Source organism: Lineus longissimus, chromosome 19 (assembly GCF_910592395.1).
Source record: "Lineus longissimus chromosome 19, tnLinLong1.2, whole genome shotgun sequence".
Taxonomy (NCBI): Eukaryota; Metazoa; Nemertea; class Pilidiophora; order Heteronemertea; family Lineidae; genus Lineus; species Lineus longissimus.
Genome location: NC_088326.1, coordinates 9,409,036 through 9,461,788, shown reverse-complemented (window position 1 = coordinate 9,461,788; position 52,753 = coordinate 9,409,036). Strand labels below are relative to the sequence as shown.

The 52,753-nt window shown below is 40.8% G+C and overlaps 4 protein-coding genes across 10 annotated transcripts; 2 read left to right on the top strand and 2 right to left on the bottom strand.

Annotated features, from left to right (window-relative positions):
- Positions 1-6,084: 6,084 nt before the first annotated feature.
- Positions 6,085-11,745, bottom strand: LOC135503108 (monocarboxylate transporter 13-like). Of its 2 annotated transcripts, none has more exons than XM_064796446.1 (5): positions 11,538-11,745; positions 10,671-10,890; positions 10,230-10,383; positions 9,630-9,773; positions 6,085-7,532 (listed from the first exon to the last, which is right to left on the bottom strand). In XM_064796446.1, exons 2-5 carry the CDS (start codon positions 10,854-10,856, stop codon positions 6,652-6,654), a joined length of 1,365 nt encoding a protein of 454 aa, XP_064652516.1. In that variant the 5' UTR covers positions 10,857-10,890; positions 11,538-11,745; the 3' UTR covers positions 6,085-6,651. The 2 variants fall into 2 exon arrangements, with proteins under 2 accessions (XP_064652516.1, XP_064652517.1); XM_064796447.1 differs by having other exon boundaries at positions 10,671-10,926; positions 11,624-11,745.
- A 948-nt stretch (positions 11,746-12,693) lies between these two features.
- Positions 12,694-21,707, bottom strand: LOC135502849 (monocarboxylate transporter 13-like). Of its 5 annotated transcripts, none has more exons than XR_010449834.1 (5): positions 20,418-21,353; positions 19,978-20,131; positions 19,376-19,519; positions 15,577-18,126; positions 12,694-12,710 (listed from the first exon to the last, which is right to left on the bottom strand). XR_010449834.1 is itself a non-coding variant. In XM_064795967.1 (5 exons), the coding sequence occupies exons 2-5, from the start codon at positions 20,601-20,603 to the stop codon at positions 17,228-17,230; spliced, it is 1,383 nt and encodes a 460-aa protein (XP_064652037.1). In that variant the 5' UTR covers positions 20,604-20,913; positions 21,504-21,707; the 3' UTR covers positions 12,718-17,227. The 5 variants fall into 5 exon arrangements, 3 of the variants coding, with proteins under 3 accessions (XP_064652037.1, XP_064652038.1, XP_064652035.1); XR_010449833.1 differs by lacking the exon at positions 12,694-12,710 and adding an exon at positions 12,718-13,658 and having other exon boundaries at positions 14,575-18,126; XM_064795967.1 differs by lacking the exon at positions 12,694-12,710 and adding an exon at positions 21,504-21,707 and having other exon boundaries at positions 12,718-18,126; positions 20,418-20,913.
- A 2,007-nt stretch (positions 21,708-23,714) lies between these two features.
- LOC135503374 (tigger transposable element-derived protein 2-like) lies at positions 23,715-34,104 on the top strand. 2 transcript variants are annotated; one of them, XM_064796933.1, is made up of 4 exons: positions 23,715-24,028; positions 25,928-26,527; positions 28,972-32,724; positions 32,848-34,104. In XM_064796933.1, exons 3-4 carry the CDS (start codon positions 32,688-32,690, stop codon positions 33,828-33,830), a joined length of 1,020 nt encoding a protein of 339 aa, XP_064653003.1. In that variant the 5' UTR covers positions 23,715-24,028; positions 25,928-26,527; positions 28,972-32,687; the 3' UTR covers positions 33,831-34,104. The 2 variants fall into 2 exon arrangements, 1 of the variants encoding a protein (XP_064653003.1); XR_010449896.1 differs by lacking the exon at positions 23,715-24,028 and having other exon boundaries at positions 25,942-26,527; positions 30,701-32,724; positions 32,848-33,314.
- Positions 34,105-36,195: 2,091 nt separating this feature from the next.
- LOC135502805 (carbohydrate sulfotransferase 11-like) lies at positions 36,196-40,371 on the top strand. Its single transcript, XM_064795910.1, has 3 exons — positions 36,196-36,308; positions 37,427-37,500; positions 39,505-40,371. The coding sequence occupies exon 3, from the start codon at positions 39,553-39,555 to the stop codon at positions 40,369-40,371; it is 819 nt and encodes a 272-aa protein (XP_064651980.1). The 5' UTR covers positions 36,196-36,308; positions 37,427-37,500; positions 39,505-39,552.
- The last annotated feature ends 12,382 nt before the right edge of the window (positions 40,372-52,753 follow it).

Here is a 52,753-nt window from a genome sequence, read left to right as displayed (position 1 = left end):
TGAGCGACTTTTATTCAACATGTATATAGGCTATAAATGAATTTAATGTGTTGTACATGTGGGATAGAGTACGCCTACCTGATGACCATAAAAACCCAATACTTAGGTTTTTCCAGTGGTGGGTGTATACGTAGGTGATAGAGGGGTTAGAATTTTTGTTAATGACTTCATCATTGGATCGCGAATGGTGCTCTGTGCAGGAGCATACGCATCAATGCATACGTAAATCACGAACGGTTTGATTTAGACCCTATACATTTGTTACCAACCGACAGAAACGTGGTGCCTCCATATAAGCATGTTTTCAATCGCCTCATTTTGATATGTTGGAGGAAATGACATTTTAAATTGGTTTCTATGGTAATCAAGGCAAACTAAAAAAGTCATTTCCAACCACGCTCTCATTTAAAAACAAAACAAAACATACTTATCTCACTAAGAGGATGATGTTGACGTGGCAATTTGGTGTCCACTGCGCCTGCATGACCGCAACTGAATGAAGGGATCATTCAGGGACTGTCTGACAGCTGTGATTGTTGACCCAACGTCATGACATCATGATGAAGTCATGGCATCCTTGTGACGTCATCAGTGACATCATAGCCTGAGCCTGCATGCTCTGTTGCTCATGGCAACAGGAGAGGACCAAAATGAAGGATTTTGGCTACTGGGCACCGTGCACTGATGGTATGAAGCAACCATGTGTGCCTGATAGGTCATGAAGGTGCAGGAAATGTGGTTTCGTCAAGAGAGACTCATCAGATGCGTGTGGCGACAAAGAAATACGGTTGGATATACAGAGGTATCCTGATAGCGGGACCGCAAGGAGTCAATTTCTCCCCTTGATTGACCTAGAGTAGATCTTGGTCAGTCCATCCAGGCAGTATGGCCTGCTGAAGGGCGGTCTGAGCCAAGCAGTTGGCAAAAAGTGGGTCTAGATGGTTAAAAGTTAAACCTGTGTGCCTAAAGAAGACACGTGAAACCGGAGATGTTGAAACAGCTGGACAGTAAAGGAAATAAGTATACGGAGGGAAATAGTATTTAAATGACATGGCAATGTACGTATACATGTACTTACCTTGGGAACATGAAATCCACAGGGGCTTAACTCACTAAGAGGCACCATGTTTCTAACTGTTGGTAATACATTTATAGGGTCTAAATCCAACCGTTCAAGAAATTTCTGATCCCTCTATCTCCTACACCCACCATTGGAAAAACTTTTTTTGTGAATGGGTATATGGTCAGGTTTGATGTACTCTATCTGACAACACATTAAAATCATTTGTAGCCTTCATGCTGAATAAAAGTCGCTCGGCTCCCGGACTCATATGTTACCCCCGATGCCAATGCCAGGGATACGTAAACCGTCAGCAGCATCAGACCTAATCAGAACTGCTACACATAGAAGTCTGAACACCTAGACTTAACTGAAAGGAGGTGTTTAGGCGAGTCATCCAATGAATATATTTGTTATGTTTCTTACGTTATTTCAGTTTTCTATCAACTCTTATAGATGAGCGAAACACGCATCTTTCGTCATTTTGGCAGGCACAGGACCTGATGTTGGGAAAGTACCCGTGCCGGATATAGTCGGACTTCACTTCACCGTAGCATGACGCTTTCTTCGTTGCCAGAGCAATTCTTTTATCGATGTGTTCGAGCATATCAAAACGACACCATCATGATGCCACACATCTCCAGGCGTCGATCTGAAAATAGATGACTGCTTGATTCAGGGAACGGCATTCGATACGAATACTCGTGTCTACCCTGTTGATCCTAGGGTCGAGAAAGGTTATATTTGGCAAGGCACCTCGAGTACTGTTAATTTGGTAGGGTGACCAGATTCACTTTACTGTCGTACTTTTTCAACCTTCAGTTTTACGATTACTGATTCACAAGGTGTTTTACATAATCTGTCTGTTTTTCTCGAAAGTTTTGAAAATAAAAAAATCAGCTATTCACTATAATCATGATAAAAACGATAATAACCTTATTTTATTGCCAACCTCTACTCAGATAATTTCAAGTGCAACTTTGATGTATACCATGCTTGAATCTTGATAAATTTTCAATGCTGTCTCACAAAAGCGAGATTCTGCCATCGTTCAACATCAGATATTCTCTTATGACTGATTTTGGACGAATTAAAATCTGTCAGCTAAATTGCGGAGCCATCGTTCAAAATAAGATTTTCTCCAACACTGATCTCGGGCGAATCGAAATATTTCAGCTCTATTCTGGCGCCTCCTTTCACAATCAGATAATATCCATGACTAATTTTGGACGAATCAGAATATTTCAGCTAAATTGCGGAGCCACCGTTCAAAATCAGATTTTCTGTAACACTTATCTCGGGCGAATTGAAATATTTCAGCTCTATTCTGGCGCCTCCTTTCAAAATCAGATAATATCCATGACTGATTTTGGACGAATTTAAATATTTCAGCTTAATTCTGGAGTCTTTTTCGTCCAAAATCAGATACTCTCCAACACTGATTTTGGATTAATCGAAATACTTCAAGCGCCTTTATCCAAAATCAAATATTCTATATTTACTGATTTCGAAATATATTTCAGCTCAATTCTGGAGCCTTTGTGCAATACCCGACAATCGCTAACACTGATTTTGGACCAATAGAAATATTTTCTAGCTACATTCTTGAGCCTTTGTCCAAAATGAGTTATTATCTAACACTGATTTTGGACGAAGTGAAAGATTTCAACTCAATTCTGGAGCCTTCGTCCAAAATGAGATATTATCTAACACTGATTTTGAACCAATTAAAATATTATGACAGCTCTATTCTGGCGCCTTTGTCCAAAATCAAATATTCTCCATGACTGATTTTGGACGAAATGGAATATTTCAGAAATATTCTCGAGCCTTCGTCCAAAATCAGATATTCTTATCCATGACTGATTTTGGACGAATGGAATTATTAGCTAACTTTTGGAGGCTTCGTCCAAAATTAGCTTCTCTCAACTAAATTCTTCAACCCTGGTTCAAAATTTTATACAGTATTCTCTCTTACTGCTTTTGGACCACTTGAAATATTTCAGTTAAATTCTGGAGCTTTCGTCCGAAATCAGATGATCTTCATGACTAACTCTTGACAAACTAAAATAATCTGGAGCTATCGTTCAAAATCAGATGAACTCTAACACTGGTTTTGGACGAAATGAAATATTTCAGCTAAATTCAGGTGCCTTCGTCCGAAATAAGGTAGCTTCAACACTGTATAGTTTCCTTTTCTGAACCTTTTTATTCGTCAAAATTTGATCGATTCGGTTGTATTGTCTGCCAACATTCCATTTATTGTTCAAGATGCTAATCTTTCTGTTCTAATAAGATTAACTGGAGAATAAATGCAAAGAATTCAACAGAAAGATGCAGTTATCATATACATGTAGTTTAACCTCATCATACTTTCGCGATCGGTTACCCAGTCGCGAAGATACTCTTAACGTGAAATTTTTGCTATTCTATACAGTATCTAATTTGGCACGACGAATTAGCGAAACACGCACAATAATTTTTAGTGTCTTAAAATTAACTATTGTCTTCTGCGCAAGCCTACCTAAACAAATAACATACATGCAAGTTAGTATATCACATGCAAAAAGGGTTGGTCTTTGTGCATTATTTTATGCGTTTATGTTTTGCAATGAAGCATAATTGGCTCAGTTTGACATCACTCCTGGTGAAAGGTTTTCTTTCAGTAATGTGCGCAATCCCATCAGATGCCTACCCAATTCCTGCTGGATATACATATCGCCATGGAGACTGCTTTGGGAACGATTTGAAGTACGGGGTAAATTGGTCCAAAACGCACAGAATGGCGTCGTTCAAGATGTGCATTTCCCTATGCAACAAGTGGCCGAAATGCCGTGCTGTCCAATACAATACCATTGATGGTTGCGTATTCAAATATAAGTCTTGCTCTACAGTCATATCTGCTGATGAAACAAATCTCAATATGTACGACAGAACAGGTAGGAAATTCTTAGTACATGTCATATACATGCCAGTATACACAATAATGTCAGGTACACAAGCTCGGATCGAAAATCAACGTTCGTCTCAAATTTGAATTGATATAATGTGATCGTGTACTCCCCTTATTCATGCATTCGACACTTGGTCGTCATCTAGAAACGGTTTCAAATATATCTATTGGGTTTTCAAGCTAAGTGTAACAAAATTCAGTACCAGATGTCTCAGTATTGAAGGCGAGAACGATGAACCTTTGGCACGAGTTATTATGGGTACATGTTATCGAATCAGCGATTTAGCTTATAATCAGAAACTTGTCAATCGCTTAAAAATGGCAGTATCACAAATCCCGATCAAGCGTGTAACTTTTTCGTTATCATCCTTAAGTAAACATAAACGCCACATTGATACTTTTTACTTCTCTGTCTTGTTGTAAGCTCAATTTCTCCCGAACAACCCGGCGCATATAGTAGAACTCGATCGGGTTTTATCCGCATGTCATCAAAAGGCAACGTTTTCCTTATATCAGAATGACCTTTTTTTGTCTCCCACAGACCTGTCCGACCGCGCAATATTTGCCGTCAAATTGGCACCGTCTGCTGGTAGAATGATTCAGAATATCAACACATCGCCTATCACCCGTTTTGTCTGTGCATTTCACTGTTTTAGACGCCTTGATTGTAGTTCTTTTGTCTACGACGTCTCAAAGAGGATGTGTTACCTCTTCGACATATTTAAATACAATGAAGTACTAACTACTACGACGTTTACTGATAACAATTTCTGGTGGCTGACACTGTAAATGGGGACGGCCGGCAATCGCTTTGGCTTACAAATATTTTCACTCAACAAACCGAATGACTTCAAGGTGATGAGGTTTCCAAAATTGACCTTGGACCAACAACAACCACACAACGACTTTTTTGGAATAAGTCGGTTTGCATTAAACTTTACTCGACATTTTGAACCTGGACGGTTCTTGAACAGGAGTGGGGTAAAATGTTATTTGATCACGATTATATGGCATAAGTAATGTATCAAGTCATTCGAAGGAGGTTATAAAAAAAACTTTTTCTCCTGTCCGTTTTTCTCCTTTTTCTCATGTCAGATAAAAAACGCGCTGTCTGGCAAACAAGTGTGTTGCTGCTACAAGCGCAGTTATGGTAAAATCAATCTATGTATGCATACCCGCATTATACACAGATAGTCCGCCGGCCTGTCTTCGCAAAAGTGGCTTACATACGTCTTTTGAGTACAGTTTTTTAAAATTTCAGGAGTGGTTTATAATGATGTCGGGAGTTAAAAACCGCCTGTTGCCAAATTTTTGTCCCGCTATAATGGCCGCCATCTTGGATTTAAAAATGGCCGCCAAAAATGACACTTTTTCGCCTTTATCTCGAAATCAAAAGCAATTAGGAACCTAGTTCCAACGCCAGCACGCAGGTTTTTGGGTCTGTCAAATCGAATGGAACAATCGAAATCGAGCCAGATAGTCGCAATATAGATTTGAAGATGGCCGCCGAAAATACCCAATTTGGTCCGTTTCTCGAGTATTAGAGTAAATAATTGATGGATTTCAACGCCTATGCCAAGCTTTCTGATACCAACCAATCAAATGCCACCATTAAATTTCCGGCGACTTTCTTGGATTTCAAAATGGCCGCTAAAATGTCACTATTTTGCCTATATCTTGAAAAATTCGTTTCAAACTATATCTCGAGTATTGTAATATATGAAGGATGGATTTCAATGCCTATACCAAGCATTCTGAACCCGTCCAATCAAATGCCACCATTTACATTTCGGCGGCCATCTTGGATCTCAAAATGGCCGGTAAAATGACATTATTTTACCTAAACCTCGAAGATATCAGTTTTGGCTGCCATTTTGAAATCCAAGATGACCGCCGTTATAGCGTCACAAAAATTTGGCAACAGTCGGTTTTGAACTTCTGATGTCATTTTAAAGCACTCCTGAAATTTTCATCAACTGAAACAAAAGGCGCATAATGAATTACATAAGCCGGCAAACTAAGATTTTAACTCACACGCGGACCATTCCTTCTGCATGTCATTTCACATTTGAAGAATTGATAGAAACGAGTATTCTTGATTTGGTAACGCAACGGTCAACGCATACCTCCCATGCTCTGGGTATTAATGCACTTTTCTCGAAATACCATGCACTCCTGCGGGATGTGACCGTGAGACATCACCATCGACCTACGTATCAAAAGAAATGGCCACCTAAAAGTAGCATTTGATCCATGAAACTCATGAGAATGTCGATTTTTCTTCTTCAAGCCTGCGACATGTCGATTTTATCAGGAATTTTGAATTGAAAAGATATAGACAAGTTTTGCATAAGACGTATAATGTATAATCATACGACAAATAAAAAATATGGTGTTCAGAGCGACCCAGCCAACCCTATACTCCACCTATTGTTCAAGTTGAATTACATGTACGTGTAGATATATTTGTTATCAAATATGAGATGATAAAAAACACAAACTATTAGATACAGATTTTGCACCGCTAGGATTGAGATATATCTGATAAAATTAGAATAAACACTGGCGTATAGTTCATCCGTATTCATTATCCAAAATGGCGCTTTATTTTGTTGTCTTCTCACACTATTACTGTTTTCTAATATTCTTTGCGCCGTCGTAAATGAACATGTATCGGAATACACACTGCACTCCCAAATATTGCTAAACCTATCGCAGCAAACAGTGAGATCCGGTAATCCCCAATGTAATCGTACAGGAGCCCTGCAACTGGTGCCCCGAAAAGAATCCCTAACCCACCCCCCGTACTAACATACCCGATCGCATTGTTCAGCCGCTTCAGACCAAATATCTTCAAAAAGAACAGGGAATGTGCAAAACCCATCAAGCCAAACGAAAATCCATACACCACGGATGAAAGTGCAAGCAGCCAGTATTCCGTATGGTCAATGGCAAATCCTAAGATACCCAGTGCCATGCCAAGTTGCCCAACCCCGTACGCTATTTCGGGATGCAATGAAATGAAATGAAAGAGCACTCCATGGAATATTCGTGAAATGACAGACGCTATTCCTGTCATTGACAATAACCAAGCGGCTTGGTCAGTCGAAAAGCCTAATAAAACTACCCTGTGTGGTAGAGTTGTGAAAAAAATGCTGCCAGTGATTCCCCACACAATGAAGATGACTACACAAGCACCCATGGTCCACTTTCTACAAAGCGAAAAATCGAAAGCTGGTTTCTTTTCATGTTTGCCGATATATTTTGAGCTGTGTTCTAGATGCTTGTTGGGTTTTAACAGGATCCCGACGACGCATCCTTGAAGCATTAGGCCGGCTATGATCACCATAGCACCTCGCCACGAATAGTGTTCAATGAGTACGTGAATAAATATCGGCATGACGAGGCTCCCTAACCCTGCACCAACGGACGCAGCTCCTGTCGCCAGGTTACGGTATTTCTTGAAGTAGAAACTCATCATCACCAAAGATGGTAGGTTAAGGAATGATAATCCTATTCCTGAAAAAAAAACATGACTCTGATCAGTTTCAGCATCCTGGCCTCTCGACTTGGATATGTGCAATCGGTGTAATCTGTCTTTAGCATACTGTTGGAGTGTGGCACCAACAATGGCGATTACATTCCAATCACAAAAAAACTGCTGGAAGGTATATGGGGGCGGCGGGGTGTTACAGGTTATAATCCCCCCCCCCCCTTCACGATACCTTTGCCCTGTCGGCGACCAGGGCGTAAAACCTGGACGGAAAGCTTGTATACTGCTGAGGGGGACAAACATTTCCGGTAAAAGAAGTTGACGATGGACATTCTGTCATAAGATGACAATAATAATTGCGTCCCAAACACCCAGGTAAACCGTAGTATCTTACAATGGGCTATTTCTCTTGCCTCCGGTCAAATATCAAAACAAGGTCAGTAAAAACAATTTGGGTCATCAATGATCAACCCTTTAACAAAATATAAAATCAGTTTCTAGCAAAATCTTCCAAATTAACCAGCTCTACATTCTCGGGAACAGACGTCTTGTTTCTTCGGCACTGCAGTATAATAGGCAGGTTTCGCAACACTTACGAAGAGCTACGAACAACGAAGGACGAAGTATGTAAATGTACTTTATTGACGACATTTTTCGAAAATTTTCCCGATTCCTCGTACACATTAGTACAGAAGATGATTTACGAGTGTCGCGTAAAATGAATTAGCACAAGGCTTATGGCAGGCGGAGTGTCCAGTTATTCAATAAACTAAGTTTCTTTCGAATAAACTAGGTTTATTCGTGAAGAAACTTAGTTTTTTGCAAAAAAACTTATGTTCTTCACCAATAAACCAAGTTGTTTGCAGAAAAACCTGGTTTATTCGAAAGAAACTATGTTTATTTGAATAAATGGACATTCCGCCTCATGAAAGAACTCAGTTTATTGGGTAACCCCTACTATTGGTCAATAAACTAAGTTTCTTGCAAAAAACCTTGTTTCTTCACGAATAAACTAGGTTTATTGCCGCGAAATGTCCAATTAATCAAATAAACTAGGTTTATTGGTGAAACAACCCAGTTTCTTTAAAATCAATTGTGTTTTTTTGAATAAACCAGGTTTTTTGCAATAAACTTAGTTCATTCATCGACGGTGCAAGTATGAAGTACCATAATATAGCCACCTAGATTCGAGGTTTGGAGTGAGGTCGCCCAGATGGTGACGAGGTAAAAAGTAAAGGTTAGCGGCAATAAACTAAGTTTTTTGCAAAAAATTTAGTTTATTGACCAAAAGTACAGGTTAGGTGGCGAAATGTCCATAACCTATGATTTTCGGCGAATAAACTAGGTTTTTTTAGCATCGGGGGACAAACTTACACTTTTGGTCAATAAACTACGTTTTTTGCCAAAAACCTAAGTTTCTTTCGAATAAACTAGGTTTTTTGCAAACAACTTGGTTTATTGGTGAATAAACTAAGTTTTTTGCAAAAAACTAAGTTTCTTCACCAATAAACCTAGTTTATTCGCGAATAAACCTAGTTAATTGCGAATAAACTTAGTTTATTGAATAACTGGACATTCCGCCAGCCATAAAGGCTTGATGTCACGACAGACCTTCGACGTTCGCACTAAGTCGTTGATAGGGGTTGCAAAACCTGCCTAATATTCAACTCAAGACATCGTTCTATAACGCAGTCAGAGTAATGAGCCAAGGCTACATCGGAAAACACAAAGGCGACACAGCTTTCTCAAATCTGATTGGACGACTGCGACGCGGTCTGGTTTGCAAGTGATCAACATCGACGCCAGGTGTTTTAATTTCAATAACGTTGATCATAAACTTACAAGCACGACACAATGATTTGATCTTCGCAGAACTGGAAATAGTTTATATTGCTTAACTGAACACTATACATTTATCTTAAAAGACAACATCGTTGAACTTAAAGGCGACCGATTCCCTTTAAATTCGCGATTCCCTGGAGGCGAGGCAAGGCGATGCTGCCAAAAACCTATGATACTACTTCAAAGAATCGGAGCCGAAATCCCATTCGTGAAAATATCGATCCTTTTCGGCTTGTTCTTTGACTTTATAACAGAATACTGTAAATTAATACGTAACGTACCTAACAGAGCTCCATATGAGAAGTAGAGAATGGTCAAATTCTGTGCAAACGAACTGATGACAAATCCAGCAGCCGCCATCACACCACCAATCATGCACGTCAAACGGTGACCAATTCGGTTTGCCAAAAGACCAGTTAGTATCCCTAAAATGAAGCCGGACAGAAAAAAATGTATTTTAATGCTTGTCAAAAGAGTGTTGTACGCATTTTCGAAATAAAATCGCCCTTTACTATATCATTCGATATCTATCTCCCTTAAATACTATTCGTATATCTCCGCTGAGTAAAAAAGACCAAGGCTATACTTCCCGGGATAGAGTCCATTGATCATATCATTCTGTTCTGCACGGCATTTCAATGAAACTCGGGCACCTTTTTAATCGGCTATACCCCGTGGGCTTAGATTAAATGTGCACTTGTCCACCCCATACAACAGAGAATCGGGCCTTTGGAAAGTCCACTAGTGCCTAACTACAGTTATGATAACGCGTACAACCACGCGCTATTACCACTCTTGAAAAGTACTGGTTAATTGCTACACCGCCGTTTGTTTTAGCAGACTCGTTTAGGCCAATGTTAGCGATAGACCTATTAACTTACCGCATCCTTCATTGAAACCGCCACAAATTGACCCAACCAGAGCAGTTTCTCCTTTACCTACATCAAATTCGTCCAACAGAGCAATGTTAAACAGACCAAAACTTTGATTGACGGGGTCGATGAATTGTCCGAAAAAAGAAGCCGCCACAATGACCTAAAAAATACATATTGGGCAGCATTGTGAATTGTGTTCATGTACGTAGGCTGTCATGATCAACAATTACTGATTCAGCATAGCCTTTTCAACAGCGGATACTTATTCCAACAAAATGAAGCCAGCAAAATTAACAAAAGTCTTGCAGGTGTTTTGAATGAATACTAAGATACCCATTTTTGGCGGAAACATGCAAATTAATTGATGAAGCGTTTAAATAATGTGAAATCAAAACGCCTTTAATTTAATATTTTCTCATTCTAGAGTCAATCCTATCTGAGACCTACCCATCCATATCTTCCGCGGTCAAAATGACTGTCACTGCCACATTCATCGCCATCGTGCGTCTCAACCCTATTTTCTGTAGATGGTACACCGGAGGTAGAAAGCACACGCAGTTCCGTTTGGTCGAGTAGTTGCCCCGATTCGCACGCTTCGCCATCACAGTCCGACATATTGTTTGCTGTTGGCATGGTCGATTCTCAGTACCCACTCTGACTGAATTGCCTGATGATGAGCGGGTACAATATTATGAAGAAAAACCTGACATTGTCGAAATAATGATCTAATACGTATGACTAATAGAGTTCGTAATTGAATACTGTACAGTTTCCATCATCTTTAAATATTATCCGACCTTCAAAAACGTATAATGTATAACGAGCAATGTATATTTTCGTGGCCCTAGATAAGGTAGTACATGTTACTCTTCATCGATCAAGGCCAAGATATGCAAAATGATACGAGTTGTAGTAATGTAAATGTCCCCGTGAGTGTATTCATCTAAAATGAAGAAATCGTGAGCATTTTAGAATTATTCTTAAAATTTCTTATTCGGTTCCCATATAATCTATTAGTATTATGCAAAATATTAAGTCTATGAATTGCATGACATGTTTTTAGTGAAAATCTTTTAATATTATGCACCAGGATAATGCAAGAATATTGTAAAGGCTCGTATTCATGTAAATGTACATGAACTTGTTTGCGAAACTTAAGATCTTAACTAATTATGAATCTCTATTGGAAATGTCGACCTTGTGAAGACTCGAATCATAAATATAACTCCATCAATAAAATCTGTTGGTTGGTCACTCACTCGCACACCACTCACGCACACACAACACACCACTACCATCACGGAGTCTATTTACTAATCAGCCAATCGTTAACAAAGAGAGAACCAGCCGAGAGGGGGTAAAAGCCAAATAAAAGGGCTGGTGGTCTGTTGTTCGGTTACCCTCCTGGCGCTTGCATCCAATATGTCACGTCCCGTGATTTAAACAAAGACTTGCCATGAAATTATGCCGTACTTCCTTACAAAATCGGTCATTGTGTGCAAAGTAGGCCATCCCCAGCGACTAATTAAATGACCAACTACCCTATTTTTTTTGCAATGTGATGAGTGCTTGTAGTCTGATTCATCCATGTATGCGCATAAACATGATACATGTACATCGATAACAGACGGTCAACCGCTATACTGATAGTATGATAATGTCAATCAAACCTTATGTGTACTGGAGTTCAATGTCATGGCCTGTATGTGCTAGAGTTGTGTTTGGCCTACTTGTGCAATGATAACTCCCCATGTAACCACGATCGTAGGATGACGAGGCTGTGCATTGTACGACCAACTACCCTATTTTTAAATAACCTAACTAAACTTGAGCAATGAAAGCATAATATTCAACACAGGTTCTAAATGTCTGTTTAAAAGGAAAAAATCACAAAAAGTTTAGAATATTTGGTTACATGTGCCATGTGACCAAATATTATCGACTTTTTGTGATCATTTTCTCCTGATTCAGAGTCTGAAACAGATAAATTTGAACTGTTGCCAGGCATAATTTTATGGTTAACATGTTTTCATCACTCAAACGAAGTTAGGTTACTGAATTCCTCCAAATAAGTGAGTTTTATGTACATGGATCAGTGACCTTTTTTGTACAACATTGTATGCATACCCGCATTATACACAGATAGTCCGTCGGCCTGTGTTCGCAAAAGTGGCTTTATATACGTCTTTTGAGTACAATTTTAAAAAATTTCAGGAGTGGTTTATAATGATGTCGGGAGTTAAAAACCGCCTGTTGCCAAATTTTTGTCACGCTATAATGGCCGCCATCTTGGATTTTAAAATGGCCGCCAAAAATGACACTTTTTCGCCTTTATCTCGAAATCAACAGCAATTAGGAACCTAGTTTCAACGCCTGCACCCAGGTTTTTGGGTCTGTCAAATCGAATGGAACAATCGAAACCGAGCCAGATAGTCGCCATATTGGATTTGAAGATGGCCGCCGAAAATACTCAACGCCTATGCCCAGCTTTGGTCTCACTAGCCAGTGCAATGGCCGGGCCTACCTGGCTCCACAAATGGCGCGACGTCATTTCATGCATACCCCTGTTCAAGTGGCTGTCGACCTTGCAGTATATCACTCTCACACATAAACCTATACATTTCTGAATAGCTTGTCGCTTCTAGAATACATCTGGCCAGCTTTCATTGTTATCAAGTAATTCAGTCATGAGAACATGGGGGCAGCACAATACATGAGACACCCTGTACATCGATGAAAATTTTGAAAATTTCACCTTGCCGCCCTATAACTTGACGATTAACATGGATGGTGAAATAATATTTTTATAAACTTCTACTTATCACCTTGAGAAAGCAAAATAATAACAATTTTAAATTTTGATACCAAAATAGGGTGTCGTTGCGGCTTTTCTTTGAGCATTTTGACCGCGAAGTCTCACCTTGAGAACATGTGCACTCTGACAGGAACCAGTTCATGTCAACATCCGATTGAGCTATACATAGCATGCGAGGCCTGGTCACTGCGGACGTGCACAGAAGAAGCTGATATTTTCCTCAAATAATCGTCAGAGCTACCTCTTCACAAAATACCCAGGACACCGACATTTGAACATGCAGCAATAGCGATATGATAGGCTCATCTGTATCCATGGTAATCGCCTGAGATTGAAGAACTTTTTTTTTAAGGGGGACCAATGTTGACCTGATCACCACTGGCTAGTGAGACCTTAATGGTGACATGCAGTCTCATATTTCCCCTTTTTACTACAAAATATGAAAATCTGGATTGATACAAACATTTTGGTGTCCTACATGACAGGTCCAACAAGAATAGCTTCCAGTGGTGATCCATTCAAAATCATAAGCAAACTCAGCACTTCACCCATTTTCAAATTCGTTCAGAAAGCGGAATTCAGAGGGAATTCGAGTAACAACACACCTCAGCTGTGGAGGCCTTTTTGGTCCATGAAATGAGATGAAAGCATCTTTATCCACCCGAATGCATTCGATGAAGTCAAATGATGTTCAAAATGACATTTATTATCATATTTTATGATTTCACTTTTATTGGTATTTTGATTAAGGTCTCACTAGCCAGTGCAATGGCCGGGCCTACCTGGCTCCACAAATGGCGCGACGTCATTTCATGCATACCCCTGTTCAAGTGGCTGTCGACCTTGCAGTATATCACTCTCACACATAAACCTATACATTTCTGAATAGCTTGTCGCTTCTAGAATACATCTGGCCAGCTTTCATTGTTATCAAGTAATTCAGTCATGAGAACATGGGGGCAGCACAATACATGAGACACCCTGTACATCGATGAAAATTTTGAAAATTTCACCTTGCCGCCCTATAACTTGACGATTAACATGGATGGTGAAATAATATTTTTATAAACTTCTACTTATCACCTTGAGAAAGCAAAATAATAACAATTTTAAATTTTGATACCAAAATAGGGTGTCGTTGCGGCTTTTCTTTGAGCATTTTGACCGCGAAGTCTCACCTTGAGAACATGTGCACTCTGACAGGAACCAGTTCATGTCAACATCCGATTGAGCTATACATAGCATGCGAGGCCTGGTCACTGCGGACGTGCACAGAAGAAGCTGATATTTTCCTCAAATAATCGTCAGAGCTACCTCTTCACAAAATACCCAGGACACCGACATTTGAACATGCAGCAATAGCGATATGATAGGCTCATCTGTATCCATGGTAATCGCCTGAGATTGAAGAACTTTTTTTTTAAGGGGGACCAATGTTGACCTGATCACCACTGGCTAGTGAGACCTTAATGGTGACATGCAGTCTCATATTTCCCCTTTTTACTACAAAATATGAAAATCTGGATTGATACAAACATTTTGGTGTCCTACATGACAGGTCCAACAAGAATAGCTTCCAGTGGTGATCCATTCAAAATCATAAGCAAACTCAGCACTTCACCCATTTTCAAATTCGTTCAGAAAGCGGAATTCAGAGGGAATTCGAGTAACAACACACCTCAGCTGTGGAGGCCTTTTTGGTCCATGAAATGAGATGAAAGCATCTTTATCCACCCGAATGCATTCGATGAAGTCAAATGATGTTCAAAATGACATTTATTATCATATTTTATGATTTCACTTTTATTGGTATTTTGATTAAGGTCTCACTAGCCAGTGCAATGGCCGGGCCTACCTGGCTCCACAAATGGCGCGACGTCATTTCATGCATACCCCTGTTCAAGTGGCTGTCGACCTTGCAGTATATCACTCTCACACATAAACCTATACATTTCTGAATAGCTTGTCGCTTCTAGAATACATCTGGCCAGCTTTCATTGTTATCAAGTAATTCAGTCATGAGAACATGGGGGCAGCACAATACATGAGACACCCTGTACATCGATGAAAATTTTGAAAATTTCACCTTGCCGCCCTATAACTTGACGATTAACATGGATGGTGAAATAATATTTTTATAAACTTCTACTTATCACCTTGAGAAAGCAAAATAATAACAATTTTAAATTTTGATACCAAAATAGGGTGTCGTTGCGGCTTTTCTTTGAGCATTTTGACCGCGAAGTCTCACCTTGAGAACATGTGCACTCTGACAGGAACCAGTTCATGTCAACATCCGATTGAGCTATACATAGCATGCGAGGCCTGGTCACTGCGGACGTGCACAGAAGAAGCTGATATTTTCCTCAAATAATCGTCAGAGCTACCTCTTCACAAAATACCCAGGACACCGACATTTGAACATGCAGCAATAGCGATATGATAGGCTCATCTGTATCCATGGTAATCGCCTGAGATTGAAGAACTTTTTTTTTAAGGGGGACCAATGTTGACCTGATCACCACTGGCTAGTGAGACCTTTCTGAACCCAACCAAGCAAATGCCACCATTAAATTTCCGGCGACCATCTTGGATTTCAAAATGGCCGCTATTTTGCCTATATCTCGAAAAATTCTTTTTAAACTATATCTCGAGTATTGTAATATATGAAGGATGGATTTCAATGCCTATTATCAGCATTCTGAACCCGTCCAATCAAATACCAACATTTATATTTCGGCGGCCATCTTGGATCTCAAAATGGCCGATAAAATGACATTATTTTACGTATGGTCTCATTAGGGATTTTTTTTTATTCATGCGCGCCCCCCCCCCCCATGTTTTTTTTGGAGTTTCTGAAACCAAGAGCGCTACTCAATAGGCGGCTAACAAGAAACTACGCATTTTAGTGTTGTTGCCGACGGATGTGTACACTGAACTTGGGATGTGCGTCGGCCCCGTGTTGAAATGCCGTCCAGTGCCAGTTGGTGCGTTTTTCGCTGATTTGTGCAAAATTCAACATATCTTTAAAGTTCAATGGTTGACCCTCGTTTTTTTTTTATTTTTGTGTAGCGTAACCAACTGTCTTTCATGGAAGAATAGTCACTGTAAGAATTATTCAGGAAGAAAAGTGTAATATTTGGGTTTTTTCGTGATTGTCCGGCCCAATTGGCAATATTGCCATTTGGGATGGTCAACAGAGCGAGGAGCAAATGCGACGCTTATGATTTATTTAAAGAAACAAAATTTAACATCCTGCAGAATCAGGGGAATTGTGCGTTTCCAGTGATATACGACACAAATGGGTTGTCCTCATGCATTCACTCTGGAAACGCATTTTAAATAGATGTTACGTCCTGTTAATGGGGCACGTCATCATCGCGTACATTTGGGAAAAACTCCCTAACGAGACCTATACCTCGAAGATATCATTTTTGGCGCCCATTTTGAAATCCAAGATGGCCGTTATAGCGTCACAAAAATTTGGCAACAGTCGGTTCTGAAATTCTGATGACATTTCAAATCACTCCTGTAATTTTCATAAACTGTACCCAAAGGCGCATAATGAATTACATAAGCCAGCAAACTAAGATATTAACTCACACGCGGACCATTCCTTCTGCATGTCATTTCACATTTGAAGAATTGATAGAAACGAGTATTCTTGATTTGGTAACGCAACGGTCAACGCATACCTCCCATGCTCTGGGTGTTAATGCACTTTTTTCGAAATTCCATGCACTCCGGCGGGATGTGACCGTGAGACATCACCATCGACCTACGTATCAAAAGAAATGGCCACCTAAAAGTAGCATTTGATCCATGAAACTCATGAGAATGTCGATTTTTCTTCTTCAAGCCTACGATTTGTCGATTTTATCAGGAATTTGGAATTGAAAAGATATAGACAAGTTTTGCATAAGACGTATAATGTATAATTATACGACAAGTAAAAAATATGGTGTTCAGAGCGACCCAGCCAACCCTATACTCCACCTATTGTTCAAGTTGAATTACATGTACGTGTAGATATATTTGTTATCAAATATGAGATGATAAAAAACACAAACTATTAGATACAGATTTTGCACCGCTAGGATTGAGATATATCTGATAAAATTAGAATAAACACTGGCGTATAGTTCATCCGTATTCATTATCCAAAATGGGGCGTTATTTTGTTGTCTTCTCACTCTATTACTGTTTTCTCATATTCTTTGTGCCGTCGTAAATGAACATGTATCGGAATACACACTGCACTCCCAAATACTGTTAAACCTATCGCAGCAAACAGTGAGATCCGGTAATCCCCAATGTGATCGTACAGGAGCCCTGCAAGTGGTGCCCCGAAAAGAGTCCCTAACCCACCCCCCGTACTAACATACCCGATCGCATTGTTCAGCCGCTTCAGACCAAATATCTTCAAAAAGAACAGGGAATGTGCAAAACCCATCAAGCCAAACGAAAATCCATACACCACGGATGCAAGTGCAAGCAGCCAGTATTCCGTATGGTCAATGGCAAATCCTAAGATACCCAGTGCCATGCCAAGTTGCCCAACCCCGTACGCTATTTCGGGATGCAATGAAATGAAATGAAAGAGCACTCCATGGAATATTCGTGAAATGACAGACGCTATTCCTGTCATTGACAATAACCAAGCGGCTTGGTCAGTCGAAAAGCCTAATAAAACTACCCTGTGTGGTAGAGTTGTGAAATAAATGCTGCTAGTGATTCCCCACACAATGAAGATGACTACACAAGCACCCATGGTCCACTTTCTACAAAGCGAAAAATCGAAAGTTGGTTTCTTTTCATGTTTGCCGATATATTTTGAGCTGTGTTCTAGATGCTTGTTGGGTTTTAACAGGATCCCGACGACGCATCCTTGAAGCATTAGGCCGGCTATGATCACCATAGCACCTCGCCACGAATAGTGTTCAATGAGTACGTGAATAAAAATCGGCAGGACGAGGCTCCCTAACCCTGCACCAACGGACGCAGCTCCTGTCGCCAGGTTCCGGTATTTCTTGAAGTAGAAACTCATCATCACCAAACATGGTAGGTTAAGGAATGATAATCCTATTCCTGAAAAAAAACATGACTCTGATCAGTTTCAGCATCCTGGCCTGTCGACTTGGATATGTGCAATCGGTGTAATCTGTCGTTGGAGTGTCGCACCAACAATGGCGATGTAGTTATAGGGATTGGTACACCATTACATTCCAATCACAAAAAAACTGCTGGAAGGTATATGGCGGCGGCCGGGTGTTACAGGTTAATCCCCCCCCCCCTCCTTCACGATACTTTTGCCCTGTCGGCGACCAGGGCGTGAAACATGGACGGAAAGCTTGTTTACTGCTGAGGGGACAAACATTTTCGGTAAAAGAAGTTGACGATGGACATTCTGTCATAAGATGACAATAATAATTGTGTCCCAAACACCCAGGTGAACCGTAGTATCTTACAATGAGCTATTTCTCTGGCCTGCGGTTATATATCAAAACAATGTCAGTAAAATCAATTTGGGTCATCAATGATCAACCATTCAACAAAATAAAAAATCAGTTTCTAGCAAATCTTCCAAATTAACCAGCTCTACATCTCTCGGGAACAGACGTCTTGTTTCTTCGGCACTGCAGTATAATAGGCAGGTTTCGCAGCACCTACGAAGAGCTACGAACAACGAAGTACGAAGTAGGTAAATGTACTTTATTGGCGACATTTTTCGAAAGTTCTCCAGATTCCTCGTACACATCAGTAGAGAAGATGATTTACGAGTGTCACGTAAATGAATTAGCACAAGGCTTGATGTCACGACAGACCTTCGTCGTTCGCACTACGTCGTTGATAGGGGTTGCAAAACCTGCCTAATATTCAACTCACGACGTCGTTCTATAACGAAGTCAGAGTGATGAGCCCAGACTACATCGGAAAACAAAAAGGCGACACAGCTTTCTCAAATCTGATTGGACGACTGCGACGCGGTCTGGTTCGCAAGTGATCAACATCGACGCCAGGTGTTTTAATTTCAATAATGTTGATCATAAACTTACAAGCACGACACAATGATTTGATCTTCGCAGAACTGGAAATAGTTTATATTGCTTAACTCAACACTATACATTTCTCTAAAAAGACAACATCGTTGAACTTAAAGGCGACCGATTCCCTTTAAATTCGCGATTCCCTGCAGGCGAGGCAAAGCGATGCTGCCAAAAACCTATGATACTACTTCAAAGAATCGGAGCCGAAATCCCATTCGTGAAAATATTGATTCTTTTCGGCTTGTGTTTTGACTACATAACGGAATACTATAAATTAATACGTAAAGTACCTAACAGAACTCCATATGAGAAGTAGAGAATGGTCAAATTCTGTGCAAACGAACTGATGACAAATCCAGCAGCCGCCATCACACCACCAATCATGCACGTCAAACGGTGACCAATTCGGTTTGCCAAAAGACCAGTTAGTACCCCTAAAATGAAGCAGGACAGAAAAAAAATGTATTTTAATGCTTGTCAAAAGAGTGTTGTACGCATTTTCGAAATAAAATCGCCCATTACTACATTATTCGATATCCATCTCCCTTAAAAACTTCTCGTATATCTCCGCTGAGTAAAAAAGACCAAGGCTATATTTCCCGAGGGTAGAGTCCATTGATCATATTATTCTGTTCTGCAGGGCATTTCAATTAAACTCGGGCACCTTTTTAATCGGCTGTACCCCGTGGGCTTAGATTAAATGTGCACTTGTCCACCCCATACAACAAAGAATCGGGCCTTTGGAAAGTCCACTAGTGCCTAACTACAGTTATGATAACGCGTACAACCACGCGCTTTTACCACTCTTGAAAAGTACTGGTTAATTACTACACCGCCGTTTGTTTCAGCAGACTCGTTTAGGCCAAAGTTAGCGATAGACCTATTAACTTACCGCATCCTTCATTGAAACCTCCACAAATTGACCCAACCAGAGCAGTTTCTCCTTTGCCTGCTTCAAATTGGTGCAACAGAGCAATGTTAAACAGACCAAAACTTTGATTGATGGGGTTGATGAATTGTCCGAAAAAACAAGCCGCCACAATGACCTAAAAAATACATATTGGGCAATATTGTGAGTTTTGTTCATGTACGTAGGCTGTCATGATCAACAATTACAGATTCAGCATAGCCTTTTCAACAGCGGACACTTATTCCACCAAAACGAAGCCTGCAAAATTAAAAACTCTTGCAGATGTTTTGAATTAACACTAAGATAACCATTTTTGGCGGCAACATGCAAATTAATTGATGGTACGTTTAAAATAGTGTGAAATCAAAATGCCTTTAATTTCATATTTTCTCATTTTAGAGTCAATCTTATCTGCGACCTACCCATCCATATCTTCCGCGGTCAAAATGACTGTCACTGCCACATTCATCGCCATCGTGTGTCTCAACCCTATTTTTTGTAGATGGTACACCGGAGGCAGAAAGCACACGCAGTTCCGTTTGGTCGAGTAGTTGCCCTGATTTGCACGCTTCGCCATTGCAGTCCGTTATATTGTTTGCTGTTGGCATGGTCGATTCTCAGTAATCACTCTGACTGAATTGCCTGATGATGAGCGTGTACAATATTATGAAGAAAAACCTGACATTGTCGAAATAATGATCTAATACGTTTGACTTATAAAGTTCGTAATTTAGTACTGTACAGTTTCCATCATCTTTAAATATTATCCGACCTTCAAAAACGTATAATGTATCACGAGCAATGTATATTTTCGTGGCCCTAGATAAGGTAGTACATGTCACTCTTCATCGATCAAGGCCAAGATATGCAAAATGACACGAGTTGCAGTAATGTAAATGTCCCCGTGAGTGTAGTTATCTAAAATGAAGAAATTATCCATGATGGCCAGGTAAAAAATCATGAGCATTTTAGAATTATTTTAAAAATTTCTTATTCGGTTCCCATATAATCTACATGCATAATATTAGATCTATGAAATGCATGTCATATTTTTAGTGAAGATCTTTTAATATTATGCACCAGGATATTGCAAGAATAGTGTAAGGGCTCGTGTTCATGTCAATGTACATGAACTTGTTTGCGAAACTTAAGATCTTAACTAATTATGAAGCTCTATTGGAAATGTCGACCTTGTGAAGACTCGAATCATAAATATAACTCATCAATAAAATCTGTTGGTTGGTCATTGGACTAAAATTTTAGTCCCCGAGTATGGCTGGTTGAAGCGTAATTCAGGAGATCCGAGGTATTGATTGGCTGATTTAAGGGTCACCAAAATGTGGAATTCCGGGCATAATTCAGACTTATGCCCGGGTATATTTAAGGATTTTGTCCACTCCCGACAGCCATACCCGTGACACATGAATGATGCCCCCCCCCCCCCCCCCACACACACACGCACGCACGCGCGCACACAACACACCACTACCATCATGGAGTCTACTTACCAATCAGCCAATCGTTAACAAAGAGAGAACCAGTCGAGGGGGGGGGGGGTAAAAGCCAAATAAAAGGGCTGGTGGTCTGTTGTTCGGTTACCCTCCTGGCGCTTGCATCCAATATGTCACGTCCCATGATCTAAACAAAGACTTGCCATGATATTCTGCTGGATTTCCTTACAAACTCGGTCATTGTGTGCAAAGTAGGCCATCTCCGGCGACTAATTCAACGACTAACGACCCTATTTTTGTAATATGATGTATGTTGATATTCTAATGCATATATGTATGCACATAAACGTGATACACAGATGACGGGTGGTCAACCGCTATACCGATAGTATATACATGTCAATAAAACCTTATCTGTACTGGAGTTCAATGTCATGGCCTGTATGGGCTAGAGTTGCATTTGGCCTACTGGTGCAATGATAACTCCCAATGTAACCACGATCCTAGGATGACGAGGCTGTGGATTGTATGACCAACTACCTTATTTTTTTGCAATATGAAGTCATTCGAAGGTGATGAAGAGGTTATTAAAAAAACAACAGTTTTTCTCCTGTCCTCCTGCCCTGTCTGGCAAAAATAGTGTGATGCTGCTACAAGCGCAGTTATGGTAAAATCAATCTAATACACGCATTATACACAGATAGTCTGCCGGCTTATGTTCGCAAAAGTGGCTTATACGTCTTTTGGGTACAGTTTTTTGAAAATTTCAGGAGTGGTTTATAATGTCGTCAGGAGTTAAAAACCGCCTGTTGCCAAATTTTTGTCATACTATAATGGCCGCCATCTTGGATTTTAAAATGGACGCCAAAAATGACACTTTTTCGCCTATAACTCGAAATCAACAGCAATTAGGAACCTAATTCCAACACCTACCCCTAGGTTGTTAGGTCCGACCAATCGAATGGAACAATCGAAATTGATGTCCTTGTAAAAATAAGAAAGTTTCTCACTATCTTCGAATATCGATTGTGACTTGCCGTGTACATAGCTGAGGTCAATGAGCTCTTTCATCAATGCTGGTTTAAAAGTTTGGGTTCGTTCTAAAACAGCTGGTCAAAGTGGGCGCGAATTTTATCAGATACCCTAAGTGCTTTGATCCGGTAGACAAAACCAGAGAAGAGCAAAATTTCATCCCGAAAGGTCCATTCAAATCCAGGTTCCGAGTCATCTCGTATTCCTGAGTTCTGAGTCCAACGATTTGTCGATTAGGAAAACAGCGCTCCCTTCCTTCAAAGACGCGATAAAGTTCTAATTCAACTTGTGCATCTCGGATCTTGGGATCTTGGGGAACACGATAGTTGAAGTTTCATATTAAAGGTTGCATCTGATAGGCTGCAATAAGGGAAAAGCTTTTGTTTTTCTTGCTTGCTTATTGATCTTTTGCTTCGTCACGCCGTCTTAGCAGAGATAAGGTACTTGAAATCAGTCCATAGCAGGCCAAGTATCTCTAGATCCGAATGAACGCATCAGTTAAATACTACTATGGTATGGTATGCCATGATAGAGCCATTTTTGCAAGGAATATACCGAGGGACTCGGAACTCAGGAATACCAGATGACTCGGAATCTGGACTTGGCACGAATTGCCCGGCGTTCAGTCCGCGGGGGTGGGTATTCAATGCTGTACAAAAAAGCACAGTGATGCACACAAAACTCACTTATTTGGAGGAATTAAATAACCTAAGAAAACATGATATTCAACACATGATCACATCAACGGTTCTAAATTATCTGTTTTAGACTTGATGTAGAAAAGGAAAAAATCACAAAAACTTGAGAATATTATCAACTTTTTGTGATCATTTTCTCCTTATTCAGAGTCTGAAACAGACAAATTTGAACTGTTGCTATGGATAATTTTATGGTTAAAAACATGTTTTCATCACTCAAACGAAGTTAGGTTACTGAATTCCTCTAAGTAAGTGAGTTTTATGTACATCGATCAGTGACCTTTTTTGTACAACATTGTATACCTCTATATACATCATGTACATTTTATACTGGATTTGAGTATTGTTTCAGCTTTGATCAATAATTCAATAAACCTTATACCAATAAATCCAGTATTCAGCAAAAAAAATCGATCGACATTAATGCTATTCATGCCTCGCTCACGTTTTTTTTTCCTGATGCTTATGATTACCGGTGAAGGATTGGAAATGTCGAGTCTAAAACAGTAATTGCCGTTACTCGCTGCAATGACTGAGTTACGAAATCTCATGCGAATTCAAGTGATGAGAATGACATATATACTGGAATAGTACGGCTAGTACGGAGTTTCGCATTGAGTTTCGGCGCGTGTCGACATTGATCAGTATTTGCGTTTGGGAGCAGTTATTATCGTTCGACTTTGCAAAGCTCGGATATAGAGTTACCTAGTCTTACACTAGGCGAGACAACTTGCGTCTCTACTCGACTAATGCATGCCCGCCCAGCTCGAATCCGTTCTCCTACGTTCCAAATCGTTCCCTGCTTTCGTAGGCTACGACCCGCTAACATCAGGCTCTTTTGATTGTCACGCTGTAAGTATTGCTGCTACATTCCGGCTCCGTTATCACGTTGCGTGTATTTACACCGTGTATTTCTACTACACTCATCGGCAGAGTCGTTCCGCCTTCTGGACGTCACTCCCAACATCCGATCTCCCCAAAAGCTCCCGTGCGCGCGGTGACAAAGTTCGCGTAAAACAACGTCGATCGAAGTCAATTGTGTATACCATGTTAGGGGTTTGGATTATAACAGACTGATGGGGTAAGTAGGGAGAGAGGGCTTTAATTCAAATTCCGCGGCCGCCAGTGTTAACGTGACATTTCCTCAACTGATTGAGATGTTTTATACAGTGGTCCAGTACATGGCGTGCCCGAACGTTTACATACATTTCAATCAACAACACTGTCTTTGTCTCTTTCTCTTCAGAATGCTGGAATGTAAGACCTTTCGTTACAGGAAGCCTGTCATCACATTTCATCATCTACTAAAAAGCAGACTTTAGTTTCATTGATTTCATTGTTTTTATTGGCATAATTTGAGAACAATGCATATTTCATGAGTGTCATAAGTTTACATACACTGGTCGTATATTTCGTCGTTTTGCCTTCCACGCCACTTACAGCTGCTAAGCGTGTGGGATCTGTCAACAAGCTTCTGGCAATACCGAAGCCGAATCTTGGCTCATTCCTCGTGACACAGCCTGTACAATTCATTCAAATTGGTTTGTTTCCTCACACGGACCCTCATTTTCAGCTCTGTCTACATAATATTTTCAATCAGATTCTAATAGGGGCTTTGGCATGAGCTAAGATGTTCACTTTATTCTTCTGAAGCCATCCAGCGACCGATTTTGAAGTATATTTATAGGATCCTTGTCTTGTTGAAAGATCCAACTCTGTCCCAGTTTGAGCTTTCTGGCGGACTGTCTCATACACAGGTTTCCCTGGAGAATATCCAGATCGTCCTCATTTTTCATGATTCCTCTATTCTCCGGAGTGCTCCAATCCCATCCCAAACATCCTAACAGGTAGCTGCCACCACTGTACTTCACAGTCGGTATGGTGTTCTTTGGATCAAAATGCAAGACATGAGTGAAATAATTATGGTCGGGTATATTCGGCAAGCCAGTCGCCGAACAGACAGCATTTTTGCCCTGTTTGGAGAGCCGCTTGCTGAACAGCACTGAGAATCAACCAAGTTTGGCAAGCCCGGCCGATGCATACATCTTCGAGGCACAGTCCTCAATCGACTGATAACAATAACCACGCCATAACAATAACCAATATGCCATATTTTGAGAAAGAAATTTGCCGATTTGCATTCCAGTATTTTTTGTTTTCATATTCATTTCTGACTAGAATTCAAATATTTTGACTGCTGTTAATTGGCTTTTGAGAATTATGCTTTTTTTAATGTTTGTAACACTGATTGAGCAGCATCCCTTGGCTCTACTCAAAATTTCTTGAAATACCGACTGCATGAGGTTAAATGCTGAAGTCGGATGAACCACTGACGTAATTTAAAATAGGCTATAACCCCTAAGCTTCCATTTTAATAATTCTTTATAAGGGACCATTGGCATTATTAAGGCAATATTACCCAGATGTCGGCTGCCCAGTCTCCTGCTATTCTAAAGTAAGTTCCATTAACAAATGCACACAAAAACGACAATTTCTCCATGCGTTGATCCTTTCCATGTTGAACGATGCACTATTTTAAGCGCTACCTCTAGCCTTGGATGAGTTTTCCTAAGTCACTGTGATGGCGCTTGATTACCCCACTACTGTGACGATAATGGAAATGACGTAGCGTCGTAATAGCGGGGTGACGTCAACTCGGATCGCGGCGTGCACTCAAGTGGCGGGAAATGTATTTTGCGCCAGGACTTGCGCGTACTGAAATAACGAATAACGCTTTTTCTACTTTCTGAGAGCTGAAACAAAGTTGGAAAATCATCAAACACGTTCAGAAAAATAGTTTACTGATGAACCAGAAGAAGAACAAACATACTGCAATAAAAAGCCGCCCATTCCTTTAAGGAATGCGTGCTTCTTCGTTCGGTGCAAATAGTACGTCGCATGGGCTAAATCAACATTGTATCAGATTTACTGTGGTGCTGTCATCTACCATACTATTGAGTAGTTCGCTACATTTTCCGACCAGGTTAAACATATCAAGGGATGTTATATCATCAATACCGATTCCCGGGTTCTCTCCGGTTTCAAACGCACGCATAGCAGCGGTCAACTACTCTCGTTTGAGGATAGATCATGTCTGGCGCGGCTGGTGGTAGTCGATCACAATTCAAAAAAGTTGTCTTCGATTGGAGTGTAATCCAACCGGATTTAGGAGCCCAATATGTTACTTCACTATTGGCCTGTGCTATCCTTTGTATTCACCCAGACTGCTCAACACTAACTGTTCTGCTCGACGATGCGCGCTTTATCTGCCAGATGAGTAGAAAGAAGGGAACGTGCATGGAGAAGGAGGAGGCTTTTATGAATCCAGGTTCAAGGATGTATCAGAAAAAGGTGATATTCTTTACTATTCTGTTATAATACACTACATATTTACAGCATCAAAGGCTAATATTTCATCCCCTACTAGTGCGTTGTAACCGTTTTTAATAATCATTAATAACACACTCTGCAAAGCCTTTTCTTCAATTATTTCCTGATCCTTTTGGCAAAAATGTCTGTGAAAATTATAAAAATGACTATTTCATACAAAGTGGTTATTTCCACGACTGAGTCGGGGACGCAAGCCCGAAATGACGTTCCGTCCACGACAATTTCCATCCAATCCTCAGGCAGCGAATTGTTATTTCACTCAGGTTTAAAGTTAGATGATAATGTCGGCTTCATTTCAGTATATCTAATTATCTTCTTTTTTTTAAATGGAGTCGGCGACATTTTGCATCTGAATTCTTTTACATCACTGCACTAAAAGCAATGTTCAAGACTTAGATCAGATGTAAAGGAGCCTCCCGACTCTTACAGAATCCCCCGTGGCCTGATTGTAAAGACACCTGCCTACGATGCGAGCGTCCCGGCCGGGTTCGAATATCACTATGTCCTTTTCTTATTTTCTGATTCTTTCCGTGATTCCCATCATTTTTGAGTCAATATATTTTTGTTCATCTTTTTTTTAAAAACCCGAACTTCACGAAAAACAGTTGACTATATCATTAGTTTTCCCTAACTAGAAGTGAGATTTTTAGGCATGCCGTATGCCGTATGACACGGACCCTTACAGGGACTTACAAAAAATGTCGTGGACGTAAGGTCATTTTCGCTGTTCGGTCCACGGCAGTCGTGGAAATAACCCCTTTCTATTCAATATCCAGTCTGGAATCGATATAGAACATTGTTTTATATTCGTAATGCAATGATTTTCCTTTTTTTTACGAATTCCGGTAGACACTTCTCACTAGACTACATCACAAAATACACGCGGTTTAGGTTTGACCTACTTTTTAAGGTCACAGGGGTCAAATACCTTAATTTAAACTATACATGCTGTATCAATAAAAACGGAACAGTTGCTATTTTCCCCAATATTTACAACTCCAGGATTGAGATGACAAATACAATGTAGATCACATTATGCGTATGGATCTTAACTTCAAATTGACACCATTTACGTTTGAATAGCGTTCCGCATGGCTGGTCAGGCAGAGTTTAATAAACATAATGGCCCAAAATCCCAATTGTTGCAGGGTGAGGATCACGTTTGTATTTGACGCTCGGCTTCTTATTCATTGCATAACATTCTTAAGTAATGCCCAGTTGGTAGGAGGACATATAATATAATGCATTATGTGCATGGTAATTGGGATAATGGGACAGCTAAGGCCACAGGATAGTTCCTTCATTGTCACTAAGCGCGTTTGGGAAGTTTGGCAAGAGTGATAGAAGCCATCCTCGTCGGGTATCCCAACAGACTTGTCCCATCTAGAAAAACCATCTACCATTCACTTTCGATGGGATTGATTCGCGCCAAAAACTGACATTATGTAGTGGACTGTTCATGATCAGGCCCGTGTTCTTTGAATGGAGCAATCAGGCTGGAGGTTTTCTTGATCTTTGGTGGGCTCAGATTTTCCTACCATCTGGGCATTTTGTTACTTTAGAATGTTATGCAGTGATGAATAAGACACAGAGCATCAATTACAAACGTAATGCTCACCCGGTGACCAATGAGTTTTTAGGCCATTTTGTTTAAACAGTGCCTGACCAGCCATGCAGAACTCTATTCAAACATGAATGGTGTCAATTTGAAGCTATCAAGATCCATACACATATGATCTACATGTATTTGTCATATCTATCCTAGAGGTGTAAATATTACGGAAATGAGCAACTGGTCCGGGTATTTTTTATACACCCTGTATTGGTTTCCGGGGCATATCTTCATTTCAAAAGAAAAACTTTACACTTTGTGCACGGAATCATTTGTCGTCATGGCGATCTTTGGCGATTTTGCGTTCATAGACGGCAAGATCATCGATGACGTCAAGATTCCGTGACACTAACGATACAACGGTGTTGTTTCACTTGTTTCGACGTTGACAATACTTCGTTTTGTCTTGGCCTTGAATCGATTCACATGATCACAAATATGATATGAGGATAATAATTTGGTCTTGGCACGACACACGGACGAAAAGAAATGATTATACACGGGCTAGCTTCACCTTTGTTGATCCGAAAACATCCCGCGAGTGTCAGGTTGATATCATACACAGACATGACAAAATGACGTCAGGCAGACATCAATTTTGCTGTCACTCTAACACCATCGGAAAAACCTGACTGTGGTAATGAATGAACCTGAATATAAATGTTATGACACGCATGCGCACGTTCGGTTCGACAAAATAGCGACAAGAGTTTTACACTCTATCAGGCAACAGACAGCCATTAACCAATTTTCAACAGTTACATTCATAAGATAATGCTTCAATTACTAATAGGAAATATACACGACAGTATATAAAGGTTATGCTAGGGTGCCATTTTTACCCAAATTTACTGTCAATAAAGGTGATAGCTGGCATTTTAATCAGCAATATGGCAGAATACTGATGCTAAAGACGCCGAAAAATACACCATACCACCATGTTCTGGTTTACAATATGACTGATGAATATTTTCGACAAGTGTACAGAACTAAGTTCTATAAGCATGTGTCTGCTTGGAATCCTTTGCTTGACTACAAGCAGTTTACTGCATTCTTTTACGGACCTAAAGGGCAGAGGGGACGGTTTATTTTCTATGATATTACGAAAGGCATTTTTCTGGGAACACTTGTCGCTCCAAAAACAGAAAGTTGTTACACTGTTGGATCGACCATACGAGCTCAAATAGGATTTCAGGAGAAGGTGGTAGTCTCGTGTAATTTTAAAGGTCGTACAAAAGCAACGTTTTACAACACAAAAAGAGTTAATAATAAAAATGGGAGTTTTCAACTTATCCTTTATAAAGGCGTTTCTCTGCCTATCAATGTATCACCTCGTCTTATGATAATTAGTAGAGATGTCTACACCATTCAGGTCATTAACAGACGGGTACATATGGTTGTATATCAGAAAGAAGACATAAGCAATCCTATCGTTTATTTGATTAAACAAACACGTTTTACACGATACTGCCGAGTTTCGTCAAGTTTTTCATTAGAACCACACTTCCGTATATTTTTTCAACTGTGTTTTCCTGGACCACATGGCAATGCGATGGAGAGGACCTTTGTTCCACGAAACGGACTGTTAAGGAACGGGTCCGGTAAAATAGTATTTTCTGAAATGACTCCGTCTTTTCATCCTCTAAACAATGACGGTGACAGCAAACATTTTAGATTCAGCCCACTGGATGGTTCCTTAATTCAATTTATACGGTCTCCAAGAAAATCAACTGAGTCGACAGAATGTCTCGTGTCAGCTTTTATATATAAAAGACAGCAGTACCACTGACTCTACAGGGTGGCCCAGAAACGTTTTCCTTCACACAATGGATACACAATAGAATTCTATTGTGCAAGGGAAACGTTTTACCCCAGAAGATAGCTATTTTGTCTTAAGCGTGTTAAGTGGTGCAAATAAGATTGGGATTTTTGGAATCAGGACCCCTTTCTACAACAAATAGGCCGGTCAAAATCTCCTTACCTAAAATGTTGATCAAAAACAAAGGGTTAAAATGGCTATTTTGTCTTGAGTGGTGCAAATAGGACTGCTGTTCTTGGAATCAGCACCCCTTTTTACATGGCAAAGTAATCTTACCTAAAATTCTGATTAAAGGCCTCTATCTCCTGGTTGGATGGAGTATTTTCTCGGCCATGTATAGTCTAAACGGTGAAATATCCCTGTTGTTGAAGTTGGCGAATTTGCTCATTTTCAGTTGGCACTAAACTAAGTATCGCGCTTTCTACCGAAATTTAGTGGTTGATGCATCATAGATAAAAAAATGCCTTTTTCAAATTCAGTTTTGGCAGAAATTTTTCTCGTTAATAAGTGTCTTACGATGTGTGAGGCATTCGACCATTTGCTTACTCGTAGACGGCTTCATTAGGTCTAGTTCGTCCACAAGATGCCCAATATTATCTAATCAAATGGTGCAACACGAGGGTACAACGTTCTTTGGGGATTTTTTCAGATAAAAAGATACACGCAACAAAATCATTTTGAATAAATTTCATTTTTTTCATAGGCGATTAGCATTCTTAAATATCGTTTAGTTCAATTCCTGCCTTTCTTACCACCAATAAAAACGGAAAGGAATAGTTTTGTAGTCGAAATGCATGCCACATTTCCTTTGCTTTTGGTAAGCTATCATGAACAGCCTGTACCTTGGAAACGATTAATTTTCTATAGAACCGATGTTACTTTTCGCCACCATGGTCAAAGCTCGCGGGTAAGATATAATATGTCTTACTATGATGGGCCAGGCAGGCATTATGTCAAAATTATCTCCAAGTATATAATTTCGTTACGTCTCAAGAAGTCAAAGGCTATCTCTGGTTATGGAAAGATATACGATTTTACGACAGGCAGACATGTTGGACGTCTCATAATTCCAGCTAAAGAGAAGGAAATATGTAGGATTGCATTCAGCGTTGATCTGGCTACAATCGCTTATTTTGGGAAGATTTATTCAAGAAAATTGTGGCGGCTGACTTTGTATAATGTACAGTGGGAATTCAAGAATAACGAATGGATATGTACAATGTTACATAATTACACTGTCTACAACTACCTTCCTTTGATTAGAGGAGCAAAGCTAATCCGCAGTGAACTGCTACCTTTATTTGAATATGGCGCTGCTTTTCTCTTGGGACATCCAGATTCTCTAAAGTTTATGTTTTTTCCTGATATACGCATTAAAACAGCACTGCAGAAGTATCACACGCTGTTAATAAAAGGCCACCCGATACATCTATGGACGAATTACAAAAGTCGAATATTCCTTTATCGTTTTGAATTAACTCAGTCATATATAAGCATTGTCGAATTGCTTTTATGTTTGTCAAGAACCAACTCGATTCTGAATGAAAAGGGCGAGTATGTGGTAATTCGACGTAATGTTGAAATTCAAAGGTCGATGGCAGTGGATAGGAAACGATTTGTTCGACATATGGTATGGGTTGACCAACAGTGGAGCATATGTCAAATATACTATCAGACGTCTGATGGGCACCATGTGTATAAGGGAATTAATGTCTACAGTAGAACCGATAATTTGGAGGGTAAAGCATAGATCACGTTAGTTCACTAAAGCATCGCAAAATATTCACGTTAAATCAGACTACCAACCTTGCCAACTAAACCTTCGAATCTCCATGAAGTTCAAATAAGGATCCAGTTCATGTAAATGTGTGGATTTATTGGACCTCTCAAAGTTGATCGAGTGCTGATGCATTCGCCATAACACGCTAAGCTGGACGTTGATTGTTGATCTTTTATTAATCTGTATATTAATACTAGAACTTGTATAAGTATCTTTATGTCTACCACCGCCTTAACCGCTGGATGGAATATCCTATTTTTTAGTATGTGCATGTAGATTCTACCCGTTAAGCCATTCAGCTAACTCTCCATACTGTATACGTTGCATTTGCTGGCCACCACAAGAAGACCAGAATAGGCCTATATTACTCCTTATACGTGTTTAAGGCCACGAGGAGAGTTCCATTTGTCACCATTCACTGAAATGTTGTATAATAATTTTGGAAGCTACGGATTGCCCTGTCAGCAGTCTGCTGGCACACTGACATTAACTGTCAATGAAAGTTAGGCCTTTGAAAACAATCTTATGCAATATTGATTAGCAAGATGTTGAGGCCAAGGCAGTTGATGTTGTCAGCATGCTTGTAAGGACAATTCTTTTTCTCCTGATTTTGCACCGTCTTTGGTGCAAGGACAATGGGAATGGAGCTGAGGAGGACCGTAATGAAAATGATGCTGTTGGTGATAATGAAAACGTCGTAATTCCTCGCAGACTGAACGCTTAATCATTAGATATTCGTATCAGGCGACTTGATGAGTACCATGAGCTGAACATTGCAAGGCCAAATGGGATTACTCCTTCAGAATATGGACAGCTACGTGGCATTCCCCGAAGGACCATTGCGCGATGGATACAGGAAGAGGATGAATTGCGCGAGAGACACCGAGAATCCACATACAGATTGCGACAGATGCAAAGGCTAAGGCAACATGGAATTGATGGCACAGGTTAGTTATCCTGATGACCTTGGTGCATCGGGGAAATGAATCAGGTGAATGAGGTGAAATGTAGTTGGGGGCTGGTAGGCCCGCAGGTGATGTGGCCCTTACGATTTTCCTCTCTCATTTCAGGTAGATGGCCAGAGGTAGAGAGACTCTTAAATGATTGGTTCCTACAGCGTCGAGAACATGGTCTTCCAATAGCTGGGAGTAACCTGATGTTCCAGGGTGAACGGTTCTTCAATATTTGGTGGCACGATCTTCCTGAGGAACAGAGAGAACATTGGATGGAACTGCACCCTCATCTCATACCATTTTCAGCATCAAGTGGATGGTTACAAGGTTTCTTGACTCGTCATGGTATTAGCTACAGGAAGACTTGCAAAGACTCTACATCAATACCGCTCAATGCTGCAGAGTTGGTAACGGCATTTCAAAATGAGGTCCGAAACATTATCAATGATAATGGAATACAGATTATCGTCAACATGGATGAAACTTTTGTTCTTTGGGACATCGCACCCACGTACACGTACTCTTTGAAAGGTTTGAAACAAGTGGACATACGAACTTCGCGAGGAAATGCAAAATTAGGGTGTACGGTGACTTTAGCAATGACTGCGTGTGGGAGAAAACTCCCTGCAAGTATAATTTTCAAGGGTCTGCGCGATGATGGTCCAGAAATCGCTCGACTTCGGGCAACTGCCCCCAATGGTGTGCGGGTAACGGGCTCGCAAACAGGCTGGGCAAGTTGGCAGACACTGATTGCTTGGGTAAATGATTGCCTCATACCGTTTGTGGGAGACAACTTTCCATTCCTCCTAATTTGGGACATGTTCCCAGCGCACCGGCATCAACAAGTGCGTGACCATGTAGAGGACACTCCCGGGTTCATAGGGCTGATACCAGGGAGATGTACCTCACTGGTACAACCTTTGGATCTGACCATCATCCGCAGCTTCAAATGTACAATGAGACGCCTATGGAAGGAGTGGAAAATTGAGAACAATGACATTCATGGTCGTTCCCCACAAATCACCAGGGATGCTGTAATTCAGATGGTATCAACTGCCTGGGAGAGAATTGCCCCAGAAGCAATCAATACAGCATGGTGAGTGAGTGGGCTTGAAGGCAATCAAGAAAATCCGCCTCATCAAAATGATGAGGTACACTTTGAAGTTGATGCTGATAATCCCGAAGATGATCTTCATTTTCTTGAAGATTTAGATGAGTGAGATTGATAGGGTAATGCTCTCCAATAAAGCCCCGTGTGTTCAAATCAATGTGTTATTATGTCAGTTTTTCCCACAGGCCTAGGCCTAATTCCCTGAACAATGCAGTTGATCTATGAAGGCCTAAAACATGTATAAGGAGTAATATAGGCCTATTCTGGTCTTCTTGTGGTGGTGGGCCAGCAAATGCAACGTATACAGTATTTTTTTTTTTGTAGCGCGGAATGTGTTTTTCGTGTGTGTTTTCGTATGAACATCCTGAGATCGTGTGTTTTTTCGTATGAACAGAGCCCGGCACCTGAGATATACATGCAAGATCGCCACTCCATTTTTAGGAATTGTAAAGACACTGGCCTATCACGCCAGCGACCTGAGTTCAAAACCCGGAGCGGTTAATTTTTTTCCTAACTTTTTCCGTGATTCTTATCATTTCTTAGTGAATATATATATTATATTGTGTATGTGTATTTATTTATTTTCTATTCTTCCGCAGGAAAGAAATAGCATATAGAAATATCACATAAGTACTAGTATATACTTTATTCTCGATTTTAAACGATCAATTCAGCATGTGGTATGTCCGGCCCCTTTTCAACAATGAGACGGTCATAATTTAGCATTGCTAACGCTCAGGCCAATACGAGGCATAGGCCCGCAGTGTGTAATCTTATCTTTGCCGCTCATTGAAAAAAATGGTGTCGATTACTAGTATGATAACCAGCCGGTTACGTCAAATCTATCAATTAATTGGTAAACTAGCCAATCAAGACAGAATTCGCGCTTGAAGACATGCCTCCATTCATGAATGTGGCTATGCAGTATTGTGATCGTGGTTTTGGGCATGGCCAACGGATGACTGGTCGTTTAAAACCGAGAATAAAGTATATACTGTGTCGACTCTATTTAGCCGGTTTTGGTCCGGGAGGCCTATTACACGTAATGTAGACTTTTTCAACAGGCACTCTTCAACCGGCTTAATAGCGTCTCCACAGTATATGTACATGTAGGATACATTAGATAAAATGATCATACAAAGCAGAAAAACTCCCGAGTGAGAATATTTCATTTTCATGGATAATGTATTTTAGTATATAGCCACGTTTTCACCATAGAGGTTTGAGTGAGACAATCCAAACCGCTTGGGTTGGTGCAAAATGTGGAAGAATTTCAAAAAGCACTTAAAACCACACTATTCGACATTTAATTTGAGGTGTTTTAGAATAGAAATGGATACTTCACTGTCGGTATTGATTGTCTCACCCAAACCGCTCGGGTGGAGCTAATATATATTAGCACCAAGACGACACGGGGTAGATCCATGGGTCCAGGAAGTGCCTTACCGGTGCATCATTCCACATAGAAAGGATCGATGCATTCAGAGCTAACTCTGGTCAAATTGGAGTCAACGTCGGAAAAGCGTGATGACTCAGTCAGATAGAATTTTTCATTTTTTGTGTAATTCGTTGATGGAAACTACAGTACTTATGTAGCATATGAGGTGACTGGGCAGCCGACATATCTAATTAAGGCGCTTCCTGGAGCCATGGATCTACCCTGTGACGTCTTGGTGCTAATATATTTTAGCTCCGTCCGAGCGGTTTGGGTGAGACAATCAATACCGACAGTGAAGTATCAAGGGAAAGCAAGTGAAAACGCATGTAGCACAATATGCCTTGGTTTAAAGGACCATTGGCATTATTTAGCGCAATATAGAACCCCGTACCCCATACACAAACTTCCTGTACGTATTCCCATTTCACCACCGCTGTCAGTTCGTTGCAAAGTCATTAGTGCTGAAAATGCCTAAGTTACGTGTGTTTCTGAGCATTAAGAGCTTTAAGTTAATTCATTTGTGGCTATACGTTTATAAGCTCGATCTGTGCAGTCCAGACATTAGCTTGCTAAACTGGATTATTACAAAGAGGTAAGTCCTTTCAAAGTATTTTCCCTTTTTCACACACAGTGTCGACAGTATTATGTGACAATGTGTCAAGTTCTCTACGCTTCACATCCTGGCAGTTATAGCCTAATAATCCAACGGATTTATCCAGTTTTTAATTCAAGCCAATGCTCTGTTTAGGCCTATATAGCCACCAGTTTATAAACTCTCGTGGACTATATTGTACCTCAAATCGAATCCGGGAATTGAGATCCGAGGAGTGTTTCTATGCCAAATTTGATCCAGAACTTCATGATATTTCAGTCCATAGTTTGACAAGGAAATGCCTTTAAACATAAATTTTTTTGCTACAAAGGGCATCGTTGGTGTCCTGGTAATCTGCCTGCCACTCTTCTACGTTAGTTACTACCATGACTACAAGGCTTATCAATGGGAAAAAAAGGACAATTATCAGGTATCAGGTGAGTTTCAACCCGGTGTAACGTTTTGAGTACTCCCGATTTTGACTTTTTCCCTTTGTTGTTTGCTAAATGATGATAGATGAGATCGACACGTTCCTTTTGTGATACTGGCGATGGAGTCCGAGCTAAGGATACTCTAATAGGTGAATGATCTAAACAAAATATTTTGTTGACTTTCCCTCTATTTACCAGCCTTTTTGTTTCCATTTGTTTTCATAAAATTCTTGGATTGACATCTCCTCCATTCGTTACATCACTAGCGCCCTCTTTAAGGTGAAGAGGAAGTGGGTGAATTTCCTCAAGTCTGAAACCTTAATCATGAAATAACATGTTGTTTGCTAACAGCAAGTATCAATTTTGGATGACCCAGTATCTCTGCCTGTTAATCATCCCGCTACGATTAAAGTCCGAAGGAAAATTGGTTCGAACACCACGCATTCGCCATTGGTACCCTGGCGGATGTCGGTAGGAAAATTGGGAGAACGCTGTGTCTAGATGACACAATAGCGAGGTTTCGCAACCACCCGTTTAGGCCCTACGACGACGTTTATCTATTGTGTGAGTTTACCTGAACAATAGATAAACGTCGTCGAAGGGCCTAACCGGGCGGTTGCGAAACCTCCCTATTATTTCATCCCCTTTACGGTTATGTTATGGGTATGCCATTCGCCAGTGCATCAATTTCACTGCAGTAAAGGTTCAGAATAATGGGAGGCCCACATAAGAATTTCACTTTATTATCAATGGGATTTCGTTGATTGAAGATTCGTTGCCAATCGACCAAGGCTGATAGACAGGAAAATTTATCGACCACACCACAACCATTGATAGATGTATAGTTGTTTATAGGTAACAAGTGATCAGTTCATTCTTAATGCTAATCTAGCATAACTTGAAGACCAACAAGTTTGAGCCAATCGGTATGACGGAACCTTGGCCTGTTTAATGCATATTATACTGCGGGCGGTCATGCCTCAAGTTAATAAACCGATCTTAGATCGATGAGACTAGAGTATTTGCAGTTTCAATTACATTACTCTCCCCCCTTTATCAACCACCGATTATATCCGCAGGTATATAAATTACATGCGCTTTGACTTCGATTTTTACCGTTCCAGAAACTACAGAAGTTCCTTTTGTCTACCAGAATCATTATGAAGTTGCTCCAAGCCAGGCCACTCTCCAACAAAAGGTATGTCCATCTGATAGTTTACAGTTTTTGCCACATTCATACCAAAACGTCCAAAATAATTCTTCAAATGAGGGAGCGAGCTGTTAACCATGGGCTGACGAGGTGTGTGTGCTCCACACGAACACAGGAATATTCCACAGGTGATGCAATATATTAAACACACTACGTCACAGTGTGCACTATACGCAACGAATCGGTGTCACCCGCGGATGCAGATATATATTTTTCTCGCCCTGGGACCTTATTCACAAAGGTTGCGTAAATTGAGTGATTTGCGCATACTTAAGTTATGGGTAACCTAACTTTCCACAAGAGTTACGTATCAGTTACGCTTTATTCACAAAACCCGCCGAAGTCTTTCGTATGTAATGCGTAACTAAGGCACCTTCTCCATAGAGCTATACCCTATACTACACTATACGCGAACAATGGCTTCACAAAAGGTGCATGACCATGAAACTATTGTTCGCGTATAGTGTAGTATAGGGTATAGCTCTATGGAATAGGTGCCTAAGTCACACGTAAATGTTCAATACTTTATTTGCCTTTGTGCGGATATTCGGCCAATGCGAGCCGTGAGATGATGTAACTCGTCAACTCAACTTCATTTCTGGCACAAATGTTTCATTTCCGAATTGGCAGCCACAATGTCTGCAGGGAAGAGAGCCCGCGGAGCAAACTTCACCAGCAAGGAAGTTGGGAAGTTGGTAGATTTGGTAGAGTTGAATTATATGGTTATTTCAATCAAACTAAATGACACTGTGTCGTGTGAAAAAAAACAGAAAGTGTGGAATAGAACCACTCGTCGAGTAAATGTCATTTCTGATGTAGTTAGGAAAACCGATACTTTTCGTAAAAAATGGGACGATCTAAAACTAAAAGCCAAACGGAAGCCACGCCTACAACATTTGGTGTCCTGTGCCGGTCTGTGTAGAATCCCTCCGTTATCCTATCTTGCGAGGCCTTATTGAATAGAAACTTTATGAAAATACTTGCTTTGTTAGCTAGCGCGTCAGTAACGCGCGTTACAATTCTAGACAAAGTTGGCTGGCTCAGATGCACGGTATCACCGTCAACTAACTGAAAGCTGCCCGTTGCATAATACCTAATAGCGCTAAGAACTTGCAATGAGGCGGGGACAGCGTGTGAACGGTTCGTGGGGTGTGCGACATCGTCATACAATAGGTCAACAACCTGCATCAGCACGGGTCTTGGCATCCTATATCGCTTAAGCAAGTCCACATCGTCATATTCGTCAAATGGATGGATTCGGTCACGAAAGATCCGTTCTCGACGTAGTGCCCGACGATTCTCTTCTTCGAGTGCTAAAAACGCGGCCGCCATAGCTTCACATGTCTTGTACAGCACGTTCATATGACTATTGAAGACATCCGCACTACGCATGCTGTCGAGCTCACGTAGTTAAGTAAGACTTTACACACGTTGCGAAAAGTTACGCAGGCTTTGTGAATAGCGCGATAAATATTATGGTCGACCGTAGAGAGACATAAGTGACACTTAACCGCTAAGAGCCTTTTGTGAATAAGGTCCCGTTGTTTTAAGGGCAGTATTTAGTATTATTGTTTGCCAATTTGCAAATTTGGATGTTGCCATCATCCATTCACAATTTCATAACGAACAAAATGTTGACAGAAAGCAACTTTAGCAGAAGAGAACGTACTTTGTTACAGAACTACACCGCGGATATATATGTTATCATTCTTCAAGCAGCATGGCATGAGTACAATCGCAGTCTCTGGCCGATTTGTCGTGTAACTCATACAGCTTGTATAATGATATAGCGAATTATATCCTTAATGACACATTGCATACGATTGTTTTCATCCCAATGCACGCTTATTCGCTTATGAAACTGATATGAAGAGGCAGGCTGGAAAATGGAGGGGCTTTTTAACCTCTTGTAGTGACGCAGTAGTAGTAGCAGCATGTATAACATAGCAATCATCTCCTGTATTGGATTTCGATTTTTTTACTTTTTTTTAGAAAGAACCAGAGGATCAGGAGAGTATTATTACAGAACGGGTGAAGACAATGAATAACTACTGCAATACCATGGACCAAAAAACCCGTGATAAGTATAAGGAAAAAAACAAACCCCCTTACGCGCATGTATTAGTGGATGATAAACGTAAGTTCATGTTCTGCACAATTGCTAAGGTGGCGTGTTCGAACTGGAAAAGGCTTATGCTTGGATTATACGGTGCCGAGGACCCATTTGATCGCCGCAGTGTGCGTGTTAAAGGAAACACCGACCTCAAAGAAATGTCATTATCTACTTACAGTCCAAAGGAAATAGCATACAGACTGAAATATTACACCAAGGCAATCCTTGTCCGAGATCCCTTAGAGAGAGTGTTATCAGCATATCGAAATAAATTCAATACGTCAAATGGTCCAACTTCAATATTTACCAATGTATATAGACCAATGATTATCAGGAAATATCGCCCTGATTTACGTATGAAAATAATCGCACGAGATGAAGTTCGAGTTTCACTTCAAGAGTTTATACGTTACATTACACATCCGCTTGACTTCCCGCAACTGGAATCATCGGATCATATGAACGTGCACTGGCAGCCGTACATTACATCATGCGATCCGTGTCATGTGAGATACGATATCATTGCCAAATATGAGACACTAGAAGAGGACGTACGTTTTATCCTGAACAAAATTAATGCTTCGAATTTGATTAAATGGCCAGCGAGGAGCGAGCATTACAAACAACCGCCGACAGCACAACTTGTCTCAGAGAGTTTTAAAAGTGTTTCATCTGAGGATTTAAATGCTCTTAGTTCTATATACTACCATGATTATAAAATATTCGGCTATAAAATTAGAAAATAAGAAACTTGATCAGTTCTCACCAAATTTGAAAACCTGTTATATGATTTACAGAAAGATTCTGAGCAAATGTTTTTTGTCTGTTTCGTATACAATCGCACTCTAGACTCGCCGATCAAAGACTGGTTCATTGTTTTGAGGCATGGCCGCTCCCAGTATAATATGCATTGGGCCAAGATCCCTTCTTACTGATTGGCTCAAACTTAATTGGGTTGTGGTAAGTTGATTGACAGTGGTTGGCATTTGGAATGATCTGATCACTTGTGACCTAACCACTGTTCTTCCATCAGCGGTTATGGTGTGGTTGATCAGTTTCCCTGTCTTCTAGCCTAGGTCTATTGGCAACCAACCTTCAATGAATCAAATCGCATAAACAAAGAGAAATACTCATGGCCTGCCACTTTGAACTCAGACTGTGAAATTGATGCAAGGTCGAGCGGCATAACAATCACACAAATTGGTGTCGCCCGTCCGATGTCCATCCCGATTGAACAATATTGAATGACATCGAACGACAATGCGCATAATATCTATGGGGGCTTGGCTTGTCTATTCAAAAATGGTGTGAGATCGGCGAGTCGAGAGTATTCAAATTCGGAATTTTCGCTAAGAGTTTTAGAACAAGTTTGTTAAAGAGACAGTTTGGGCGTGTCACTTACCAGGCCAGGAGGATAATACCACTACTTGCCACAATGTGCCACCACTTGGTAGTATTACACTGATGCTGATAACTGATAATGATTTTGGCCAGTGTTGCGTGGCATTTTTGGACATGGCTTGTGATTTTCAGGTTCGCCGTTGGTTCTACTGCATTGTTTATTGCAGTTCAATGAGTTTTCCATTATTCTGTTTGGAGAAGTCGCGGCCCTGCTGGAAGCCTTTTGAAAAAGAAAAACCAACATACGGCATGCCCAAATTGTCCCTTTAAGTGAAAAACTCGAAGAAAATAGTCACCAACTTGAAGAGCAAGGAACTACACTAGACATTGTTCATCACTATTGTAAACAGGTACATGTGAGATTCTTGCAAGAATCGTGAACCATAACCTTACGAGAATCATTCAAGAAATGTTTATTGTATAATATGTAAAAGCAAGCTCTAGTGAACTCACACAATTGTTTCTTCACCAGTTAGTTAATAACGAATTTTTGTAGCTTAAATGTTCTTAATTGTATTAAACGCGTTTTTTTTTATTTGTTTGGCGCCAAAATCAAGAATGGCAAATTTACAATCTTGACACTAGAGGCGCTGATGTCGTTCCGGCACGGTAGATTCTAAATCGGATAGCCTCGCGGTACGGGGACTCCTGCACCCTGACCACGTGACCTACATCAAGGAATTCCTATTACTTCTAAGTTCCGGCACTGGGTCGAGTTTGGCAGAGTTACTAGAAATCACGTGAAGGCCCCCCCCCCCCATAATTGCGTCACGAGGAAGGAAACAATGGGATTCACGTCCGACGTCGTAACTGTGGGTGTGGTGCGTCATGAATGCAGGATCGGCCAACGCGCGGCCCATATGGAATGCGACAAAACTGTACCGGAACCAGAATTGTCACGGGTCTGCACAAATTTTTTCAGATTCGATGGACATGATGGCTACATGCATTTTGTTTACACAACGTAGTGAGTGTGATGGTTACGTATGTGTACACTGTATGTACACTGTATGTAAAATGTAAACAAAATGCATATATCCATCATGTCCATCGAATTTAAAAAAATTTGTGCAGACCCATGACAATTCTGGTTCCGGTACAGTTTGTCGCATTCCATATGGGCCGCGCGTTGCTGATCCTGCATTCATGACGCACCGCACCCACAATTACGACGTCGGACGTGAATCTAATTAGGTCTCGTTAGGGAGTTTTTCCCAAATGTACGCGATGATGACGTGCCCCATTAACAGGACGTAACATCTATTTTAAAATGTGTTTCCAAAGCAAATGCATGAGGACAACCCATTTGTGTCGTATATCACTGGAAACGCCCGATTCCCCTGATTCTGCAGGATGTTAAATCGGGCATTTTATTTCTTTAAATAAATCATAAGCGTCGCATTTGCTCCTAGCTCTGTTCACCATCCCAAATGGCAATATTGCCAATTGGGCCGGACAATCACGAAAAAAACCCAAATATTATACATTTCTTCCTGAATAATTCTTACAGTGACCATTCTCCCATGAAAGACAGTTGCTTACGCTACACAAAAACCCCAAAAAAACGAGGGTCAACCATTGAACTTTTGAGATATTTTGAATTTTGCACAAATCAGCGAAAAACGCACCAACTGGCACTGGACAGCGTTTTAACACGGGACCGACGCACATCCCAAGTTCAGTGTACACATACGTCGGCAACAACAGTAAATGCGTAGTTTCTTGTTAGACGCTTATTGAGTAGCGCTCTAGGTTTCGGAAACTCAAAAAAAACATGTCTTTGCCAAAACAACTGCTGAATCAACACTGCAATACTGTGAGGACCGAGAAATCAATGATTTTAGGAACTACGGTTAGGGGGGGTTGGCCGCACATGAATACACCTCCCTAATGAGACCTTAAATATGGTCTTTTCAGTTCCTACCGTGCCCTGAAGATGACGTAGTTCAGAACTTTGAATGACTTCATGAAAGAACTACGCCATCGCCATCTTCAGGGCAAGGTAGAAACTGAAAAGACCTTTTCGATCATCTGTGCATCATCCTTGAGCTGTTTTGCATCAATATCGGGTACGGTGAGACCGTCGGCCTCCGTGTAGATCTTTAGAGACTCGGTGTATGTATCCTGCGCCGTCTTGAGAACCTCCATCGCAAGGTCTCGTGTATTGTTGTATCGGCTCTCAGCTCCAGTTGCACTGAAAAAAATCATAGAGGCAGCTATTATTTTGCTCTCAAGCAGATGTTGTTGTTGTGGTAGAGATCACTCACAACCAGCCCTTTATTGGAGTACTCAATGTAACTGAAAGCAAAATCCCCCAAAAGATCTTGTGACTGTCCTTGCTTGGATATCTTGTGCATGGGGATGCCAGTTGTGGAATCTTTCACCCAGCAAACTGTGCATGCAAGTTGTCGCAAAATGATAATCGTGGATCTAAAATGAGAACCCAGAAGATGAAAAATCTATGTGACTCACTTTTGCTTGAGCTGTTGCCAACCTGATTGGAGACTTCTCGTGGTTTCTGCACGGACTGCTTCGCCAGCTCGAGGGCCTCTTTTGATGTCTTGAGAGCTTAGTCTGCAACCACCACGATGGCCTTTGAGGATTTCTCTTGCCTAAAAGAATAACACACAGCTTAGTTTTGGTCCGACTATCGCATGTTCTGTGCAGCAACAGCTTCTGACCATCACGCTTCAAACTACCATTGGTAACAGAAGCTGTCAATAGTCAAGTTCGATGCGGGAAATAGGAGAGGGTCACTGAGTCAACATATTGTCGTCTTTTGTAAGTGTTCTACTCATCATAAAACTGGTCCTGGATCTAAGTGCTCCAGATGGCTAGAACTCCTCCCTCATGGCTGCTAGTTCAGGGCATTTTGGACACTCTGTCGTATGTCACATCCTTCGAAGTACAAGGGACACACGATCTGCACCCTTGCAAGACGAGTTGCCCATACCAGATAATGTCAAATCAGTGTTCTGAAGACAAATGTCACAAACTTGCATGCCATGGAGACACCACTGTATGGTGCTGACATCTGGAGTGTTGTCGCGAGATAAGTTCGAACCCAGGTTGTTGTCGTCGTTGTATTAGAATATTCTGAAGTTTATCGAATCGTCTCTTCAAATTCTTCGTAAAATATTAGTCAAGCAGAAGACAAGGACGAATAAGAAGAGGATCCCTTCGGAACGGGAGCCCTCAGGAACATTTGGTATCAAGAGCGTAGTTTAAAAATAGAACTTTAAAGACTAAAAAATGAGAGTAGACGAGTAGACGACAACCCGCTCCCAAGAGCACGTGCGAATTGGCCCTGTACATCGTGTGTACATCGTCGATACATGGGGAGTGTAGTGCATTGCAGTATAGAAAAGCGTGTATAGACAATCGAATCGGATCGAAGACAGTTAAAAGTTGATCATGGCTACTGGTGGTAGCAGTACGGCTGTCAGTGGTGATGACACGACATGTAGGCTCAGCAGCTTGTCCAATGACATTGTTAAGGATAGTACACCTCTTGGCACGTTGAAAAAGGACAAATCCAATGCCAAACGTCGGTTTAGACGTGCAAAAGCTGCCCTTTACGTACAGCTTGGAAAGGAAGGGTCCACAAGAGGCGAAATAGTTGATAGTTTTGACCGGTGCTCTGGAGCATTTGATGATGTGATCACCATGTGTAGTAGGCTGCAAACAGTGTATAGTATGACTAGTGACAGTGAAAAAGAAGACGCAGTGCTGTTGGAGACATTATCGTTGGAAGATGACTTCCATACAGTAGAGGTGCTTTTCAATGAGTATATGGCGTCCAGAGTAACTCCAAAGGAACGCAGTAGCAATAAGGCAGTTGGAGGTTTAGACAAAACAGTCGAAGATTTAGAGAAGGAAATCCAGGCGATGGGTTCGGAGATCGAGGAAATAGAGAAATCGATGCGTGACAAAGCTGCAAAAAGGAACTCTTTATATTTTATTTTTATAACGCGTTTCTTTTCCCTTGTTATTTAGATTTTAGATATTTCAGTTATTTCTGCTGCCTGCAACATACCTACAGAAAGGACAATAACAAAAGCCCATCTCCAAGATCCAAGGGATAGTCCTTCAGATATCATATTGAGCATGAATATACAATGAGACTTGTCTCATGTGAATGGTCTTCCTCCAGTAGGAATACGTTTCTCTGCAATGAGACTTGTATTTCGATACTGCCTCGTGTGTATGGCCTTCCTCCAGTATATTTTGATACTGTATGCTTAAAATTTGATTAACAAGCACAAAACAATACAAGCTTACTTCTAAGTTTCATGATGACGCCCCGATGACGACACAGATTTATCGGATTCTGATTGGCTGAGAACCTGTGTACAAATGTACACTGGGTGATTTCAGAGTCAGTTTTTAGATTTAGTTTTAAAACTAAATGGAACACTAAAACCCTTGATTAAACCAGCATTAAAATGAAGTGGGTTTTAGTTTCATCCTATTTCAAAGTCGGTGTTTGTTGGTTTTAGCATTATGTCCGGTTTTAGCTTAAAACTAAGGGATGGTTTTAGTGTCAAAAACTAACACCGGGACTAAAGCTAAAACTCTCCACAACACCAGAAATGAAATAAGTTCTGGTGTTAGTTTTGACACTCAGTTTTAGCATTATCCTATTTCAAATTAGGTTTTAGTTTCACACTGAACCCAGTTGGAACACCAAGGTCTGATCTTAATCCCAGCTCGGTGTTATTTTTGGAAGATTTGTAGTGCATTTTGTATTAACAATAAAACTAACACCTCAGGCATTAACACCGAGTGGATTTCAAAGTTGGTGTTGGTGTTAAGAAAAAACAAGAGGCCCAAGGGCCTGCCGCTCAGCTGGATGACCTAATAACATAGGACTGAGGGTGTAAAGTAGTAAATATCGGCTTTATACTACTGTTTGAAGGTCAAGAGAACACGTTATATCACTAAAATTTCCAATGCAGAGCTGCCAGCTGGATGAAATATGATTGAACTAATCAGCCATGGTATGTAAATATTACAGGAGGCAACGGAAGATATCCCTAGTTCAGTATGTTGTAGCGGTAGCTTTACAGAAAAGAAGTGTCAGAGAGGATGAGACTTCTCCATGGACAACTGTGGTATGTCCAGGCTGGGTTGTACAGCACAATGATACAAAATGCTGTCTGTAATTGAGAGGTATCCTGATTTAACAGAGGTCAAAATAAATAGAAATGACCAGTTTGGGACTAATACCACTGTCTTTTTTTTTAATAAGGTAGAGATTACAGGAGTCAACAAAATTAATTTTATTGAGAGAAATTGACCTGTCCTGCAGGTGATTGGAATTTACAATACAAAGGGTCGTTTTTCATGACATTGTGCTCTACTGCGTATCCCTAGTGAGTCAATCGGGAACCAATCTATCCTTGGCGCAGACAGGTTCAAATTGGCTATATCTTGAATAGATCGAATTGCGATGAAAATCTAATGCAATAAAGGAGCAATATCGAAGAGACAAATTAATCAAACCAATTGTCCACAGACTCGGACCCTGAAATGGCGTGATGTATGCTTGCATATAAAAGTATATCAATTGGTCCGATAAAGATGATGAGGCAATGTCAATATGCCTTGTTCCTTAGTCAGCAATATGCCCCTTTTTATACGGATAAGAATGAGAACCCAGCTAGGCCTTCACATGTCGGCTTCCAAATGGCTCGAACCAACTGTACTATCACTACTATAAATTTAAAATGCGTGCTCCTCCTACATGTAGCAATGTCTCGGCCAAAAAGGCACTTAGTCGACAGGCAAGCTAGAAGTTCAGCACCGTGAGCAGCTTGGCAAGGCCATGTCAGGTTCCGCGCACCTCTTCAGATACTTCAAGTATTGAAACCTGTGGTGAGCACATAAAAAGACCATGTCCATGGTCACCTTAATTTGAAAATCCCTTCATAATCAACGGCTACCTCTGACTAAAACAGCACCCAAACAATAGACCACCAATTTGACCCCAGCTCCTAACTGCGGGAAAACCCAAGTCCAGCAACCAAAAGTACCAAAAATACATTTGTGTTTACATTTGAACTGCACACATGCGTTTGTTTACAATTTCATGTGACCTGCAATCGTGGATTGAAAATAACATTAACCTGGGTTCAGCAGGTCAGCAGGTATACCGGCTGTTCCAATCATCCCCCTACAGCCAGCTGTTCAAAAGGTGATGTTATTCACCCCACAGGGAGTGCTGGTAATTGATTAAGCCCCTGCATAACTTAACAGCAATGGCGTGGCTTCTGTGAGTGGTAAGGAGAATTGACAGTTTTTTTATGGGAGTAACATTATTGTGTTGCTTAAAACGTCTACTTTTTACTCATGTAAGAATCGTAGTACTAATAATAACTTCAACTTATTTTCCGGTTATGATAACACAACACGCATCTTCATGATCATGATCTTTCTCAAACTAACTCTAACTGAATGACCTAATCGCCTTGGACGCACAACCACATATCAATCCGCCTCGACGATGGACACATCCATTCGATTCGATAACACTCGATAAAGTTTGATTAATAAACAAAGTTTTTTTGCTTTTAGCTGTCAACATCAATGGCAGAATAGTAGAACTAATAGAACTAATTTCCGAAGTTTCCAATAGTTTGAACACAAATCAGAACATCACCCATCAGCTGGACTCAGGTCTGCATAAATTACGATAAATAATGAGGTCGTCGCTTCAATTTCGCAAAGAAAGTTGACTCCATTCGAAGGTTGTTTTGACCAAATTCCGTAGAACTCATCGTTATGAGGGCATTTGAACACATTCTCGTTGATCTTTTCTATAAAAGTGTGAAGTTTCGTACCAAAATATATTTCCGTAAAGGCTTAAATAAGAAAATTTGTCACTTACAAAATGATCGCTCCGGTAGAAATAAAAATGTCACCGCCATTTTCTTGACGATAGTACTCCATGTAACCTCGGCGGGAAATTCAAAGCGGAATCATCCGGGGTCAAACAACAGTTTTGCTCACTACCGCCAACTGGTGATATAAATCGACACTAATCTATTTTATATCAAAACTTCTGTATCATGAAGACCTTTTCAACTTTATTTCAAGCTTTTATCTGCTGGAATAGAGCGTCAAAAAATTGTTTTTTCATTTACGCATTTTGCCCCCTGGGGAGCTGAATTTGAGTCGAATCGCCCAAATTTTTTTCCGTAAGCAACATTTTCTGCGGTGTTTATAAGCAAGACTAGATATGAAGTGCCTCGGTTGTATGATTACAAAATGCCCAACTTTGTCTACAGATGGCTGGATGGAAGGATGGCAGGATGGAAGGACGGACACCAATCGAATAGCTATTTGACTAGCTCCGCTGACTTTGTCAGCTGAGCTAAAAATTATGTTGTTCGTACCATCTCAAGAAGTAGTTGCTCGTATTTTGAACGCTGATGGGAATAATGATGGATGTGAAAGAAGACGACCAAATTTATATAGATCGGAAGCGGTTACAATAGTGAAACAACAGTAACAACGACAACAACATGCATGTTTGGTTTTTCCAAGGTTTTATCTCTGTCCATCTTGGTGTTAGTTTTACCTGCAGAATAAAACCTCTTCTTAGTTTCAGCCCAGGTTTTAGGTGTTTAGATAAAACCAGGTGTTGGTGTTAAACTAAAACCTTGAATTGGTCTTATCCAGACATAGGTTTTTAGGGGTAGAAATTAAGAATAAAACTGACACTAACACCAAACACTAAAACCAAAACCAACTTTGAAATCACCCACTGTACTGCCCGAAAGGTTCAGGAAAAAAATTCGCGGGCGGGCGATTAAGCAGGCGCATACAGTTAGAAATTAAAATGGTAACAAAATGGCCGAAATTTATCTTCGCACACCATCTTTATACATGTACTTGTATATGAGCTATAGGTAAAACTCAATTGTGAAGAGATTATTACTGCTCCCGAAAGAGATTTAAGTCAGCCGGAGTCTTTTGTTTGCTGCTGGTTTGCTGCGGCTTTCAGCAGCTTCCTACCGACGGCACAAGGATATCGTTGAAAGCCACCACGTGACCGCAGGGCCAATGCTTTGGTGTCATTATTCACATTTATCACCTTCGTGACCACGCGAAAATATACCTAAAGCTGACATGCATGCATAAAAACCCAAACGACAAAGATAGAAAACACAAACGCCCGACCACCAAAAGACAAACTGCACTTGAAACATGATAGACACCCAGCGACAGGTCTCACTTGACTGCACAAACAGAAGTTCATTGACGAGACAGGTCACAGAGAAATAAAAAATAAAAAAATATTCCTCGGGCGGGTTCGAACTCGAATTCGAACTTCATCCTTTCCGTCTTTTCTAATTTGGCCGTTAGGGTTTTTATGCATGCATGTCAGCTTTAAAGGGACAACCTAGGCGTGGGATTTCCCTGGCCAGGAGGATGATACCTCTGCTTGTCACCATGCGCCGCCACTTATCTCAAATAACGATTTTCGCCAGTGTGCGAGGCAGTTTTGGACATAACCTGTGAAATTCAGGCAGGCCTAAGGTTACACCCAGTTTTTGTGCACTGTTTATTGCAGTTCAATGATGTATTTCAATTTTCCTGCTTGGACTGAGAAGTCACGGTTCTACTGGAAGCCATTTTTGTAGGAAAAACCACCATATCTCATGCCACAGTTGTCCATTTAATACCACTGAATACAAGAGGTGGTAGGCCTATCACTCCCCATGGTCCCAAACCATGGTCATTTCATAACACAAGCCTGGGAACAACTGGCAGGGTTTATCAAAGCTCTGGGATGCTGATCTCCGCTTGATCCTCGATCGTCGCATGGTTGGCAGCACAGAGCAGAGGTGAGGTGAGACGATTGGCGATCACTAAATCCTAAAGGCTAGACGGAGGTAATTATGGTCTCCATCGCCCGACCCGATGACGTCATTACCGGAATTCTGGGTGGGAATACCCCAAGTATTTTCATCACAATGGCGGCAACTTCAGTTCTGAAGTAATCGATGAGGTAGAAGTTGCCACCCGGAATTCCGGTTATGACGTCATCGGGTCGGGCGGTGGAGATCATATTATGATTACCTCCCTCTAGCCTTTAGGATTTAGTGATCCCAAAGACGATTGGTAATTTCTGCCATGTCTTCATGTAAATGTCTTTGAACTACTTCGATTGTATGCCTTATCTTTCTGATCCGGTCAAGGTCCTCATCATACATATCACATGTCACAGTATCAAGGGCTGATTGGTTCAGAGATAGAATGTGTTATGAGCACGTGACACATTGCACCAAGCACGTGGCGTTTGACGTCATAAAACATGGCAGACATGACCGATCGTCTCAATTTATTGCTGCCAGAAAGATAGGGTATGGGCTAACAGTGTCCTCCTTTCAAAGGTCAGCTGAGCCGAGTGTGGAAATATTCAGAACAGCAGTGGCGGATTTAGGGGTCCCGCATGAGTCATCCCTCTTTGATATTTTAGGGCACCTCTCCTCAAGAACCCTCCCCCTCATTTTCACGATTGCACCTTCGGCTCTATCATGAGTCCTCATTGGTGGCGCTTCTTTCCCAAATTTCTGGATCCGCCACTGCTGCAGAGATGAGAAGTTTCAAAAGAATACATGTATGTGCGATCAAGGAAGTTGCGATAGAGAAAAATAACACACCATGGTGGTGTTCACGTCGTATCTTGTGATAAACCGGTTGGGCAGCATTGGGTGTGCTAGACAGGACAACGTGTCTGGCGTCTGCAAGAAATGAAAATGAAAAGATAAGATAAGATTGTACATTGTATCAGACAATAGTCGCAAAATTTGGGGAGAAACAGTTGTGGAGAAATCAGGCTGAACTCACCAATGTTGAACCAGTGCTTCGACTTGGCGTCGACACAACTGAACGCTTGTGTTCCCAAAACCGGTCTGTCATACCAGTAGCACAACCAAATTCAACGCCCCGTATTGAGTACGTTACGTCAGAGAGGTTACCAAACCACTCATCCATTCAAATTGTGATTTTCAATCAAATTCATTGACCCATATACGAAAATGCTCACGATATAAACATGATTGGTCAAATACTGAGGTCACGGTCGGAAAAACAGGAGTTGGACAACAAGTGACATAGCTGCGCGGAAACTTGGCTTTTGTGGTATTTCTTAACGAGTCCACGTGACGTAACATGATTGTTGAAATTTATAGTCAGTAGTATTCACACATGGCAAATTTTTTTAAATTCAAGTTCAAGTTTGCGCACCGAGCGATTGAAAGTGGTCCGTTTTCGCGTACGTTGGGTGCGCTCAGATGAATTGATAGCTTATGCTGCTCCGTCTGTCTAGCTGAGAGTTATGGCTCGTCAAATCGTGTTTTTTTTCCACCACGATCAGCTAGCTAGCAGCCATCAGGCTATATCAATGGCAGGTCAGTGTCTGTTTAGCGAATGAGAAATGCCGCGAACGAGACGGCGATTGCTCTGGTGACGTCATCGAGTGATGGCAGATGGAAATGCCGATGGAACGCCACGACACAGAAAAAAGAGGGACATTATGATTAATGAACATTGGTTAGGGACGTCATGAGCCATGGTCATTCACACAAGTAGATTTATTCACACCGGCGCCATTGAAGTGCGGGTGTTGGACATCATGTATTTAAAAATCGTCTGCTAGGACATACAGTTGTGTGAGTTCACTAGAGCTTGCTAAAGTAGCAAAATTTGAAAAAAGAATGTAAAAAAAAACTTTTAGAAGAAATGCACCTACTACCTCTTGGCTGCTCCAAGATTGAGACAGCACATGATACGTCAATAAGTTAGTTTCATGCTGTGATAGTATGATTCGGTAATATGGATTCGTCAAAGGGTGCAACGGTCTGAGGTAGGTGCAAATCATTACCAGATCTTTGATTGGGCACTTTTCCTGTGGCATAGTCTGCATGAGCAGGAAACCGTAATTGTTTGAGTTTTTTCGAAGGAAGGCGTTCATTCATCCTGACAACAAGCTTTTATTGAAGTGTATTCACCATACTCGTGCAACAAATGCATATTGTGATTAAAAACAAGTTAGTGTGTCATGACAAATATCGTTAAGTATCAAGAGCTATTTACGACTGCATTCATATCCGAAGCCACTAGGTTCAGGTTATGCTGAAACGTGCTTTTACATCCGCGGCACCCAGGCTATGGAATAAGTTGCCCCCGAGACTGACTTCTTGCACTGACATCAAGGAATTCAAGGCACTCTTGAAAACCTTTCTGTTCAGGAGTGCCTTTCCATCAAATTAGAATTTGTTTTGTGTAAAGCGCTTTTAGCGGGAATATTTATCCAAGATTTAGCGCTATAGAAGTACCATTTTATTTTGTATTATTATTATTACTACGGCAGCCCCTCCTATTGTCATATATAGTTGTCCCTTGGATTGCTGCTTCTAAAGCATGGGTCTGATCTGGCTGATTTGGAATGATTGTAACTGCTACGTACATGCTGGCTGGTGTTGAAACTTAGACGCATGCTTCGGTGCCAACGGAGCTGTGTATTAGGGAGGATGAGAACAGCGAATTATTAAGGACCCGTATACATAGACGGATGAAACTCCGTAGAAAGAGCGGACGAATTTTGTGTGCATTTCTATCCGTATACGTAAAAGGATCTGTGATAAGTCCCCGATCTCAACCTCGCTAAATAAACTGAGTGACATTGTACAACTCGTTGCATAGAGCTATAATGAC

Coding starts and splice junctions, on each gene's coding strand:
- LOC135503108 (XM_064796446.1), bottom strand. CDS start 10,856: ATGCCAACAGCAAACAATATGTCGGACTGTGATGGCGAAGCGTGCGAA. Junction 9,774..10,229: donor CGGTTTCAATGAAGGATGCG/GTAAGTTAATAG, acceptor GCTTCATTTTAG/GGATACTAACTGGTCTTTTG. Junction 7,533..9,629: donor CTCATATGGAGCTCTGTTAG/GTACGTTACGTA, acceptor TTTTTTTTTCAG/GAATAGGATTATCATTCCTT.
- LOC135502849 (XM_064795967.1), bottom strand. CDS start 20,603: ATGCCAACAGCAAACAATATAACGGACTGCAATGGCGAAGCGTGCAAA. Junction 20,132..20,417: donor ACCGCGGAAGATATGGATGG/GTAGGTCGCAGA, acceptor TGTATTTTTTAG/GTCATTGTGGCGGCTTGTTT. Junction 19,520..19,977: donor AGGTTTCAATGAAGGATGCG/GTAAGTTAATAG, acceptor GCTTCATTTTAG/GGGTACTAACTGGTCTTTTG.
- LOC135503374 (XM_064796933.1), top strand. CDS start 32,688: ATGCAAAGGCTAAGGCAACATGGAATTGATGGCACAG. Junction 32,725..32,847: donor ACATGGAATTGATGGCACAG/GTTAGTTATCCT, acceptor CTCTCATTTCAG/GTAGATGGCCAGAGGTAGAG.
- LOC135502805 (XM_064795910.1), top strand. CDS start 39,553: ATGAATAACTACTGCAATACCATGGACCAAAAAACCCGTGATAAGTAT.